Below are 70,383 nucleotides of genomic sequence, written 5' to 3' on the forward strand. Positions count from 1 at the left end.
GGCCACACACAACTTGAGGGGATGAGATGATAGGTTTTAGTAATTTTTTTTAAAAGAATGGGAGATATTTAGCTGCACTTGTGGGCAGCTGGGAAGGAATCTATAGATAAGCATTTGATGATTAGAAAGACAGCCGAGGTAATTGTGGGGAAAATCTACTGCAGAGGGAAAGGAATTTGCCCTTGGCCAGCCGCTTTCTCACCAGAGATGGCAATAAAGGTGGGGGATGATGTCAAGGGATTCTGAGAGGAGAAGAGGAGGGATCGCTGGGGGATCGGCCTCAGTTTTCTAGGTGAAGGATGGGTCAAGGTCGAGAGTTGGTCATCTTCACGCCCCCTCTTTTGTGTTGTCAATTCACCCATTTTTGTGTATGAGTTTCCATCTCATAGAGCAGTCTTCAGTGTGTTATACTACAGGACACCATTCTACTGATCTTGATTTTGGCCAGCTCAAAGAAGGGAAACTCCTTGAGAATGAGGGCTATTTGCTATTTTGTTTTTGTGTCCCTCATGTTAAAACAGTGCCATCCACACCGTGAGGAGTACATGCTTGTTGCACACAGTAGGTTCTTCATAAGCGTTTGTTGGATTGGATTGAATAGGTCTTTCCAATATTCTTTGGAATGGCCTTGCTTACTGTTAATGACAATGCAGTATTGCATCACGCTGACATACTCTGGTTTATTCAGTCACTCATATGCTATGATATAAAAAAAAAAAACTTTTAACAGAACAGCTGAAGGCCCCAGCCTCTGGGAGCCTGCAGGCTTGCTGGTTATAGTCTTCCAACGATGGGGGGTGGGGGGGTGGAAGACCTGAATTTTCTGCTCCACCACTGGCTTGGGTTGCCTTTCTGAGCTTCAGTCTAAGTCATCATTCCTCCTAACAATAGGGTAATGAATAACTGAATTAAAAGGGCTTTCTGTAAAAATGCTGGCTCACACTGTAAGAATCCATTTTATTACTTCAACAACCTGTGATGTTTTCGAGTCTGGACACTCCCTCTACCAACCTAGACCAGGTCCTCTTTCTGACTTAGAAGCTTGTCCCAGAGACTGGCTGTCAGGAGAGTCACTAACATTAGAATGTGAATGCCCCAAGGGCAGGAATTGTTTTTGCTTTTCTTTGTATCCTCAGAGATTATCACTGTACTTTTACGCTTATTGACTGACTTTTCTTGTTGTTCATATTGGAGAGGTTTGCTGTTTCCTTCTCCAGCTCATTTTACAGATGAGGAAACTGAGGCAAATAAGGTCTAGTGACTTGCCGAGGGTCACACAGCTAGCCACATGTCTGAGGCCAGATTTGAGGCAAATAGGCCTTTGTTCCAGGCATCCACAGGCATACATTTCATATTTGGAAGGGCAGGCTTCCTTTTTGTGAAGGCCACCATCTGTATCTCTTCTCAAGCACCTTCTTCCATTGGTCTGTGACACTCTTAGCCCCAAGCACTCCTGTTGGCCACCCTAGGGTCCTGTCCTTCCCCTGAGGCCCATGAAAATGAGATCTGGAGGATGGGCTGGCTGTCTCATCTCCCAAAGTCTAGCCACCCTCTCTGCCTAGCAGTTGTGACCACACCCTGCGACTGGTTTAGCCCTAGAGTTAAAAAAAACCTAATTACATCTCTGCTTGCAGTGGCTGAAAATCTTATTATTCTGCAGCCAACCCAATGATATGAGGCTTCTCCGTACTAAGCTGAGCTGATCCTCAGATGAGCCATCAGAAAAGGATGAGTACTGTACTACAAAAAAATACCCAAGCTATCAGGGCAGTGCCCTCTAGAGCTGGCTGCTATTAATGGAATTCCCATTCTCTTTTGTACCTTGAAAAAATAGCAATTCCACAGTTGAATAAAGCTGCTTCCTGTGTTTTGGTTTTAGAACCAGTTTAAAAATCATAAATGTGGTTCTGTAAGAAAGTTTTCACCTAAAGAGACAGGTGAATATATCCCTGAAAGGACAGAGACAAGCCAGATGTTATCCTGTACTTTAACTTAAAACAAATATATCATTGGCGTATTTGGCATCATCCCTCTTCGCACAGTCATGTTAGAGCCACACTTGGCCTTGTGTCTCTCTCTTGGATGCTTTTGCATGACTGATACCTCCCGCCCCTCACCTCCACCCTGCCCAGCCTCATGCCTGAAATATGCTTCCTCACTTCCAGACCTTACGAATCTCTGCAAGGCTCAGCTTAGGCACCATCTCCTCGGGAGCCTTTCCTTTTCCTGATTCTTCTAGTTGTTAATGGACTCTTCATGCGCAGATTATATTGTAGTTAATAACCATAATAACAAGAACAACAATAGGTAACACTTATATAGTGCTTTATGGTTAGCAAACTGCTTTAAATTTTTTATCTCATAAAGTAGGTGCTAGTTATTATTACCCCCATTTTACAAAAGAGGCAACTGAGGCAGACTGAGGTTAAGAGAGCTGCCCGGGACTCCACAGCTGACAAAGGCCAGATTTTGGTCTCAGGCCTAAGCCATTTCCCCTTTGACTCTTCAAGGTGCATGCTCTGTTTCAATATTGCTACCCATTGTATTACACTCATAGGCTAAAAAATGTTTAAGTATCAATCAAAATTCTGTTGAAAGAAAACAGAGCCAATATTTCTGAAACCCAGAAATCTCCAGGTCACCTTGTACTCAGCAACAGTCATCTTGTTCTAAATTACTCTGTGGCCTTTCCAGACAAAGTCTTAATTTGCAGAGTCAACATGAAGGCAAAATATTGATTAGCTATTAATGGGTAAAGAACCCAGACCATGTGCCCTCTCTGCTTCTGCTCATGCCCTGGTAACTGCAACAGGAAGCCAGCAGCTCTTCCAAAAGAATCCACTAAAATCTTGGTCTACTGGGCTCCCCCGGCTTCCTGAAAATCCTTTTATTCTTCCCTGATTGCCTCTCTGAAAACACTTCCCACAGCGGTAAATCTTTTCTTCTCTCCCAGAGCCATCTCCACTGTCTCCTCCACCTTCCCTGCCTCTCAGGGAAGGAGCCCACCTCCTGCTTTGTCAAGAGAATAAAGAATATTCATCCCATGGTCTTTCCACCCGAGTCTGTATCTCCAGACCCTAGACCTCATCTCTCATTTTCTCCCCCTTTACTCTAGTCTCTGATTAAAATGACAACCCCACTACTAACGTCTTTGGTTTTATCCATCCCAATTTCCTCTGGGAACTTGAGCCACTAGCCACTACCCCGCCTCTCTGATTTCAGCTTTTTTCTGCTGGTTCCTCCCTTCCAGCCTGCAAACCTGTTCCTATTGTCAATGACAGAACCTTCACTTGACCACCCCAAGCTCTCAAGTTATCGTGCTGTATCATGGCTCCTTTCCAGAATTGTACTCCCAGGAAAAGCCATGCACCATTGTCTCCAGTTGCTCACTTTCCACTCACTTTTAAACGTCTTGACGTCTTGCTTCCAACCCTAAGACTTGACTGAAACTACTCCTACAAAGTCACCGGTGACTTTGTGCTTAATAAGATTTTGTTTCTTTCCTCACTTCTCTGAAGTTTTTTTTTTCACCTTGTTGGCTACCCCTAACTCCTAAAAACTCTTTTCCCTCCACCTCTGATTTTATAATCCTGCTGTTTCCTATTCTCTTCCTACCTCTCTGACTGTTTCTCCTCAGTCTCCTTTTGAGGACCATGATGATGTTCTGCACCCAAAGAATGAGTGCATCCCAGAGCTCTGTCCTGAACCATCTTCTCTTCTTTTTCTCTCATTGGTTTCATCAGCCTCCATGGGTTTAATTACCACTCATATACAGACCACTCCTACATGAAAAATCTAGTTCACCAGCTGCCCACTTGACATTTTCTCCTGGATGTCCCGTAAGTATTTCAGACTTGATACTTCCCCTGGTTATTATCTTAACCCCCCAAATCCAGCTCTTGTCCTGATGCCCCTGTTTCTGCTGATGGAACAACTTCCCATGCAGTCATCTCTCCATGGGGTATGTCCAGCTCTTCTTTGCTCTTCCTGGCCTCTCCCTGCTCCTGTCCATCACCAATTAGGGGCTGCCAAGTTTTGTCAATTCTGCCTCCTCAATGTCTGACGTCCCTTCCTTTCTCTGCATTTACACAGCCATGCCCCTAGTTCAGGCCCCCATCACCTATTGAACTGACCTTTTCACTGATTTTGTTACCCTGAGTCTCTGGCCCCTCTGATCCACCTTCCACAGAGCAGCTAAAATAGATTTTGCTAAAGTGCCCTGTAGTTCCCTGCTCAGGAGGGCACAATGGCTCACTATTGCTACCCAGATAAAATCATCTGGCATTTAAAACCCTTCTTCTCTGGCTCCAGCCTTTCTTTCCCAGAAGTTTTACATCATTTCCCCATGTACTCCATGGTCTATCAAAACTAGGCTTCTCGTCCTTCCTTATGGATGATGTCCCCATCTCCTGACTCCAGGCTTTTGTGTTAGCTTCTGTACATGCCTGAACCACTCAACCTCTTCATCTATACTTCTTGGAATCCTTAACGTCCTTTAGGGACCATTCAAGATGCCACACGAGACCTTTCCTGAACCCCTCAGCTCTCCCCTTCCCTTCCCACTTGAAGTTATCTTATATTTATTGTGTGTGTATACATATGTGTACATATATACATGTATATATAAGCATTTATATATACAAATATGCGTGTGTATACACGCATATACATATATATATACACACATGGATATACGTAGCTGTTGTTCAGTCATTTTCAGCCGTGTCTGACTCTCTGTGAACCCATTTGCGGCTTTCTTGGCAAGGATACTGGAGTGGTTTGTCAATTCCTTCTTCAGATGAGGAAACTGAGGCAAACAGGGTTAAGTGACTTGCCCAGGGTGACACAGCTAGTGTCTGAGGCCAGATTTGAACTCAGGTCTTCCTGACTCCAGGCCTGGCACTCTAATCTACTGTGCCACCTAGCTGCATATATACATATATCTATGTATGTGCATATACACATATATGTACACAAACATGTATTTATTACACACCTACTATGTTCTAGGTGCTGTGCTAAGTGCTGGAAATATAAAAAGAGGCATAAGACAGTGTGTGCCTTTCAAGGAATTCACAATCTCATGTGAGAGACAACATACACACACACATACACACACACACACACATAGTTAAAGCTATAGAGAGGAAGTTACTAGAATTAAGAGGGATTGGGAAAAGCTTCCTGTAGAAGATGGGATTTTAGTTGGGCCTTAAAGGAAGCCAGGGCAGTCAGGAAGCAGAAATGAGGAGGGACAGCATTCCATGAGTGGGACCCCAGATACAAAATCTATTGTCTGGTCTCTGCTCAGCACTCAGGCTGGCCTTACGATTATTGAACTGCTGCTCGTTGCTGCCATCTGCTGGCCTTCAGCTGTCTACCCTTCTCAGGGCCAGCTGCTGCCCTCTACTACTGCGTGCATGGGTATATACATATACATATATACATACACATATACACACACATATACCATATATACACCATATATACTATATATATTGCTCTACTCCCATATATGTATATACACATATACATACACACGTATGTATATGCATGTACATGCAGGACTCTATCCTCACTTCCCTATCATGAGATCTCTACGGAGGCTAAGACATTGAATGATCCTCTCTCCCAAGATGCTTCTTAATTTGGCAAACAAGTTAATTTAGGGTAAAAACAAAAGCTAAGTGAAGAGGCTATGGCCATCAACCTCTACCCTTGATTCACATTCCTGCACTTATTAGGACTATTTAACAGCAACAAAGCTTAACCCAATTTTGTTTACCACTTCCCAGCCCAGAACTGTTGTCTCTCTTCATATACTTTGTATTTATGTAACCTTGGAAATGTTTTAGCACTGCAAATAGCTGACATTTAAATTGTACTACAGTTTACAAAATTCTCTTATTTGATCTTCACAATAACCCTGGTAAAGTAGATGCTATTATTATCCCCATTTTGCAGTTTAGGAAATTGAGGCTGAAAGAGGTTAAATGTCTTTCCTAGGATCATATATCTAAGAAGTGCCCAATGCAGGATTTGAACCAAAGTTTTCCTGATCCCAACTCCAGAACTCTATTCACTGCACCACCTTCCTCTTCCACAGAATGTAAGCTCCTTGAAGTCAGGGACTTTGCTGCCTGGCACAATTTTTTGTTCTAGACCTTAACTCAAGAGTCTTATAAAACTGCCCGAACCCAGTTATTCATGACTTCAAGGCCACATTGCTTCTCACCTTGCACGTATTGATATGTTATAAAAGGCTGAGAGAATTGTAAAAGAACCACAATTCTATTTTTGTCCAATAGAATAAAAGCAAAGTGATTTGAATGGAATCAATTCTGGGGGAAGAAAAGACATCTCTTCAAGATCCGGATGGAGAGTTTCTTTTAATTGAATCAAACCCATTATAATCATTGTCCAACCTGGCAAGAAAGGCCTGTCAGTTGCAGAATTTGTAAATCTGTCACAGGTAGGTGGTGTAACTGAAATTGATTGAAATGTTTTGGAGCATTGTGCACTTAACTGTTCCACTAAAAAGTGGAGATCTGTGCCTATCCCTCCCCTAGATCTGTCCAAACCTAGAACACACCATTGTTTCACACTTAAGTTTGAAATGAAGGAAAAGAGTCTTTCCTTCTGCTTGACATCAGGCCCAGAGATCTCCAGGTTTCATCCTACTACTAAATTCTAGACTGAAGTTAATCCCTCCCACCCAGAAAAAAAAAATCTAATATATGTTTTTGAAATCCTAGAATCATAGATTTAAAGCTGGAAGTGACCATAAGGTGGAATGAATAAAATGACAGCCCTGAAAATAGAATAAAACCTGGGAAGGAGGCCTTCAGACATGAATCATTTACAAATGGCTTTTCATTCAGAACTTGATTCTTACTTTCCCATCTGGGGGACAGAGGGTGTTTGAGAAACCTGTCTCTAAAGTCCCTCTCAGTTCTGGCAAAAAGAATCTAGATCAATCAGTCTCATGAAGTCATAGATTCAGAGCCAGAAGGGACTTTAGCAGTCATCAAGGCCAACCTCCCCATTTGACAGATGAGGAAACAGGGATAGAGGTTAAGTGACTTGCCCAAAATTGCCCAGGCAGTAAATGGCAGAGCTGGGATTTGAACCCAGGTTCTCTGATTCCAGAAATTTCATGCGCTTTCCACTGTACCATGATTCAGTCTATACATCTATGAGGTCAGGGACCTTTTCCTATGTCTCTTCATATTGCTTTGTTCAATCAATACCAAATAATGCTTGGCCCTGAGGATACAAAGACAGACAAGGAAGGAAGGAAGGAAGGAAGGAAGGAAGGAAGGAAGGAAGGAAGGAAGGAAGGAAGGAAGGAAGGAAGGAAGGGAGGGAGGGAGGGAGGGAGGGAGGGTTAATTGTATGAGACTCTCCTAATTGATTGATTATTCAATGCCCCACTCCTGAATTAGGGATGGGAAGAGTTAGTGAGAGCTGGAAAGAGAAATGCTAGTTCTTTTGGCTTCTAACTTCAAGATAGAAGATGACCATTCCAATGTCTCTTCAGCTTGATAAAGAGAGAAAGACTCTAGGAAAAAGTCAGTATGAGACAAACAGGCAGTTTCTATCATATCCCTTTACCTAGCTTGCTATACTAAAAATTTCAGGGAATTTTCTCTTTGGGTGAGACCTGAGACTCTTTTATTTGATCTGAGCTAGATGGCTCCCAATGAGAGAGCTCCTTCAATATGCATTATCTGGTATATATGTATATATCCTATGTATACTTTCTCTGATTTCTGTTTTGCTATTGACTTGGATAAATTAATTTCTTTGCTATTTGCTACATACATACATACATACATACATACATACATACATACATTTATTCATTATGGGACTGGCATTTGGTGAGAAGGGAGTCAAGTTCTAAATATAAATGAACACATATATGTATTTATGAATATATGCATACACACATTCACATATATGTCTGTGTGTATTTATCCATCTCTCTAAACCTTGGGGTTCCCCTTTCCCCATGAAGGAATAGTGATCAGGAGTTTAGTACGATCCCAAAAAGGACAGCCCCTAGGCTAATAATATTTAAGGGAGCAGACAAATAGTAGTCTCCACTGGTACTCCTCTCTTTGAGGAGGGCAGAGTGCATAGACTGTAGGTCTTCAAGCAGAGGGTGAATACACTGGCCAGGGATTTGGGAAAGGAGATTCTTGGTCAGGTATGTGTTAAATTAGCCGGCTTCTGAGATCCCTTCCAGCTTGGAGAGTCTCTGAACCTGTTCTTCTCTGAATCATTATAGCCACACGGGGCATGTTGGGATATTGCTCCTTTCATACCCAGGTCTTTACATTTTTATTTGCCCCATAACAATTTCAGGGACTTGTTTTTAAAATTCTTCACAAATCCCTGCATTATACTAATCTCCAAATTCACCCAGAAAGCAAAACTAATAAAGCTGGTAAAGGCCCAAGGCTGAGCATGTCTATTCTAACTGCCCCTCTGAATTCCTGTCCTCGCTTGTTGCAATTGCTACGCAACAATCCATCTACCACCACCATGTCTTTGCACAGGCTGCCCCCATGTCCCTTTCCCAACACTGGACTTTGATTTCTGTCTTCTGAAACACGAAAGTAGTTGTGTGTGTAAACAACTGTGTTTGATGTTTGCCCAATTTAGTCCAAAATTTTATCTTCTCCTTTAATGATGTAGGATTCAAATATTCTGAACATTACGTAGCTCTTTCTAGGATTTAAAACATTTTTTTCAAAAAACAAAAATACTTATTTTCAAAAGGCTGAATATGATCCCATTAAGGGGAAGGGCTATATGAGTACCTTGTTTCAAATACCCACCTTTCCCCCTTCTACTTTTTCCTTTGATGTATTCAATTCAACTCGACAAATATTTATTAAGCCCCTTCTGTGTGCTAAGTGCTATGCTAGGCTCAAAATGAAATGGTTCCAGGGGCGCAGTGGATACAGCACTGGCCCTGAGGTCAGGAGGACCTGAGTTCAAATCCAGCCTCAGACTAAACACTTGACACTAGCTGTGTGATCCTGGGCAAGTCACTTAACCCCAATTGCCTAAAAAAACAAAACAACAACAACAAAAAGAAATGGTTCCAGTTTCCTCAACTGTAAAATGGGGATGATAATAATAGCAAGGGTTGGTGTGAGGCTCCAATGACGTATTTGTAGGGTCCTTAGCACAGCACCTGGCATATAGTAGGTGCTTAATAAATGCTTATTTCCTTCTTATTCCAGTGAAATTATAGTTCTAGTCTCATTCTACCTCAAAAAAATTATTTTTTAATATTCAGCAGCAAAGCACAAGCTTATTTGTAGACTCCAAGCTCTGGGAAGTAACTCTGTCCCCCACTTGGGAAGGTAACTTCAGATGAGGAAACTGGTGTTCTATCATGTGGCAAATATGGTCAGCCATACAGAAGAGATAGACCATTGGGAGACACTGACACCTTTCAAAAGCCACAGTCCGTGAGAACGCTGCTCTGTAGTAATCCTACAGGTGCTGTGGGCCAATAGCTGGCAGCCTAAAGTTAGATGGTCAGGAGTTAGTAAATGAAAAATCATATTCATTCAGGCAGACTGACATGTCATGATGTTCATTGCCAGCAACGGAGAGAGTTATACTTTTTTCTTTTTTTCTCCTTTGCCCCTTCATGGGGGCTTATCTTTCATTCATTTATTCCAAACAGAAATGATCTTAGATGCTAATTCTAAGATCTAGGTTTCATCAACTTTCAAAATAGCTGAAGTGGGCCTGATAAGAGGGGAAATACATTTCCACCTGCCCAGATAAAAGGACAGTCTCTCATTCGCCCTGCTGATGCAGCCTCAGCATAATTCTGCTAGCTGGTTGTCTTCCACAGTGACCATCTTCTGGTTGCTATAGAAACCAATTTCAGGTCCGGCTCTTCACTCCTTGGTCCCTTTCCCAAGAGGGGCACAGCTGCTTGACACCAAGCCCTCCCATCACTGTCCCCTGCTGCCTCAGCAATCGTCTGTTGATTGATGCTTGAAACAAGAAAGCAGGGAGTGTTGTAAGGACTTAGGTCCTCAAGCATTTTTGACATTGCAATGAAAATGTGGTGCCGAGAGAAAAGCAAAAAGGTGCTATTGGGATTCAGAGGCACCGAACCAGCCTGTCCACGTCTTGTCCACGTCCTTTCATAAATCGCCGATGTGCATTACACCTTCCTCTGGGTCTCGCATTGTCAGCCTGCATACCTGCCATCCCTGGGTCTTGCTACTTGCCTCTGTCACTGACACCACTCCTTTGTTGTGTTTAGGCTGTCATCACTGGGAACTTGCTACAGCTGCTCATGACCCCCATATGCATCTCTCCACTGATCTTTGGGTCCCCTGCATGCACTTCCTCTCAGATAGTGCCCTAGGCATTCTTTCTGGTTGTCCTCCATGTCTGGACCACTCTCCCTCTTCATTTTCACCTGCTGGCCTTCCTGGCTTCCTTTAAGTCTCAACTAAAATCCCACCTTCCCCAGGAAAACTTCCCTAACCACTCTTAATTCCAGCGTCTTCCCTCTTTTGACCATTTCTGATTTACCCTGTATAAAATTTGCTTTGTACATATTTATTTGTATGCTGTCTTCCGCATTAAATTGTAAGCTCCTGTAGGGCAATGGTAGTCTTTTGCCTCTTTTTGTATCCTCAGCTTAACACAAATGCCTGGCACACAGCAGGCACTTAATAAAGGTTTGACAGTGTTTAGCACAGTGCAGGCACACAGTAGGCGTTTAATAAATGTTTACTAATTGATTGGATGAATATCCAGCAAAGGAGGCAGAGAAGGAGCGGTCAGAGAGGTCGCAAGGGAACCGGGAAAGGTTTGGAGGGTGGTGGTGTCGGGGTAGTATCTTTAAATGTAGAGGAGCCCACGTGGCCTGGGCTGCAGCGGCCGTACGCCCTCCCTCGCTGCGGGCTCCTCCTCCCCAGAGACAAGGTCACTGAACCCCGCCTCTGGCTCCATTGGCTGACTGTAGATCGGTAACCAAACACGTCGAGTGATGTGCGCGTGCGCACCTTTCAGAGCGCGGCTCTTTAGTCTCCGCGCATGCGAATCTTCCTTTTCCTAACTTTCCCCGCCCTTCGGAGGGCAATAAGCTTGCGCAGAGGAGTTTCGTAGCCCGGACTGTGGCCATTTTTTATTCTGGCAGGCTGCCGGGGGAGTCCATGCTGAATGAAGGTGTCGGCCAGACTGACGTCCGCAGACATGGTCTCTTTGTCGCAAAACTCCTTTTCCCCCTATTATCTTGCATTCTTTTGATCTTTAATAAATGTTTGATGTTCCAAATGCCGTTTCTTTGCCCACGACCTAGCTCATGGGCTCGATTCCTTCAGCGTCGTCCCCTCCGTTTGTTGTGGGTGCGCCCTTCCGGACAGGAAGTGGCGCACTCACTTCCTGCCGGACTCTTATTTGGTCGCGGGAGTTACTGCTCGGACAGGCGGCAGGTCCAGGTGTTTCTGGGTCCGCGTAGAGCTTGGGTGGGTGCTGGGCCCGAACGAGGGTCCGAGGCAGGGTGTAGGCGCCTGGGTCCCTATCCTACCTTCCGTCCTCCCTCTTCGTGTGCAGTTCGGGCCCTTGTTGATCCCCTCAGGATTCCTTCGTCAAATTCTTTTCCTTCCGACCGGCATTTATGGAGCGCCTGCTGTGTGCGCGGACTAAGGAGAAAGGGCTTGTGTAGGAGGAGGCTCGTGAGCCGAGTCTTAAGTAAAGCAAAAATTTTTAAGAGGTGGGGGGAGCATTCCAGTCATGGGCACAACTTGGGCAAAGGCGTGGAGGTGGTAGTTGGCTAATAACATATGAGATTAGTTGTGCAGGAATAGAAATGGGAGCTGCAGTTGCTCTCCCCGTATTCCTTTTAGGAGTCCAGCCTCTCTTCCCTGCTGGTGTTGCCTTGAGGTGGTCTTGGGGAAGATTCCTTCTGGTGAAAAGATTGGAGAACATGCTAACACCAGCAGAAAGAATCCTGAATGTTAGAAGAGCTGGGCCGAGGTGGGACATGACAAGAATTGGACTTGTTTGGGGGGACCCCAGAAGGCAGAACGAGAAGCATTGATTCTGACGTTAGAATTTCTCCAGAGTTAGCACTGATCTCCATTTTTTCCCCATAGTTAGCAGGTGATCTCATCAATTCCCATGGATTCTGTTTTCATCTCTATGCTAATGATTCTCAAATCTCCTTATCCAGCCCTGACCTCTCTCCTAACCTTCAGACTCATATCCAGCTGCCTCTTGGTCATCTTGAACTGTATGTCCACTACATAGTTTAAGCTCAACATGTCCAAATCTTCCTCTTCCTAAATTACCTTGTTGAGGACACCTAGTCATGCAAGCTAAAAGCCTGGGTGTCATCCTTGACTCTTTCTCTCTCCCTCACCCTATATCCGGTCTGTTGGCAAATCCTGTGATTTCTCATGTACTCCCGTCCCTCCTTTGACACTGCTACCACTTTGGTGGAGGGTTTGTGGTGCAAACCCTCCACCTCATGCCTGAAACAGTGCATTAGCCTGGGGAGTGGGTGGTCTCCCTGCCTCAAATCTCTTTCCCCTGCAGTCCATCCTTCACTTAGCTGTCAAGTAGAAGTCTGCCCTGTCACCCACCCTTCATCCCCATCCATTCAACTCCAGTGGCTCCTTATGCCCTCCAGAATCAAATATAAATTGTGGCTTTTAAAACATTCCAGGGGGTGGAGCCAAGATGGTGGAGTGAAAGCAGTGACTTGCTTGAGCTCTCCCCCAAACCCCTCCAAATACTCATTAAATGGCTCTAAACAAATTCTAAAGCAGCAGAACCCACAAAAAGACAGAGTGAAACAAATTTCCAGCCCAAGACAACCTGGATGATTGATCAGAAAGGTGTATTGTGCCGGGCTGGGAGCACAGCGCCACGAGGCCACAGCGAACCTGGAACAGGCCTCAGAGGACTGAATCGGGCGGCTGTGGCGGTTTCCAGACTTCTCAATCCACTAATGCCAAAGACAACTTAGAAGGTCAGTGGGAAAAGTGTGTTTCTGCAGTTGTGGGACAGGAAGGCAGGGTCTCAGATCCATTCCCCAAGAGCGTGGCCCTAGGCGGGGGCAGCTGCTTCCTGAGCTTTTGGCCCATAGACTGAGGGGGAATCCAGTGGCTGATCAGAGAGGGATTGCAGGGAATTCTTGCTTTGCCCCTGTGTGGATCTGAGTCACAGTTCTGGGCGGCGGTGCTGGGGTGAAGAGGAGTGCTGGCATGGTGGAGCTTGTAATGGCTGTGTAGAGGAACCCCTCCTCACAGGTACAGGACAGAAAGGAGTACTTGTGGTCACAGCCCAGGAAAGGATTAAACACCTCGCTCCTTATCACACCACCTTGGAAGAACTGAAAATTTACAGGTCCCTACAAGTATCTCTGAAAACAGCTGTACAAACCCCCGAAGTTTGGGACAGTACATTCTCCACATTGGAAGCAGACTCTTACCTTAACAAAGAGTTTAAAACTCAAGTAATTGGCTGGGATCATGAGCAAGCAGCGCAAAAAGAGTCAGACTATATTATCTTACTTTGGTGAAAAAGAAGATCAAAATATACAACCAGAAGAAGACAACAAAGTCAAAGCTCCTACATCCAAAGCCTCCAAGAAAAATATGAATCAGTCCCAGGCCCTGGAAGAGCTCAAAAGGGATTTTGAGAAGCAAGTAAGGAAGTAGAGGAAAAACTGGAAGAGAAATGAAGTGATGCAAGAAAATCATGAAAAACAAGTCAACAGCTTGCTAAAGGAGACCCAAAAAAATACTGAAGAAAATAACACCTTAAAAAACAGCCTAACCCAAATGGCAAAAGAGGTCCAAAAAGCCAATGAGGAGAAAAATGCCCTAAAAAGAAAAATTGGCCAAATGGAAAAGGAAGTCCAAAAGATTACTGAAGAAAATACTTCCTTAAAAATTAGAATAGAGCAATTGGAAGCTAGTGACTTTATGAGAAATCAAGACACTGTAAAACAAATCCAAAAGAATGAAAAGTTAGAAAACAATGTGAACTATCTCACTGGAAAAACAACTGACCTGGAAAATAGATCCAGGAGAGAGAATTTAAAAATTATTGGACTATCTGAAAGCCATGATCAAAAAAAGAGCCTAGACATCATCTTTCAAGAAATTATCAAGGAAAACTGCCCTGATATAGTAGAACCAGAGGGCAAAATAGAAATTGAAAGAATCCACAGATCTCCTCCTGAAAGAGATCCCCAAAGGAAAACTCCTAGGAATATTACAGCCAAATTCCAGAGTTCCCAGGTCAAGAAGAAAATATTACAAGCTGCCAGGAGGAAACAATTCAAGTACTGTGGAAACACAATCAGGATAACACAAGATTTAGCAGCTTCTACATTAAAGGACCACAGGGCATGGAATATAATATTCCGGAGGGCAAAGGAGATAGGATTACAACCAAAAAAAAAAAACATTCCATAACCTGGTCCCCTCCTACCTTTCCAGTCTTCTTACAACTTACTTCCCCCAGGTACACTTCTATCCAGTGACACTGGCTTCTTGGCTGTTCCTGTCATAAGACACTCCATTTCCCAAAAGCATTTTTACTGGCCATCCCTGATGCCTGGAACTCTCTCCTCCTGGCTTCTGTATTTCTCAGCTGAAATCCAACCTGCAAGAAGCCTTTCCCAGTCTTCTTTAATCTAAGTGCCTTTCCTCTGAAAGTATCTCTCAAGTCACCCTCTCCATCCATGCCGTTTGTACACAGCTGTTGGCATGCTGTCTCCTCCATTAGGCTGTGAGCTTCTTAAAAGTAGGGATTCTTTTTTTTGCCTTTGTGTCCCCAGTGCCTCACACAATGTGTGGCACGTAGTAGGTGCTTAATAAATGCTTGTTGACTTGTGTTCATAACCTGACCCCTTCCTACCTGTCCAGGTTTCTTCGTCTCCTCCAAGTACTCTTGGGACCCATGGCCACTGGCCTCCCTAATGTTTCTCACTAGGGACACTCCATCTCCTGACTCCGGGTGCTTTTACCGGCTGCCCCTCAAGCTTGGAATTCTCTCCCTCCTTTTCTCCTCCTATTGGCCTCCCTGGCTTTCTTCAGGTCTCATCTGAAATCCCACCTTCTGCAAGATGTCTTTCCAGGTCCCCCATAATGGTAGTGCCTTCCCTCTGAGCTTATTTCTGATCAATCCTGTATATTTCTTGTTTGTATAGTTATTTACCCTAGCAGAATGGGAGCTCCTTGAAAGCAATGACTTTGCCTTTCTTTGCATTCTCAGTGCTTAGCACAGTACCAAGCACATAGTAAGCACTTAATAACTTCTTGTTGGTTTTGCTGACTTGACTTTCAGGTCTGGCATTCTGACTCTGTGTGATACAGGGCTAATGGAAAGGAAATTATTGTCTGATGCCCCCAAAGTATATGTTCTGGGAAGAGTCTGAACTGCAGGGGATGTGGCAGATTGGAGAGGGGGTGGGGTTGGGGTCTGTAGGACCTTGGCAGAGGTCTGCAGATTTCTTAGAGTGTCAGAGCTGTTACTCTTAGGGCTTTGTGGGCTCCTTTGAGTCCTTTGTGCTTTCTGCATTTTTTATTAGATAAAATTAAATCTGTCTTCTACCTGATATGCACTTCTTGCTTTCCATGTTTGTATGAGAACTGGGCCCCTTGTTACCTGCATTTGCGAAACTTAGGCATGACCTATTTATAAGTGATAAAAAGAGAGTTTACCAAAGTAAACTCTGGGTAGAGGCAGTGAGCCAAAAAGAAAATAAACTTTAGGGGTCAGCCCTAGGACCTGTGAACCCAGGGCTGTTGAAGGGGTGGGCAGCTGTGGTCTGGATTATATCTGAGTTTGAGAAGCAACATTCTAGGCCACTTAACACTCCCAACTTAAAAAGGAGAAAGATGGGGCAGGGCCAAGGACAATTTATATGTAATAAGGGTGAGTGGTGAGAAAATACAGGAGAAAAACTCCCAGTGAACCAGAAATTGAGAATAAGGAGGCACTTTTTATCTTTTGTTCCCACTTTTCTCTTATCTAATAGAAAAATATGTAAATGCTTGAGATGGCAAAGGCTTATCTGCCCATGACCCCTTGCCCTCTAGGCATCTTTCTTTTCTCCTTTGCATCACAGAGCACAGCCTCAGAAGGCTCAAGATTAAGAATGGCAAGAACAAATCGAGTTCAGATGAGGGCCTCCTGGAGGACTGTCATTGATCTGACTGGCTGAGTAGGTGGGAGTGTTGTTGAAGGTAAAAAAGCCTGGGCTCAGATGGTGCCTGATGTCATGGTTAAAGAGCCATTTGTTTGAAAAAGAGCAGATTGCCCCCTTGGTAGGAGTCCTGAGGCACCCTAAAGCTAATTGGACCCTGAGCTGCAGGAGGAGGTGTGGTTTCTGGGAATAAAGAGGGAACAATCACTGGACACTTATGTTCCATTCTGAGCATTCATCAACAGCAAGGATAGACAGCTAGGGATGGTGGGGGGGTCTTGGTTCCATGGCGCTGGAGGATCCACTAGAAAAACTGGGTATGTTTAACCTGGAGAAGAGAGGGCTTAGGGTATGTGAGAGCTGTCTTCAGTTGTTTGAAGGGCTTGTCGGTGGGAGAGAAATCAGATGTGTTCTGCATGGCCCCAGAGGCAGAACTAGGAGCAGTGAGTGACAGAGGAAAATCGAGGCTTGTAGGAAAACATTTCTAACAGTTGGAGGTACCCCACAGTGGAATGAGCTGCTGCCTCCATCCCTGGAGGTCTCCAAGCCCCAGCTAGACAGTCACTCACCTCCTCTGAGATCAGGAGAATTTCTTCTGGGATAAAGGTTGAATCAGGAGGCTGCCAAGCTCCCTTTGAACTTGGACATTCCAGGATTCTCCCTTTCCTCTGCTTCTCTCTGAAGTCTTCTGTGACCTCCCTTGGAGCTGACTGACTCCAGGCTGGCCACGTGGCCCTGGCAACTCAGTGAAGTGCTGGGCCCTGAGACTGGGGTAGTGGGGAGTCAAGATCTAATTAGAAATGTCCAGAAACCTGGGATTCTCTGTAGAGCCAGGTAAAGGGGAAACTGCAGATCCAGTCCAGAATTTCAGAGAACAGAGACAAGATGGCCTGATACTCATTCCAACTGTGCGGTTTTTGATTGTGTGCAAATGAATCTGGTGGGAAAAGACATTGCAGTTACATGCACAGTGACCATCTCTCCTCTCCTCTGGGTCTTAGTTTGTCTGGATCTGGACCTGAGAGGAGAAAAGGCCTGCCTTGAACTGTAGTCTGAGAGGCCTTTGTTGTTCAGTATTTTCAGTTGTGTCCAACCCTTCCTGACCCTATTTGGGGTTTTCTTGTCAGAGATACTGGAGTGGTTTGCCATTTCCTTCTCCAGCTCATTTTACAGACAAGGAAACTGGGGCAAATAGCATCTTAATGACTTGCCCACACAACTAGTAAGTGTCTGAGGCTGAATTTGAACTCAGATCTTCCAGACTATGCCTCTTGCTCTGTCCACTGTGCCACCTAGCTGCCCCCTTTACCAGTCTAGGAGAAGCAGACCCAGTGCATCTTTCAGTACACCAAATACAAGTAGCCTAGATAAGGATAAGTACAGGTAGCTTTTGTGTTGTGTTCAAAGGCTGTTCTTAGGAATTTATCAGTTATTCTAGCTGTTTCTGTCTACTGGTTACTTTGAGTGGCAGGTCAGGCAATCACTGGTGGAAACATGCCACATGCCATCATATGCTCCTCTTCCCTCTTCTCTCCCTTTCCCTCTCAGTCTGTATTGACTGAGAGCTTATTTTGTTTGCAGGCCTCTGAGGGGCAGTATGATTGGGTATGCAGGCTGATCAGACCCAGGAACCTGTACCCCGAGCAGAGGCATTGTACTAGTACAAGAATTCAAAATGGTTGATGAAGGTCTGAACCTGCAGCCTCTCACTACCAGGGAAACCTGCCTGCCAGTGTCTGTGTTCAGCCTTATCTGGTCACCCTAGGATCAGGACTTCATTAAAGACTCTATCTCCCTATGGCTACCTCCAGATAAGAATTCCAAAGCTCTCTAACACCTGGAGGTCATCCAGAACCAGTCCATTGCCTAGATCAGCCCCTTCTGCCTGCTATTCTGCTCCCCCCCCCCCCGAGGAGAACAGGGAGGCAGGAGTAGCATCAAAGTGAAGAAAGTCAGCATTGGGGGCAGCTAGGTGGCCCAGTGGATAGAGCTCCAGCCTTGAAGTCAGGAGGACTTGAGTTCAGATCAGGCCTCAGACACTTGCCACTTACTAGCTGTGTGATCTGGGGCAAAAAAGTCAACATTGTACTCTGAGAGGAGTGTGGCCAGTGAATCCCTTTTATAATAACATAAAAGCTTTTGCAAGGTTTGCAAACCACTCTCCAAATATCTCATTTGATCCTCACAACAACTCTACAAAAGTAGGTGGTTATTTTTATAAATGAGGAAACAGGCAGGCACAGGTTAAGTGACCTGCCCAGTGGCACAGCTAGTAAATTCATTCCCAAGTCCTGTCTGGAAACCTTTAGATCAGCGTAGTGTGAGGCTCTTTGTGTTTCTTGAAATCCCCAAACCTTGCTAGTACTGGTGTAGTACAGAGGTCTAAGTCTGCAGTTGGTAAAGAGGGGAATTCACGTATCAAGCTGTGTTGCCTGTAATCTTCCTGAACGTCAGCTTCCTCACCTGATCAATGGGGAAAATGATGTCTGTAGTACTCGTCTCAGGGTTATAGGTGAATAAAGGGCTTACAGACTTTGAAGTGTTACAAAGGATAACATGGATCTCCTTTTGGTCTCTTTCCTCTTCCTCCCTTTTTGCCTTTGCTTTTCCTGTCCTTTCCCTTCTCTTCTCATCTACCTTAAAGCTTACCAGTGGTTCCTCTTGGTGGGTGTAGACATCAGCCTGCTTGGGATGCTGAGGACCATCAGATTACTGTTCCCTGGCTACAGTCTACTGCTGAAATCAGAGCCAGGGTGGCCTGGGCTTTGAAGTCATAAACGGAGGTTTCCATTGTTGTCCCTTAGTGGGGTAGGGGAAGGCATCTTAACAATGATCATGGTCCTAATAAAAACAGCCAACATTCACGGCCCCTTCTTCTCTTCTCTCTGTGGACTAGGCCTCCTTTGCCCCCAAGGCCTTGCCATCCAGCAGAAGTCAGGACAGCTGCTGATGCCTGTCTACACTTAACCACACTGACTGAAGTTCTTGGGGCTTTGCACAGTGATGGCCATGGTCAGATGGGGCAGTTCAAGACTTCATCCTCAACCTGAAAATGGGAGAGTGCCAACTGTGTGAAAGCAAGAGGGCAGCAGTACCCTTTACTGCAATGCCAGGAGTCCCCAGATTGCCAAGTACGGGCACTCAGCAATGACACTGGGGCTGTTTTTCTGCCAGGACAGCTAGTCCAGAAGTTGCCATGTCAACATCATTGGATTCCTAGCTTCTTTCAGCAATAACTCCTCTTTTTTTCCTGCCACAGGAAGATACATGGTCTGTGGGTGACTATAGCCGCTCACTTCTACAAAAGCTTCATAAACTTCAGAAGCAAAAGGGAGAGTGTGGGAAATACCCCCCATCTCCTTGGTATAGTGTAATTCCAGCCTGTTGTTGCTTCTCTGCTATATGGGGGCCTGGGCCAAACTGCCCCAGGACCTTCCGTCAGCCTACTGCTTTGTTTCAGCCTTATTAGATCTTTTCCCAGCCTTAGGTGGTTTGTGAGGGGCCCGGTGCCTATTTTGATTTTGAGTTGCCATTCTCAGAGCTGTCAACATTCGAGATCCCAGAAGTCACCAACCTTTGCCTGCCTCCTGTGAAATTGGGATCAAATTTCCATGTAAATTAAAATCTCTTTTAGTACTTTCACATTCTTTGAAGTTAGGGAGAATATGTCCACAAAGCCTAACTCATCGACCCGGAGTGATCAGGCAAGCAGCAAGAGCCATTGGGAAAGCTAGGTTACTTCCCGAAGCCTCTTCTCCCTCTGGCCCGGAAGGGGCCCCGGGACAGGCTTTGGTCCAGAGAGAAGTGAAGGAAATGACAGACTGTGCTGCTCCCACCTTGCTCTTGGGAGGAAAGTATTACTTTCGCCTCAAGCGGAGGCAGTTTGGGAGAGGAATAAGTGATAGTGTTGACCCTCAAGAGAAGGAAAAGGCCACTGAAGCATTTTCTTTTAAGGTACAAAAGGGAGTTTGGAAGGAAACGGACAAGCCAGCTAACCTGGAGAGCAACATGTGAAACGAGTAGATGGGGAAGGGGGGGGGGGGCCCGGGTACCTTGTTCCGATTGGCCCCAGGGACCTGAGCTAGGACCAATCAGGAGGTGTTGCGGTGGGGCGGGGCGGGGAGGCGAGTTTAGGCTGGCTAGAAGGGGGCTGTCGGGTCTGTAAGTGGTGTAGAAGAGCCCTTTCCCCGCCCTCTTCGGGGAGAGAGGCACGTGATGCTCCCCAACCAGCCCGTTGTGTTTTACGCAAAAGTGTCCAGTAAGTGTCTCAGCCGTCGGTGCCTTCACAAAGTCGAGCCACTGAGCCAGCAGCTTCCGGCTCGGGCCCTGGAGCCATCGAGACACACTGAGCATATTGCGCATGCGGGGCGGGAGGGCGAGAGAAACCAGCGTATGCGTGCTGGTGCTGCGTGGCCCTCCTCGAAGCCATCTTTGAACAGGGCTCCAGGCTGGCGCCGAGCACTTGGGGGTGGGTGGGGGGGAAGGTGGCGGTTGGTCCACGAGCATTTGTTGAGACTTTACTGTATGCCTCGCCCTTTGCTAAGCTCTGGAGACACAAAGAAAGGCAAAAGCATGGCTTGTCCGTGCCCTCTAGGGACAACCGATCCCCTGCGGATCTAAGAGATCCATCCCACGGGGACACCCGCCCCACCTCCGCCTGACGCAGTTCTGGCGTGCCAACGGCTCCTGGGCTCGGGCGCTCCTCCTCCACCGGAAATGACGCGACCCGCTCCCGGCAGGCTGTTCGGTGGCGGGAACCGGGAGCTGAGGCGCCTAGGGGTGAATGGAGAGCGCAGGGGCCAGGACCGGCGGGCGGCGGGCTCCAGACAGCGACTCCCCGCCCGGCTGTGTGGCGCCTCTCTAAGGAGGGCCGGAGGGCAGCCGCTGCCGTGCTCCTCCTGTGTGCGTGACCCACTCGTCTCGGGTGGTCCCCGGGGCCGCCTCCGGACCGATCCCGCTTCTCGGCCTTCCCCGGGCAGGGGGAAGCGGCCATGCAGGCCTTCCTCAAAGGGCCGGCCTCCATCAGCACCAAGCCGCCGCCCACGAAGGACCGAGGACCCGGGGCCCCCGCGGGCAGCAGCGCCGAGAGCCGAAGGGCCAAGCCTGTGCCGTGGGTGGAGAAATAGTAAGAGCCCCGCCCCCCGGCGCGCGTGGACAGACCCCTCCCCCAGTTGTCACCCCTTCTAGCGTGGGCCCGAAGAGCTTAACTGGGCTTAGTGCTGTGAAAGGTTTTCTAACTCCCAAAATTAAGGGATGGGATTGGAGTGAGCTGCGCGCGCCCTCTCGCTCAGACCCTCTGTAGTGCGATGGCATTTGCACGTTTGCTTGGTTTGCAGAGCCAAGCCGACGATCGTAGTGGGAGTCGAAGTGTTCTGTGGGTTCTGTGCTCTCCCCAGAGTGCTTGACTCCCGCTCCTTTGTGTTTGCGTGGATCGGGAGGCTGCGGAGCGTTCCTGTGACCGGTGGCTTTGTCCATTTAATCCAGGGCTCCTGTAACGGCTTCACTTAGCACTGGATAATAGCTAGCGTTTAGAGCTGGAACTCTAGACTAGTTTAGCAGAATCTTGCTAAAATACTGCTTTTAGACAAAAAAAATTATAGCAATGGGTTTTCTAGGTCTAGACCTAGGCTAGGTGGTGCACTGGTTAGAGCACTGGGTCTGGAGTCAGGAAGACCTGAATTCAAATGAAACCTCAGACTCTTACTAGTTCTGTGACCCTGGGCAAGTCACTCAAACCTTGTTTGCCTCTCTTTCCTCCTCTGTAAAATGAGCTTTGCCAAGAAAACTCAAGAGTCAGACACAACTGAGCTACAAGGTCTAGAAAAACCTTTTACTTTGATGTTACAAGTGTGACAAAGATCTGGCTAGAAAATCTAAGGAAGTCCTCATCCCTGCTCATCTCTTTGTTAACAGTAATAATACATCCCTATCCCTGTGGCTCTAATTCCTAAGCTTTTCTCTTCCCCTTCTTCTCTTAGTACATGTTAAGGACTGTAATTGACTTCACAGCAACAGTAACACATGAAACTTTTCAGTATCTCTGCTAACAACCAAATGCCAATTTTTTTTTCCTAGCCGTCCCAAATGTGTGGATGAAGTTGCTTTTCAAGAAGAAGTAGTTGCAGTGTTGAAAAAATCTTTAGAAGGCGCAGACGTGAGTTAAAACCTTGTTTAATTATCACTTGGAAATATGTTTTCCCAGAGTGGGATTGATAACTTTTCATACCAAGTCCTTAGCATCATCAGAACAATTCATGTTCCCATGTGGATCTGTGTCCTGTTATCATCATGAGAACACAGATAATCTAGACATTTGTGGCAATCCTGCAGCCATTCCATCAAGAACACCAGGACATCGTTTCTGTCTCTGTTCAGATAGTCAGACCACTACCTCTTCCAAATTCCCAAACAGTTGGTGGTGGCTCCATGGGATCCACCTTGACAATTCCATCTATTATTAATAGGCAATAACAATATAATAATAGCTAGCATTTGTATAGCACCTACTACGTGTTGGGTACTGTGCCAGGTCCTTTACAAATATCTCACATTTGATCCTCACCACAACCCTGGGTTTTAGAGCACACGCGTAATAGTTTTCTAAGACATTGTCTCACTTGATGGCACTATTTCTTTCTACCCTGGCCCATGGTATGTATTTATTAACCAGTTGTGGGTTGAGGGAATGACAGGACAGCATTTCCTGGGAGTATCTACGAACTAACTTCAGGACTGGGGTTGGAGGGTAGTTTGATTCAGCATTACTTTATTGAATGCCCAGTCCATGTACAGAGCTAGGCCAGGGCTTCCAGGGAGGATGCCAAGAAGTCTAAGACATAGTTATTTCCCTTGAGAATCTTTCCTTCTGGTTTGGGAGTCAAGACCCACAGAAATGAACAGTGAGGCCTAGAGAGGTTGAATGACAGGACACCTAAGGAGTAAGTGGCAGAGCCATAATTAAAACCAAGGCCTCTGAGAGCGTGTCCAGGCTGCAGATGACATTGCTGAGGGGGAGAGAACATACAGAGACAAAGAGATGAAGGTTTGTCTACTTGCACTTCACTGTAGCCCTTAAGTCTGGATAGGTCAGTCAAAGACCTTAGTCTCTTAAATGGTGTCAGTTTAAAAAAGTAGACCTTCTATGGACCAGCAATAAAATATAAGTGAAAAGCATAAATAAGCATTACCTTATGTGGTTTTCACTCTGCACAACTTGTCAGTGCTATTTTCTGAACAGCACAGTGAAAGGCTGACTGGGAGATTGAGCCACTGATGGAAGAAGCCAGTTAATGTCTATTTTCTACCTCTATCACCCCACATGCTCACCTTCCGCAGGGTAGAGCAGGCCAGAGAAGACTCAGATGAGGAGCTGGAAGAGGTGTTTTGGATTCACTTAGAAGAGAGGGCACTGGAATTAAATAGGATAAAAGAAGCAGAGTAATGCCCTTCTTCAGGCCATCATACCCCTCTCCAAGCATTGTATGGAACATCTTGAATTGCTTCTCACTGGGTGGGTGGAGAGGCCTTGAGTTACTGTGAGAAGTGTATCCCACTAAATTACAGCCTCAGAAGTAGGAGGGACCAGAGCATCCATTTAGTTCAGCCTGCACCTGTTGAGAAGGAGGCATGGTGTGATGGAGAGAGAACCTCAGAGCCAAGAAGCCCTGGGTTCAAGTCTCACCTCCGATATGAACAGGTTCCAGCCCCATTGGTAGGTGGGATTTCCTCATTTGATTTTCTCTATTGCAATGGAATCACAGGTCCAGACCCTTTTACAGCCCTTGGGATTCACAGCAGTTTTCTGTCCTTGTGAGTTTTCTCTATCAGTGCAGCTACCCAGGGTAGGAGGACTGGGGGGGGAAGCACATCTGTGGACATTTTTTTCTACTTAATAAGGTTATTTGTGACTTAAAAATTGGAAACCCCTAGCATAGAGCAGGATTGAAAAAGAAATTACATTAATACTGAATTCGTATGAGCTCCAGTATGTCCAACATCACATCACTTCTGCCACCAAGCAAAGTGACCCCAGAAAAAGAGGGAGGGATCCTTAGAACAAATGCAGTGGCTGCTCAGTCAGCTCAGGGCACTGACCCGGCTCTGCTGCTTCGCCCACCCTCTTCTCAGGGTCATTTCCATACGCCTCTTAGTGTGGCCTGTGGCCTTCAACTCCAAACTTGTGTTTCCACAGCTCCCCAACCTTTTGTTCTATGGACCACCTGGAACTGGAAAAACCTCCACCATTCTGGCAGCTGCAAGGGAGCTCTATGGGTAAACCAGTGTTTTTTGTTTCTGTATTTGCAGCTTACAGCAGATCACTGGGATGTGGTAATGCATGTAAATTCAGGAAACATTTATTAGCTGCCTCCTGTGTACAAAGCACTTTGTTAGGCACCGGGGATACAAAGGCATGGAAGAGGCTGCTCTCAAGAAGCTTGTATTAATTGGGGGAGTGGGATGAGTACCAGGAAAATTGGGAAGGATGGAAGCTCACTCTGGGGTGGTAAGACAAGGCCTCGTGGAGGAGGAGCCTTAGCTGAGCTTTGAAGGAAGAGAATGGTTCTGAGAAATGGAGATGAAGGAGGGCATTCCCAGCATGTGGCAGCTTGTATGAGTGCATGGAGATGGAGATGAAATAGGGATCAGCTAGTAGTCCAGTTTGGATAAAATCGAGTTTGAAGGAGGATAAAATAAGGCTGGAAGAATAGGTTGGAGAGCCTCAGGAGCTTGTATTTTACTCTGTAGGCAGTGAAGCAGTCACTAATCAGTTTTGGAGCAAAGGGAGTGGAATTAGACCTCCTCAGGTCATCTGTAAAATGTCAGACTAGGTAACCTCCAAGGTCACTTTGAACTCCAGTGATCTGGGTCTGCCTGTTTTGTTAAAACTGTTATTTGTAGGGCAACCAGGTGGTGCAATGGAGAGAGCACCAGCCCTGGCGTGAGGAGGACCTGAGTTCAAATCTGGCCTCAGACACATATTAGCTGTGTGACCCTGGGCAAGTCACTTAATCCCGATTGCCTCCGCCCAAAAATGTTATTCACTAGGTATAGCTTTATTAAACTGCCACAAAACATGAAAATATAAAGAAATGGGTTGAGTGGAATAATGGCACATGATCCTTATTTTCTTCATACAGACCTGAGCTTTTCCGACAAAGAGTTCTTGAATTGAATGCATCAGATGAACGTGGAATACAAGTTATTCGGGATAAAGTAAAGACATTTGCTCAACTAACTGTGTCAGGAAGTCGTTCAGAGTAAGTAAGCCAAGTATTTCCTTCTCTGTGGCAGGTCATAATCTGCCTAAAATACCCTTTTGTTCCAAATATAATGTACCAAGATCAATGAGTCTTTTCTAATTTTGCATCCCATTTTTGTACAGCTTAAACTTACATCTAACCTTTAGGTGGTCATTCAGTGTCTTTTTCCCTCACAGAGACTTTTGTTACTATTCTTCAAAGATCTATTATATTGGTCAGGATAGGAGTTGGTAGTTCAGATGAAAAGGGCAAGGATCACCTTATTCTTACACATACCTTAAAGCTTCTGATTTTTTAAAAATAATATTTTATTTTCCCCCAATTACATATAAAACAATTTTTAACATTCTTTTTTGTTTGTTGTAAGTTCCAAATTCTATACCTTCCTTCATCAGTGTAAAACATTTCTATATTAGTCCTTTTGTGCACATGCATTCGCAAGACAGGAGAGAGAGAAAGAATGCTTCAGTCTGTATTCAGACAGTATCAGCCTTTTCCAAAAAGAGACAGCACTTTCATCATGAGTCTTTTAGGATTGTCTTGGGTAACTGTGTTGCTGAAAATAGCTTAAGTCATTCATAGTTCTTCATTATACTATACTGCTGTTACTGTGTACAGTGTTCTGGCTCTTTGTATCAGTTCATGTAAGTCCAGTTTTTTTCTAAAATCATCTTGCTTGTCATTCCTTATAGTACAATAATACTCCATTACAATCATATACCGCAACTTGTTTAGCTATTCCCTAATTGATGGGCATCCTCAATTTCCAATTCTTATCTGCCACAAAAAGAGCTTCTATAAATATTTTTGTACAGATAGGTTCTTCTCCCCCTTTTTTTGATCTCTTTGAGATACAGACCTAGTAGTGGTAGCTAGGTCAAAGGGTATGTGTAGCTTTATAGCCCTTTGGGCATAATTCCAAATTGTTCTCCAGAATGGTTGGATCATTTCACAACTCCACCAGTTAGTACATTACCATCCCACTTTTCCCGCATTCCCTCCAGTATTTATCATTTTCCTTTCTTGTCATATTAGCCAATCTGATGAGTGTGGGGTGGTACCTCAAAGTTGTTTTAATTTGTATTTCTTTAATCAATAGTGATTTATAGCAATTTTTTATATGACTATAGAAATCAAACCATTGATTTCTTCATCTAAAAACCACCTGTTCATATCCTTTGACCATTTAGCAATTGGGGAATGATTTGTATTCTTATAAATTTGAGTCAGTTCTCTTATACTTGAGAAAGAAGGCTTTCACTTCTGATTGCTTTTAGGTATGAATTAAATTAGAAAAGCCCATCGTCTTCTTTTGCCCTTGGGTGTCGCAAGTCAAGAGTTTAATTTTTTGGCATCTGGAAATATTTCATAGCAGAATAGATTTTTTAAATGTTATTGAATTGGGGTGGGGGTATTTAAAAAACAAATCAAGGCCAGTGTGTGTTTATCTTCCTGAAGTCAATTTTGCTAGCAGTTTCTTAGACAGAATGGTGCATGGTGCTCAGGATGGGGTTGCTATACATACATTGTGAGAAGCATCTCTAGGTTACTGTTGACTTCCTTTCTTTAATATAGTGGGAAACCGTGTCCTCCTTTTAAGATTGTAATTCTGGATGAAGCTGACTCTATGACCTCTGCAGCCCAAGCCGCTTTAAGACGTACAATGGAAAAAGAGTCCAAAACAACTCGATTCTGCCTCATCTGCAATTACATTAGTCGGTATGTGGGCTCCCTTTCTTCTAGGCAGGAGGATTTGGTCACAGCCTTCCTTGACAGCCAAGTTAAAGAACAAGCAAAACAACTTTTGGAGGTGGTCAGGGTGCTGATGTGCTAGGATGTCTTCTTGGCTCAGGGCCTAAACTGTTCTTGAGAAATCCAAGTTCTTGAGAAATTCTCTGTAGACAGTCGCCACTTTCTCAACCTGATCCCTCCCTTTTTTCTTACAGGATAATTGAGCCCTTAACCTCCCGATGTTCCAAATTCCACTTCAAGCCTTTGTCAGATAAAATTCAACATCAGAGATTACTAGACATTTCTGAGAAGGAAAATGTGAAAATCAGTAATGAGGTAATGGGGGTGACTTGTGACCTAATTGCTCTGCATGTTATTTGAAGAAGCTATGAAAGCTGAAATGCCTCATTTGCCTTTGGTAGCCCAGCCTACAGATGGAGGTCAGGTCAGTTGCAATAGCTGGAACATAGGAGCCTTAGCGATGTCATAGGGCTGCTCTGGAGTTTCCTTTGCAGTTAAAGTTAATTGACACATGCGTGTGTGTGCGTGCGCGCACACACACACACACACACACACTCTCTCTCTCTCTCTCTCTCTCTCTCTCTCTCTCTCTCTCTCTCTCTCTCTCTCTCTGTCTATAAATCCTAGATACATATTTCTGCTTAATGAAGAGATTTCTTCCTCCTAGTTATTGGCCCATTTGTTTCAACCCGTATTTTAGTACAGGGGAAAATCCTGTAGTCCCTAGACCTTTATAATGGGATTGAAGTTTCTTTTTTATGGCTGGCTGTACCTAGACAGTAAGGTAGCTCAATGGAGAGAGCTCTGGGCCTAGAGTCAGGAAGACCCGAGTTCAAATTCAGCCTTAGACTAGCTGTGTGATCCTGGGCAAGACACTTAACCTCTGTTTGTCTTAATCCACTGGAGAGAGAAATGACAAACCACTCCCATTTTTGCCAAGAAAAAGCCATGAACAGTATGGTCCATAGGGTCATGAAGAGTCGCACACAACTGAATGAGTTGCACACAACTGAATATGAGCAACCCTCTTTTTCATTCAGGTATAGAATAATTTACATTTTCTTAATGCAAAGGGTTCAGGAGGGATTTCTTCCCTCTCCTTCCTGTAGTTCTTATGGGAATTGAGTTCTCAGACCAGGTTGCTCACACCTTTGCACTCACTTGCTCCATTCATACGGATGCTGTGATTGGATTTTTCTCCTCTCATTATTTCAAACAAATGTCTACAAAATTATATAAGTATTTGGCTACTAAGGTAAGAGGAAAACATAAGAAAAAACATTTAGCATCTGGAAGGCTAGTTTTTCCTGTATAAATGAATCTCATCTGGATGTTTAGACTTGGTATTTGCCATGGTTGCTTGTCCAGGAGAACAACATCTTTGTTTTTCCCTTTTTTAGGGAATATCTTACCTTGTGAAAGTGTCAGAAGGAGACCTACGAAAAGCCATCACATTTCTTCAAAGTGCCACTCGATTGACAGGTGGGCAAGAAGTCACAGAGAAGGTGATCACAGAGATTGCTGGGGTAGGAGCACTGGCATGTTGTTTTCAGTCTATATATTCTCGGGACCCTTATTGTATTTTGCCCTTTTTTTGGTGGGTAATAGAAAATATTAGGGAAGAAACTTTTTGCTGAATGATCTTACTGACATGCGGAGTCGCCCTGTTGCCCTACGCAGAGAAACTCTTGTGGCTGCTTGTGATTCTGCTGAACTGTAGCCAATAGGAGGCAGGACCCTCCTGTTGGCTACAAAGATTTTATTGGTGAGTTCTCTAAATTCCACCTCTTCTTTGACCATAGCCATCATCACTCACATTTGACCTTTGAAACCCTATCTGCTAAAACATGGGCTCTTCTTCTGGTGTGTGTCCCGCCTCCCAAAAAACAAAAAATCAAGGAAGAGCGAAGAGACCTGATGATAGATGGGAGTGTCTTCAGGTGTCATCCACATCTCAGAAAGCCCCTGCCCATGCCTGAGTCAAAGGAAGTCCCTAAAAGGGCATAGGATCAACAGGGCTTGGGGATAGGTAACCCATTTTGCTTTTGGATGGCTGTCAATGTTTGAAAGTTTTCTTTAAGCTTAAGTCTGTATGGCTGCCAGCATTACCACCCCTCTGGGGTCAAAGCAGAATAAGGCATCCCTCTTCCTATACAGTTTAGCCAAGTGTAAGAAAACAATCTGAATAAACCCATCTATCTACTCTACGCCTACATGAAATCTTCCTCACTTTTCTGCCCTTTTTGTTGCTGACAGTAATGATAAAAGCCAACATTTATTCAGCCTTGAAAGGTTTTACTTCAGGTAAAACTGAGGGGGTTACATGCTCCTTAAGTGTCTGAGGACTATTCTGAATTTGTGGGTCCTCACTCTGAGCCCAGAGCTTTAGCCAGTTGATTGAGCTGTCCCTTGGGCCCTGCCCATGCCAAGGCCACCTTTGAGCTCTATTCTCCAGAGGACAGTCTCTCCAAGCCACATTTAGAATCCTACTTCCAAGCTCCCCTGGCTTCTCTCAGTAGGGTGGTCAGAGGACAGAACACATTCTTCCTGGATAACACCAACTATGGTCAAACTGCCTCACAGTCAGAATTAGGCATAGTTGTCAGCTCAGTTAAACCTTTCAGGTGTGAAATTACCTTCAAAGAGTTTTCTTGGAAACACTTAAATATAATTTAAGTATAATGAGTGCCATTACTTCTCTCTAGGACTTGTGACTGAAATCACTCATAAAAATTCACAGAATTACCAGAGCAACCAAGGGGTTACAAACTAAAAATGATTTTGATTAACAAGCGTCTAGTCTGAGACCAGATTTAGGACTCTAGACGTTTGTGATAAAAGAAGGGCCCCACATACACAGAAAGATATGTATGACAGTTCTAACCATTCAGGTTATTAAAGTAAAATCACTTCCTTGTAACCAGGGAACCCTTATATAGTTTGGACTAATGAGGGCATCTATTGCTACTAAAGAAATAACAGCACATGTCAAGTTGATTTGTACCTCATCTTCCTTTCCAGGTGGTACCTACAGAAACAATTGATGGTATATTTTCTGCCTGCCAGAGTGGCTCTTTTGAAAAACTGGAAGCAGTTGTTAAGGTTCAGTTCTTTTTTGTGCACTTATTCTATCCAGTTTTGGGGGAAGAAAGAACTAACCTTTCTGTGCCTCTTAACAGGATTTAATTGATGAGGGGCATGCAGCAACTCAACTTATAAACCAATTCCATGATGTGGTGGTAGAAAAAGATGACCTGACCGATAAGCAGAAATCCATCATCACAGAGAAACTTGCAGTAAGTAAACCATGTAATGGTTTCAATATGGGTAGGGCTTAAGTTTTGAAAAGACAGTAACCAAATATTATATTCTTCCCTTTCAGGAAGCAGACAAGTGCCTAGCTGATGGTGCTGATGAACATTTACAGTTAATCAGCCTATGTGCTACAGTGATGCAGCAGTTAACTCACAATGTGAATTGAATTTTGTACATTTTATTGGCAATAAAAATACTTTCTATTACTACCTCTTGTATGGATTGCTCTCTTAGACAGTTTACTCACAGGGAGCTGTCTCCCTTTCATTTAAACTACTTACATGCTTATCTTTCTCAACCCACCTAACACTGATAATAAGCTGGCAATAAGTTAAACAAGAGCAATCATTTTGAATTCAAAGTGAATATACAAGTAATTTATTGAACATTCAAACTTCATTAAGACATGTGCAATATGGCAATTTTACTGGGTTTAACCCTACCTAGTTTATGATTGCTTGCTGGGGCTTAGCAACAGGGTCCAGTTCACACTTAGCACTAATTAAATACTTTATTGAATAAATACAATACCAAACAAAATGCATTCAAATGCTTTCTTAAAAAAAAATTAGTCCATTTGAAAAGCCTTTCCTATTCAGTCTACTGACTAACACAATAAAGGCAAATATGCTAGTTTAACATAATTGGCTGATTTTATACAGCACTTATATCTTTTAGTCCACAAGTAAATTATTAAATGATAGAGAACATCTAATACAACCATTTCTACAGAACTAGGAAATAAATTTCTAATAAAGAAAGATTTTACAGACCCCATATCTTTTACACCCAACCCCAACAGTCTAACTCTAAAGGAGAAAGCCAGTAGCTCTTTCCCCAAAGAGCTCACGACTAAAGTCGCTTTGCTATCAAAAATCTGTATTTCTGATCCGTTATGAGCATTGAGACAAGATTCAATATTCCCAAAGAAAGAAGCACAATGCACGTTGTGAATCGCCTATTCAGCAACAGCGAGCACTGCATTCAAAACCATCTCATCCCAGGCATTAAATAAGATCAGCCACATTCATGGGCATCTCTTCCACTGTAGTATTGTAGAAAGTCTCAATGTCACGAAGAATCCTCTTGTCTTCTTCAGTAACAAAGTTAATAGCCACACCTTTCCTCCCAAAACGACCACCTCGGCCAATTCTGCATAAAAGAAAAACAGTAATAACTATAGGATATTCCTTAACCCACAAGGAGATGATCCAATTTGCCAAGGTAATAGAGTGCTTCTATTTGGAGCACTAGCTGCTAAACCAAAGTATCCAGATGAGGGGAAAAAAATCTTCCTTAGCAGTTAGTGCCAAAAGTAAGCAGATCAAGGCTTGTGTCTGGCTGCAAAATGAGATCTCAGGTCTTGAGCATTGTGATTTTAAGCAGATGACAGTATTCTGTTTGGGGTAGTGAATTAAGCCCATACCAAAGGGCATAGATCGAAGGTCAGCCTGGGACAGATGTAAACTCCAGGAATGAAACAAAAAGAATTGTTATATACTCCATTTCGACGCACCTCTGGAACTGGTAGACTGTAAACATAAATGACTTGAAGGTTAACTATTTTTCTAGGACTTACAATTCTTTTTCAGTGGGAAAACTTAACTCCTTATTCTCCAAGTATTTGGTATGGAAACCCAAACTTATCACTGCTTTTTGCTCAGTTTCACACACAAACCACACTACAAGTTACCGAATGTGGTTAAAACCCAACATCTGCCTTCCTTCATAGAAACCAGACAATACAAACCACCTAATATACAAAAGCTAATACACAACAAAATGGCTTTGGCTAGGACGTTGGGAACTTAAAATATCAAATAATCATGACAAAAGAAAAACAAATATATAAATACCGACTCGCTCTTTATTCAAACAGTGTGCTGTTTCTCTTATGAATCCACGTCCTAAATTAGGTCACGCCGTTTCTGAGTGCCATCTCACGTCATCAACTGCTGCTATCGACTCCTGTATTTTTTAAAAAGTCTTTTTTTACATCAAGTAACAAAGCACAATTTAATTTAATTAGGGATCAAGCCACTATAACTATATGCCAGGGACACAAAACTCGGTTACTACCAGAATACACCAAGAGAGAATCCCACTAGAGAAAAATCACCAAGAAAGCACAAGACACAGGAGCAATATGAGAAACACAATGAGTCTTAAAAGAACTAAGGCTCAAATATAATGCCACAAGACCTAAACCCTTCTTCCAATTTCAATTTAAAGCGAGTCTTTTCCTTTCCTTTTACAAAACTTCAAAATTTGGGCCACGTTCCAGACTCAAGGTAAGTTTTCCCACTGTTGTAACTGAGCCAAAAGCTCTTCCCCCAAAATAAACTTCATTTAAATAGCAGCACTGTGTCAGTTTCTTCCTGAAATCTATTCCCTAGAATTTAAGTCTGTCTAGCTTGAAGGCACAATTTTTATCTGGAAGCTACAGAATGCCAGTAAATAAAACAATGATACATATAATCCAATCATATGCCATCTACTAACCTGTGAATATAGTTTTCACGATTGGTAGGTAGATCATAGTTTATAACCAAAGACACTTGCTGCACATCAATCCCACGAGCCTAGAAAGAAATAGTAACAAAATTAAGGTCCACATCAAACTAGCAGTCTCAAAAGCTAGCCCATGACTAAGTTAAGTGACATTCATTAATCCACTCCAAACCCACCATTTCTTCATGTGCACCTGACTGTTGGCCACAAAGTAAGTAATGGACTACAACAATGTAGCTCACTGTGGAGTGTGGTCTTTTCCTCTCCCAGACAGCTTTTAATTGGGAAATGGTAATTAAAAGACCTTTCCCAAATAAGCAGCTTTTGGGACGCTTCTGTAGTATCCATCCTTTAAAATGTTATATATAATTACCAACAAGTCTGTAGTGATCAGAACCCGGCTTGACCCTGATCTGAACTCCCTCATGATAACATCTCGCTCCTTCTGGTCCATGTCACCATGCTACAAAGCAAACAAAATTTTCAAATTTTAGTACTTTTTCTTCTAACCCATGCTTAACATTTACTATTTAAATATTTATCTTTATTCAACTTGTTTCACTGAAAAGCTGATGGGCTTAAAAAAAAATCATAGCCAAATCTTGGCTAAGGTTTTAAGCCTTTTAACAATGTTTGAGATCAAGCATCCCTGGCTGCTATGGCATATAGAACAAAACAGACAGGGATAGTAAAAAACATTTTAATTTAAGCAGGGGGAACGACAACATAGCACTACACAGCTATATTGTAACTAGTTCCTGCATCAATTAAATTCATTAAAGTGAGAAAAATGACTTCTATCTAGGAAACTAGATATCGACCTTCGATGAAATACCAAACACCATGTCTCTTACCAGAGCAGAAACTGTGAAATCCCTGGCATGCATCTTTTCAGTCAGCCAATCTACCTTTCGTCTCGTGTTCAGAAAAATAACAGCTTGTGTAATGGTCAGTGTCTCATACAAGTCACAAAGAGTATCCAGCTTCCATTCCTAAAAGAAGATTATATCTCAAATAAGGCAAAAGCCAAACCTCCATACTTATTCCAGGAAGTGAAAGGCCAGAAGTTTACCAATGTAAATGATTCATGTATATCGCACTAAGATCTTAAGACACAGGACACTGGACATTAAGAAAGAGGTCCACCCAAGTCTTTTTTCAATCTAGTGCATTTGTTCTTCTTCTTGTATATACTATGCTAGCATTATCACAAAAACCAAGGCATCGCCTTAATTTCTGCAATTTTAGCACAGTGCTTTTAAACAAGAAGGCATATTTTGGCTAGAAAATTAACCTCCCACAGAATAGTTTTAAGTTACCTCTCTTTCAACATTAATGTAGAATTGTTTAATTCCCTCAAGGGTCAATTCTTCCTTCTTCACCAGAATGCGAATAGGATCTCTCATGAACTTTTTGGTCACTTCTAACACATCAGTTGGCATTGTGGCAGAGAGCAACACAACCTTTGGAAAAAAGGACAAGTGCATATTTTTAAAAACAAGCTGCTTAATTCAGTAGCTTTGATTCTACTAATGATCCAAATGTTTGAGACCAAGCGTCCCTGTCTTACTATAGACAAGTTAGACAGGGATAGTAGGAAACATTTCTTTTGAGCAGGGGGAACGACAACATAGGCACTTCACAGCCACATTGTAACTTAAACCTGCAATACCCCTTTACACTAGAATAAAACCCCACATATTTATACCTGGATATTTGTACTTAATTTCTGGAAAATCTCATAGATTTGATCCTTAAATCCACGACTCAACATTTCATCTGCTTCATCCAAAACAAACATCTTGATCCATTTTGGAGCTGTTAAGAAAAAGCGCCATGTTGAATTTTACTTCTGGTTAAGAATTTTTCTTAAGCCTTATTTCCCTTCTATCCCCACAAGTACACTATAGAGTGTATTATAATTACTGTAACCCCATAAAAATTTATAACCAGGAAGGTCCTGAATCTAACCACATATTAGAACAGATTTAACTGTTTTCATTTTTATACTACTCATTAAAAAAAACCTACCCCACATCAAAGAGGAAACAGAAATATCCATTAATAACATCTAGAGTATTAAAACCAAGACCCAATCACTCAGAATTGCAACTTACAAAGATATCTTCTGTTTAGCATATCAAACACTCGCCCAGGAGTTCCAACAACAATGTGTGGTGCCTCAGCCTGCAGTTTTTGCATTTCATTTCGAACATTGGTTCCACCAATGCAGGCATGACATGTTGCTCCCATATAGTCTCCAAGAGCTAAAATTACCTTCTGGATCTAAGTTTAGGGAAAAAAAAGTCAATTTTGCAAAATTACCAAACAAGCATTCTATACTACCTAAAACTTAGCAAATGCTGAATCTTACTCTGGAACCAGACATAAATATGCAGTCACATATTTAGTATTAGTCCAAAATTATCGTGACCTTTTTTGCATGTCAAATGCAAAAACATACAACCCAGTTATCTTGCTATCTAGTCCATGCGGCTTGTAGCACTTGACGCTATTCCATCAGGCTGTAGTTATGACAATCTAGTAATGTTTATAACCTTCCGACAAAAAAAAAAACCTCTTCTAATTACCTAAGAAATCTTAAGTATATTGTAAGCAAGCCTTAAACTTAAATCAGACGTGCAATGCAGTTTTTATGTTATACAACTGCATTTCAGTTCTATTACCTTCAAAACTGTCATATCTCTTATTCAAAACATTAAACCTTGGAATTTATTTGCTGGGAACATCCCTGCAATCATACCTGAACCCAGATCCATGCATACTACCCTACGGATAACTACATTAACATGTAGATGACAGAGAAAGTTAGCAGCTCGAATGATTAGCTGTTCTACAGAGTTAAGAAACCTCAAACTATTGCCACAAGCAAGCAATTTTCTTTGAACTACGCTATCAATACCTGTTGAGCCAGTTCTCTGGTGGGGGCCAATACTAGTGCTTGGGTCTCCTTGAGCTCAATCTCCAACTGTTGCAGGATGGAAATAGCAAATGTGGCTGTCTTGCCAGTCCCTGACTGAGCTTGAGCAATCACATCATATCCTAAAAAAAGTAGGATACATATTTACTGCTCCCACAAAGAGTCATTTCCAGGAGAGCACCCTCTTCCTTTTTTGGCCCCTCGGTCGTGATCAGCAGACGCTTCTCTCCATTCCAGGTCAGTCCCGAAAGATGGTAGGCCATCATGTCACAGGGGGCTCCCCCTCCCGCCCCGTCCAGTCCGGTCCGGTCCCCGGGCGGCGCTCGGCCTACCTTTGATGCAGGGGATGATGGCTCTCTGCTGGATGGCCGAAGGCTTCTCGAACCCGTACGCATAGATCCCCCGGAGCAGAGACTCCTTGAGATTCATATCATCAAAATTGTCCACGATTTCGTTCCAGTTGCTCTCGATGACACCATCGGGGTCCATTCCCTCTGGGCCGCCATGGTCTCTGCGGGCCACAAGACGCGCCGTGAGCCGTCCCCCGCCCGCACGTGGCCCCGGCCGTTGGCGCCCAGGCCCAGGCCGCGGCCCCGGGCTCCCCGCCCCCTGAGGGCGGCTCTCGCGAGAGCGGCGCGCACGGCCGGCCCCGCCCCTCGCACTGCGCCAGGCTCATGATTGACACCGGCGGCGGGGGAGGGAGGGAGAGAGCCGCGGGGCGAGCGGGCGCCCAGGCCGCCAACCGCCCGAACCGCCGCGGGCCTGCCTGGGGGAGGGGACCGGGAGAAGGCCCGAAGCGCCGCCGCTTCCTCCCCGCCGGAGCGTAACCACCCAAGCACACGCATACGCACACACTCCCCACCGGGAAAAGACCGCCCGCGGCCGTTACTAGGCCGGGCCCCGGGGACAAGGCAGGAGCGGCGCCCCCTCCCCCGCCTCCGCATCCGCCCCAGCGAGGCCGGGCCGGGCCCCGCGGCTGCGCCGTAGAAGCTTCTCGAAGCGGCGCCGGCGCCGCGCCCCCGAAGTCGCCCGGGAACCCGGCGTCTCCCCGGGTGCCCGCTACACAACCTAGTCCACCCAGGAAGGCCCCGGCCCCACCGCCGCTCCAAGCGCGTACCTGTTATAATCCGCGGAGCCACCAGACATGATCCGAACCAACGCTCACTGCCCGACTGAAAAGACAGCGGCGCCGCGCCACCCGCCTTTTATATGCGCGCCGCCGGGACGCGTTTCTTGCGGAGGGATATCTGCCATCAACTCGCCCGCGGCCACGAATCCCGCCGCTGAGGCGCTACCTAAGGTAAAACCCAGAACCAAGGGACAGGAAAGTCGGGCACCGATGCTTTTGGGTGTTTTGGGGGGCGCGAGAAGCCCCCGGGGCTTTTTAAGGGTGAAGGGATTATTTGGCCTAGAGCGGAAGGATATTGCAGCAATTGGAGCGGCGAGCCTGTTCAAGTTCCCTCCTCCCTCCTCCCTCCCCCTTCCCCCTACGGGGTTTCTCCTCCCAGTCCCTGCCGCAGAGCCCAGGGCGGGGGGTGGGGGTGGAGGGAGGCGAAGAGGGGTGGGGGAGGGGGAGGAGGAGACGCGGAGGGGGTGGGGGAGGGGAGGGAGGCGCACTGAGCAGAGGAAGGGAAGGGGAATGGGGAAAGGGAAGCAGGGTAGAAGGAAAATGAGGGGGGAGAAGGAGGGAAAGAGGAAAAACGGGAGGAGAGGTGAAGGACTGGGGAGGAAAGGGGAAGAAGAGGGAAAAGGGGGAGGGAAGGAAAGATGTAGGAAAGGGGGAGGGAGGAGAAGAAGCAAAGGAGGAAGGGGAAGGAGGGGAGGGGAGACCAACACCCTTCCCCCCTTTCCCTAGCTGTGCGCCAGACAGCACCTGGCTTCCTTCCTCCCCCCCCCCCCCCCCCCCCCCGCCTTCCAAGGACTTCCCCTCCCTGTATCCCCAGCCTTTCAAACCAAAGAAAAAGAGCCCCTGGTCGGTGATCCCAGGGATGCAAGCTTGCTCCAGTGGGGCTCCAGCCTGGGGGCCACAGCAGCTTCCCCCACCCCCTCCCCAGGACCAGCAGGAAATAGGATGTCCAGGTTCAGCTGGCAGGCTGCCCTGGGTTAGGCAGGAGCTAGGCTGGTGTTCCAGGCCCTTCCCCAGGGACCTGGGTGGCTCAACTGGATTTTGTAAAACCTAACCTAACCTAACTGGGTTCAAAGACCTGGTAATACCTGGAATATCTAATAAGATCACCAGAGTCTGTTTTATAAATACATCAAGGTTACATAGGAAAGCCAAGTAATTACTCAGGCTGAGAATTCAGAGAAGGAAATAGATGCCTAAGCCATAGGTAGGAGTTCATAAAGCCTGCTTGGGAGCAGGGTTTAGCCTCTTGCAGCCTTTGAAAGGTCGCCTGTAAAAGGTGCTCTTAAATTACTTCTCATCCTGCAATTGTACCACTAGCTATGTAGCTGGATAGATTGTTGGCTCAAGTCTGTACAGACGGAATAGATTCTTTTTTTAATGTTTTGACTTCAGTTAGGGGGCCATCTCTCCAGACAGGTTGCTGAAGTTTTCCACTTAAACCCTGCCAGGAGCCTATTAATGCAAGTACAAATGTCATATTCATCTGTATAGTCTTTATATGCAATCGGCATATCCACACCCTGGAGGTATGAAAACAAATGTTTGGGAGGCTACATAGGCTGACTAACTGTTTATTCTTACCTCTCCCAAAGTCCTAATTTTCTTTTTTCAACGTTATCTAGTTGTGCTGAGGCCAGCTGTGTTTTTTCTTCCTCCTTAAACAACAAAGAGTTTACCTTTCTTCCCAAGCCACTCGACACATCATCTTTAAGGTTAGAACTGTCAGGTGTCACACCCTTCTTGAACATAAACGGGGTCCTAGACTTGGGTCCCAAACTATTCCAGAAGATTTACATACAGTTTATACACTTCTGTCCTAAATCTCATCCCAAAACTCCCCAACATTTGGAGCTTAAAAAAAAAAGAACATAGTAGTAGTTTGGACTTTAAGGAGCAGAAGGAGGTATTAAGACTTGAAATTCAGTTCAGTACATATGTATTAAGCTCCTACCCCTGCTAGACTCTAGAGAGACAAAGGCAAACATGAAGCCAGCTCTTGACATTCTAGGTTCTGCCACATGTTCATAGGAGGGATTTTTATGGGAAAGACCTTGCCGAGAATGGGCAGGAGATGAGGTGGAGGGGAAGTCTCACTTTCATTTTCACGGTCCTGCCATCTCCTGAGCATTTGTTGAATAACCACTAGGAATGCATCCCTGGGCCAGGCTGGTGGAGGTCTCGTGGACTCTCAGGTGGAGTCTTTCTCTTGAGGCAGCCTGGTGCAGCGGAGGGGTGTTGGACTGAGCATCCTCTGTCCACTTGGATTTGAATCCCACCCCTGCCAAATCACCGTCTGTGTGACCTTGAAGAAGTCAATTGTCTATCCAAACCTGGGTTTCCTGGTCTGTAAAAGGAGGAGGCTGGACCAGACACCTGCACGCGTGCCTTGCAGCTCCTGCTCTATGACCCTCCAAGGAGCTTTGGAGCTAAATGATTAGTGGCAAGTCTGTAAATGCAGAGTTGGCTGCAGCCCTTGCAGCCTGTGAAATATTTGGCATCAGTTTCTTTTTCTGTCAGATTAGGGATTTGGACTAGATGAACTCTTAACTTACTTTTCACCCAAAAACCTCTAGGGTCCATTGATGGAGAGTTCCCGTAGTTTAGAGGAGAGGAGGGCAAGGAAGGCCAGACTAGTTTAGGAATGCTTAGTGTGAGACTCAGGGGCTTTAGAATCCATCACAGATGCTCCCTTTGACCAGCTCAGACCACTGCTCCTCCTACATGCCTTACCAGACTTTCACAGAGCACCTTAGCCAAGAAATTCCCCTTCTTAGTGGCTAACCTGTTGGAGTAGGGCTGGGGACTGCTGGGGGGGGGGGTCGTCTGGAACTTCAGTCTTCAATTGACCAATACATTCAAGTCCTCCCTTCAGTCTAGTGTAACTGCTGGTTTTGTGGTTTTTTTTTTTTAACTTAAATACATTTTATTATTTTTGTCACCATTTGTGTTTAAGTTTTTTTTTTAACCTTTTGGGGAGAATTGGGTTAAAGCTTTTCACAGAGTCAACAGGTATGAAATTGATTTTCATAGAGGTTTCCTAAAACCTGGCAACCATGAAGCCCTGTGGGTAACAGGTAAAGGTGTTGGTATTGATTCATGGCTTTCTTAATTCTGTAACCTACAGTTAAAAGAATTGTTTAGAGGCAAGAGTTGTCTAGTGACTTGCCCAGAATCCCATAGCCAGGATGCCAGCACATATGAGTCAGAACTTCTCGGCCCTGGGGCCAGTTCTCTGTTCACCGGATCATTCTGCCTGTCTAAGGCTATACGTTTCAGAACAGTTGCTATCTGAATGTGGTGACACCACACATTGGTGAAATTGCAGAGCAACGTGGTCCATCCCCTCCCCAAAGTCCTCCAAAGCTCATTTGTCTCAGAAATCTAAATAGAAAAAGAATAGAAAAATAGAAACTGAAAATAGAGAAAAATAAGGTAATTCTTTCCTTCTAATAGCTAAACTTGTAGTGTGATTCTTTTTTTTTATTCCTATTTATTAATTTGCAACTTATTAAATGTTCAGGACTCACCTGAAGGTAAGTATGTGCTGTATTTTGGTTGGAGTCAACAGCCTGGTATCATAGACTCATAGCTGGAAGGGACCTTTGACTTCATCTCAGAGGCCCAGAAAGGATGCATGACTTATCAAATGAGCAAATGAGATCACATGTCAAATGCAAACCTTAAAGGCTCATTGAATGCCAGCTGTCTTTGTTGAGAAGTAGTGGGAGAGCCAAAATTCAAACTCTGGCCCTTTGATTTCAAATCCAATAATTATTCTCCTGGAGGAGGTAGGGGTGAGGGACAGGGTTGGTAGAGGGAAAGAAAGGGTGGAGACTGCATGATAGTGTAGGAGATGTTGGGAGAGGAGGGAAACATGAAAGCTTTTCAGATCTCCTAGGCTGCTCGGGCCTTCCCTTTTATGACCATGTTGTTGTATCCATTTGTGTATATTATGTGCATGATTACAAGTGTATAGCTTGTCTCCTCTAGTAGAATGTAAGCTCCCTGAGGGCAGAGATGTAAACTCTAGAGCTGGAAGGGACTTTAGAGGCCATCTGAGACAATCTTCCATACATACCCCACAGCCCCCACACACCCATGCAGGAGCCAAGGCCCAGAGATAAATGGCTTATCCAAGGTTACACAGGCGGGATAATAACTTGGGGTCCTCTGAGTCTACAGCCATCTTTCTTTCCATTGTACTGTGTTGTCTTTGTATCCTCAGCAAGCAGCTCAGTGCCTGAAACATAGTAATGTTTATAAATGTTGGTGGACTGACTGATCACCAAATCGCCTGCATAGTGTTGAATCTTTTGGCCCTGAGGACCAAAAGAAGTTGTGTTCTGTGTTGGTAGAAAGCGTATTCACCCCCCAAAAGTCACAGATCAGAGAATCATGGATTGCAGAGTGAGACAGGCCTTTGGAGGTTGGTTATCTGGCCCAAACCACTTTATTTTACAAATAAAGCTTAAAACCTAGAGAGCTTGTGCAAAGTCATAGTTGGTAAGTACCTAAACTGGAACTTGAACAGAGATCTTCCTGCTCCAAAATCTGAACCTTGCAGGAACCTAACCTTGTATTTCCTCTAGGAGCAATGGTTCGGTATCAGTGTTTGCTAATTCAGTGTTCACATTGACTTTATGGAACATAACTACCATGAATAACAAGAATTATTAACTCTCTTTATGGATCATAATTCAATATAAGTTTTATTAAATTAATGAGCTCTTAAAGAAAGAATTTAAAAGTAATAGGAGACCAAGTAGCATAATTCTAAAGAACTTGTGGGTTAAAAGAACAAATTTTAGGAACGATAGAAAATTTGGTCGAAGAAAATGACAATAATGACCCTCCTCTTTTCTCACCTGGCTGCACTAACCTTGGGATTTCTCCACTGAGTACTCTGCCACCCTAGAAAGTTCATTATTGGGATAACCCTATCATCAGCTTTGTAATGCAACCTCAACACTACCCTCTTCTTCTCTGATTGGAGAGCGGGACGTGAACTCTGAGTGGATGTTTATCCATCTCCTCATTTCTTACCTGGCTTCACTACTTTGGGACTTTTCTAACTGATGTCTTCACTATCTGGTACTTCCCCTGATCCCTTTTTTAGCTTGCTTTTGTGTCTTCCTCCACTAGATTGTAAGCTTCTTGAGGGCAGGTTCTAATGTCTCTCTTTTTTTTGTATTTCTGTTCCCAGTGCTTAGTACAGTGCCTAACACATGTTGCTCAGTCATTTCACTTGTGTCTGACTCTCCTTAACCTCACTTTTGTTGACAGAGATAACCACAGGAGTGGCTTACCATTTCCTTCTTCAGCTCATTTTACAGATGAAGAACTGAGGCAAATGGGGTTACATGACTTGCCCATGATCACACTGCTGGTAAATGTCTGAGGGTGATTTGAACTGATGAAGAGGAACCTTTCTGATTGTAAGTCCAGTGCTCTATCCACTATGTCCTCTAGCTGCCCTGAGAAGGATGAATGGGTTTAAGAAGGTGATGTCATCATCATTGTTGCTGACACATAGTAAGCATTTAGCATTTATAAGCTATGACTATTGACACAACATGCCAAAATTTATGAAATGCAGCTAAAGAGGAATTAAGGGGAACTTTTATATTGCTAGCAACTTTTATGAACAAAAAATATCAATGAATGGGGCAAGCAACTAACAAAACTTGAATAACAACTTAAAAGTCCCCAACTAATCAATTAAATAGAAATTCTGAAAATTAAAGAAGAGATTAACAAAATTGAAAGCAAAAAGATGATTGAATTGATAAATAAAACTAGGAGTTTTTTGGGGGGGAAACAACTAATAAAATAGCTAAGTTTGCTAATTTTTTTTTAAGAGAAAGGAAAACAAAGTAGTTCAGATCAAAAGTAAAAAAGGAGGGGCAGCTCAGTTGCTCAGTGGTTAGAGCACCAGCCCTGAAGTCAGGAGGACCTGATCAAACACTTGACACTTATTAGCTGTGTGACTCTGGGCAAGTCACTTAACCCCAATTGCCTGGGGAAAAAAAAATTTTTAAGTGAAAAAGGAGAACTTGCAATAACTGAAGAAGAAATACAGGAAATTATGAAAAAATCTATGTCCAATTATATACACTAACAAAATTGATAACTTGGAGAAATTAATGAATACTTATAAAACATTAAATACCAAGATTTTTAAAAGCCAAAATAGATTATTTAAACAATTCAACATCAAAAAAAGAAATTAAACAAGCCATGAATTAACTCTTAAAGGAAAAAAAAAACCTCTAGGACTATATGGATTTATAAGTGGATTTTATCTAACATTCCAAGAGCAATTAATTCCAGTATTATAAGTTGTATGCAATAATAAGAAAAGAAGGCACCTCTCTAATCTCTTTTGATGTTACAAATATAGTGTTGATATCAATATCAGGGAGAGACAAAGCAAGAAAGAAAACTACATACCAATATTCCCAATGAACATTGACATGAAAATGTAAAACGAAATGTTAGAACCTAAGCTACAATAATGTATTAGGAAGAAATTCTGTGATTAGAAAGAAAAGCTATGACTAGGCTGAGCTTATACCGGGAATGCAGGGTTAGTTCAGCAAAAGAAAGAATATAAATACAGGTATTAAAGCTTTCAACTGAACTAAGACTTTTGGGACAACCTGTATAATAAATCATGTAATAATATGTCATAAAAACCACGATTATACTAATAGATGCTGAAAAGGCTTTTGAGAAAGCCCAATACTCATTTCTATTAAAAAATCTTAGAAAGCATAGTAATAAATGGACCTTTTCTTAATGTAGTATATCTTAAGACCAAGAACAGAAAATGTATGTAATGAGAAAAAGAGGCCTTCCAGAAGATTGAGGTTAAAGCAAGGAGGCCCATTATCACTATTACTTCTTACCATAGTGTTAGAAACTCTAACTGTAGCAATAAAAGCAAGAAAGGAATTTAGTGAATAAGCATAGGTAAAGAAGACACACAATTATTGTTTTTGTAGATCGTATGATGACTTATTCAGAAAATCCTAAGCAAAATAATTAATTAAAATAATTAATAATTTTAGCAAAGTTGCAGGATATAAAATAAATCCACATACATGATCAGTATTCCTGTATATTGCTAACAAAATCCAGTAGGAAGAGATAGAAAGAGAAATTCCATTGAAAATAATTGTAGAAGCTATAAAGTATGTAGGAGTATATCTATAAAGATATACCTAGGGACTACATAAATCCAACTATAAAAACCCTGTACAGAAATAACAGTGTACCTGAATAATTGCAGAAACATTAATTGGTCAGGGGCAGGTCAGGCTAATAAAATTAAAATGACAATCCTACCTAAATTAAATTTCTTATTCAATGTTGTACCAATCAAACTACCAAAGTAATATTCGGTAATATGAAATTCACATGGAAGAAAAAAGGTCAAGAATCTCAAGGGTGATAATGAAAAAATAAATCAGAAGGAAAGGGTTTATCAGTACTTGATCTCAAATTGTACTAACAGCACAGTGATCATGAAAAAACAATGTGGTACTGATTTTTAATAATCAATAGAACAAATTAGATTCACAACATACAGAAGCAATCCCAGTAATGTAGTGCTTGATAAATCCCAAACCCCATTTACTTGGGGAAGGACTCACTATTTCACAAAAACCACTAAGAAAACTGGACTGCAGTATGGCAGAAATTAGGTTTAGATCACCGTGTCATACCATATACCAAGATAGACTCCAAATGACTTGAATGTAAATGTCTTAAACACAAAAAGCAACATCATAAATTAGAGAAGCAAGGGAAAAAATTTACCTTTTAGTTCTATGAACAAGGAAAGAGTTACTGACTAAGCAAAAGACAAAATCATACAAGATAAAATGTACAATTTAGATTATTTGAAGTGAAAAAGGGTTTTCACAAACAAATCCAATATAATTAAAATTAGAAGGAAAGTAAGTAACTGGGGGAAAATCTTTGTGTAAATTGATAAATGTCTCATATTCAAGATCTTTGTGGAAATGATTCAAATTTATAAACCTTTTCCCAATCAATAAATTGGAGAAGGAAATAGCAAAGCACTCCAATGTCTTTGCCAAGAAAACTCCGAATGGGGTCACAAAGACTTGAACACAACCTAAAACGACTGAACATCAACGAATCAATAAATGGCCAATGGATATGAACAGGTAATTTTAAAAGAAAGAAATCTAAGCTATTGACAACCTTATTTTTAAAATTCTCTAAATCAGGGAAAGCTAGGTGGCACAGTGGATAGAGCTCCAGTCTTGGGGTCAGGAGGACCTGAGTTCAAAATACAGTCTCAGACACTTGACACTTACTAGCTGTGTGACCCTGGGCAAGTCACTTTAACCCTGATTGCCTCACCAAAAAGCAAAAAACAAACAAACAAACAAACTCTAAATCACTAATAATTAGAGAAATGAAAATTAAAGCAACTTTGAGGTTCGACTGCATATTCCTTAGATTGGCAAAGATGGTGAAAGAGGAAAATGGCAAATGTTGGAGAGGCAACAGGAAAACACTAGTACATCGTCTGTGGAGCTATGAATTGGTCTCACCATTCTGGAAAGCGATTTGGAACTATGCTTAACACTAGGCCTATATCCCAAAGAGATCATTGAAAGAGGAAAACAGGACCAAAATGTGTAAAAATATTTATAGAATCTCCTTCCATAGTAACAAAAAATGGAAACTAAGTAGGTGTCCTGTTGGAGAATAGTAAATAAATTGATATAATGAATAAGTTGGAATATTATTATGCCATAAGAAATGATGAAATGGGCAGTTTGAAAGGAAAATGGAAAGACCTCTATGAACTGATGCAGAGTGAAGTGAACAGAACTAGAACAAAGTATAATGACAAAATGTTATAGAGAACAAGAACTTTGGAAGACTTTAGTACTCTGATCAATGAAATGGTGAACCACTGTCCAGAAGACTAAAATTAAAACGTGCCACTCACTACCTGCTGGAGAGATGATGAACTTAAAATGTAGAAAGAGATATATATTTTTTGGACAAGTCCAAGGCAGGAATTTTTTTTTCGGTGCTGTATATGTTTGCAATGAAAATTCCGTTCTTTCTTTCTTTCTTTCTTTCTTTCTTTCTTTCTTTCTTTCTTTCTTTCTTTCTTTCTTTCTTTCTTTCTTTCTTTCTTCCTTTCTTTCTTTCTTTCTTTCTTTCTTTCTTTCTTTCTCTCTTTCTTTCTTTCTTTCCTTCTTTCTTTTTTTCTTTCTTTCTTTTTTTCTTTCTTTCCTTCTTTTTGTTCATTTGGAGGGGGCAATGAGAGTCTCAGATTATAAATCCTTATAAAAATGAATATGTTTTAATTATGAAAAAAGAAAATAAGATAAAATTTTAAAGAAAGTCTATTGAACTGATAAGCAAAATCAAGTACTACTTTAGAAAGACTAGCAAAATCAATAAAATATTAGCTAATTTGATTTTAATGAGAGGAAAACGAAATTATTAAATTAAAAATGAGAAAGGGGAACTCACTGTGGAGAGAGAAGAAATTTTTTGAATGGATTGCTATACTCAGTTGTTCCCATTGAAAATTTAGACAAAATATAAAATGCCCAAATGAATAACAAAGACAACAGATAATCTAAACATTCCAATCTCAGAAAGAAAAATCAAAGAAGTCATAAATGAACTCCCAAGGAGGATGGGGAAGGGTAGAATACCAGAGAGATTTAGAAGTTAATTCCTTCAAACATCAAACAAACAAGTAATCTTGATACTAAACAAACTTTTTTTCTAAAATAGAAGGAAAAGGCACTCTACCAAAATTGACATATTTGACATCTGTCTTAGACAAATGGTAGAAAATGTTGCTCTTCATCTCTTCTGTGTTATTTTGCTGCTGGAAGATGCCCAATGGGAGAGTTAGGAAGTGCATGGGCAGTGTCTGTTGGAACCATCTGGGAGGACAGCCTTCACTGACACTCCTCTGGATCAAGTTTCAAGATGATGATAGGACTAGAAACTGAAGGCCAGCCTTTATCTAGGGAGCTATGACAGGAGAAACTGTTCTCTGTGCCTTAGTGATTTTTGTATCTGTCTCCCCCAGTGCCCACTGTGCTTCGCAGGCGCTAAATGAATGTTTGTCCAGTAGATAATCAGCTTTCCTTGCATTCCCCATCGGTGAGCCATAGCTAAACTTTTGAAACACCAGTGAGTTGTCTGGTCCCCATCCTAATCCACTCGTCATGGGGTATAAAAGAGATGCTGTCAGACTTGGAAACAGGGTCACATCGGTTTGAAATCCTTTTAGCTGTGTAGCCCTGGGCTGGTCACAACCTTCCTGAGCTTCATTTCCCTCATATTTAAAATGGGGGTGATAATACCTCTAGCAACTGCTTTGCAGGGTTGTTCTGAGCTGGTTCAATGAGATAATGTGTGGAGAGTATTTTGCAAACCTTAGAGCCCTAGCGACATTTCAGCTCACAGTCCTACCATCATTATCGCTATTATTCAGGTAACAGTCAGTCTTATCCCCACTCCTGGATATTCTCCTAGAGTAGGAGCTCTTTGAAGCCAGGAACCCTGACCTTCTTAGCTTTGTGTCCTCCCGTGGCACCTAACTCAGGGGTTGGCACATAGTATCCAGCAATCTTTATCGAGACGAGTATTAGGAGAAAAGCTCAAAGTCTGCTGTGGCTACAGTGTAGAGAATGAAAATGAGAGTAATGGAATAGGGCTGGAGTCGTTGCGGAAGGTCTTAAATGTCAGCTTAGCAGAAGTGACATGGTCAGATCTGTGCCTTAGGAAACTATTTTGGTAACTTTGTGGATGGTGAAATACAGAGGACAGGGGCTGGTGGAAGGCAAGGAGACCTGTTAAAGGTTGTGGAGGTAAAAACCAGGCTGTAAGTAGGGTGGGTTGACTAGAGCTTTATCCCAGGACAGCAACACTCAGGGACTGTTGTGTCTCTGCCCTGGAATTGTTCTTTGCCAGCTCCAGACCATAAACACACCCACACCCAAGATCGACCTCTGATCCCTCACCAGGCCCAGCTTCTCTCCCTGATGTTCCTATCACCAACGCACTACATTTCAAACACACCTCTCCCATCATTGTTGTTTCCTCCTCTTCCCCTCCTCCTATTGCTTGACAGATCCAGGACCATTGGAAGTGTGGACCCTAGGAAATGGGCTGTCTCTCCCAGAGAGTTCCTGACCACCAGGGTATTCGATGTACCCTACCCTAACCTCCACCTCCATTTGCCTTCGGGGACCACAATTATTCCTTAGGCTATGGGTGGAATTGGCAAGCTTTGGCTATTGATTAGATACAGAAGAGAGTGAAGAGTCAATGACGGTGAGGTTGCCAGCCTGAGATGACCCTGCCCTCAACAGAAATAGGCAGAATGGCACAAAAAAGAGGTGCAGGATTATTGGTTTTGCCTTTCAGATGAATTCATTCACTTGAAGATTCTGTTAAATAACAAGCTTTTTTAGAGCGGTGAAAATGCCTCTATTGATGCACATTTGATCTATGCAGAGCTTCTCCAGGAACACCCCTACTTTGGCGGGTGGGTGTTTGTGTGTGGGATGATGGGATGTAAAAGAATGACCTATTTCTCTGTGCTGATGGGACATGCCTTAGTTACTTAATCGCCTGGACCACAGGTTTCTTATGAGTAAATGAAGGGGATTGGGTTAGATCAAAGGTTCCCAGACTTATTTGGCCCTTTGCAAAAAATAAATAAATAAATGACTGCTCAGCACCACCCTGGAACTCTACTTTCTTTAACCCCTTTAATGCTTTTTTTTGTTTGTTTTTAGAAATTTGTGTCATTTCAAAAAAAATACAAAATTTTTTTTAAAATGACACATCTTAAATTTAATAATTTATTGTAAATGTGTGAGTTTTTTCCTGCATTGGAATTTCGATGATGCAGTATTGCATCATGTAACTGTATGGTATTGTGTTGTAAACAAGTCATTGCACGCACATATTCCTGCCCATGTATGCATGCTGGACTTCCAGACAATGGGAGACACACTCCCTGCCAACACTTACATGTTAAAACCTGTGGGTGGACTTATGGGTTATAACTTGCATTGAGTGTGTTTATTTGGAAAATAATGTAATCACTACAACTTTAACTCTGTTACACAACAGATGAAGAGTGTATGAATGGTTTTTCAAAATTTTCTTATCTTCTCTTCTTTCCTTATGCTTCTACTGCACCTTTGTTTTTATTCAGGGCCTCCCAGTTGCACCCCAGCTACTACCTCCCTCCCCGCCCCCAGCACCCCACCAAGGGTGGTATTGCCCACTTTGGGAAACTATGAATCTCTACAGCCCCTTCCAGCTCTCAGTCTATGATCCTATCATCTGGGAAAGGGGCATAATAATTCCAGTAGCATTTAACTCATAGTGTATATGACTATCAGCTAATATTCATAATAAATGAAATATTTAAGTAATGAGGACAGAGACCAGAATGGAGACTGGCTCATCAGGAAAAGATTTCCTTAGAGACAGGATAATGGAGTAGGAACTGCCCTGGATTTTGATTTTAAAAATCTGGGCAAAAATTCCAGCTCTTAACCTATCAAGGCCAAGGCTACCTCATTTATTTTTTTAAAAACTTTTAATTAATTTATTTTGATTTATCAACAATCACTTCCACAAGCTTTTGAGTTTTAAATTTTTCTCCCCTTCCCTCCCTCTCTACCTCCCTCCCTAAGATGGTGCACAATCTGATATAGGCTATGCACATACATTCTATTAAACATGTTTTCACATTAGTGATGTTGTAAGTAAGAATTAGAACCAATAGGAGGAACCACCAGAAAGAGGAAACAAAACACAACAGAAGAAAAAAATAGCAAATAGTATGCTTAGATCTGCATTCAAATTCCATAGTTCTTTCTTTAGATGTGGACAGCATTTTCTATCATGAGGCCTTTGGAGATGTCTTAGATCCTTGTATTGCTGAGAAGGGTTAAGTCCATCAACATTAGCACCTAACTGATTATGTTATTCCCTTCTTGAGCCAAATCTGATGAGAATAAGGTTCAAACAATGTTTATCTCCCTCCCTTCTTTCCCTCTGCTGGAATAGGGTTTTGTGCCTTTTCCTGTAATGTAATTTACTCTTGTCTGCCTCCTCCTTTCCTTTTCTCTCAGTATATTTTCTTAGATCAGATTAATCCACTTACTTGGATCCATTTAACCCACTTGATTAGATTTTTTTTATCATTACAAGAAAGTCAACTTAAACCCATCCCCTTTATGTGTACCCCTTTAACAATACAGTTCTCCAGGGTTGCAAGTGTCATCTTCCCTTGTAAGGATATAAGCAGTTTGCCCTTTTTAATAACATGTTTCTTTCTGTCCCATTTACCTTTTTATGTCTGTCTTGAGTCTTGTGTTTGAAGATCAAATTTTCTGTTGAGCTCTGGTCTTTTTATCAGGAAGGTTTGGAAGTGCCCTATTTTGTTGAATATCCATCTCCTCCACTGAAAGATCATGCTCATTGTCACTGGGTAGGGGCTACCTCATTTAAAAAAAAAAAGAAGAAGAAACAATGAAGGAAGGAATGAAAAAGCATTTGTTAAGTACTTGACGCTATGTGTCAAGTACTGAGCAAAACTGAATTCTGGAGATAAAAATGAAAAAGAAAAGTCAGTTCCAGTCCTCTAGGAGTTTGAGCATTGTAATAGGGAAGCCAACATAGTAGGGGAGTGGGGAGGGCCTTCTTTCAGTCTGGAAATTTCCTGAGATTGTGAATTGGGCCTTACAGGAGTTGATTGACTCACCCTGTCCAGGAACAATGGCAAAATTGATTTGATCAGGGTTCTAGAACTGGAAGGGGGAAATGACATGCTTTTACAGTGGCAAACCAACTGACAAAGGCTATGGAGGAAACCGCCTGGCTGACCTTTCCTGAAATACGTGAAACCAGAGTGGTGGGCAGAGAATGGTCTCTATTGGACTAGATCACTTGGAGGGTCCCTTTCCAACTCTCAATCTACTGTCCTATAGTCTGTGCAGCTACCTACCTCATAGGGCTGCCCTGAAGGAAGGGCATTGTCAATCTTAAAGCACTATGGAGGTGTAGGTAACACAAAAAATACTAATTTTTTTTTTGTATTCCTAGGCCAAGCCAACTGATTTTGGAAAGTTACTTAGTTACTTAGGAAGTAATTATAGCTAAATTTTAACTGTTTGGAGAACAGGAAGGAGGCAAGCATTTATTAAATGCTTACTAAGTGCCAGGAGGTGGGGATGGAAATACAAACAAAAAAAAATGTTTACCCTCAAAGATATATTCTAATGGGGCAGACAACACACAAGGGAGCTGTAAGGAGAAGGAGGAAAGATACCCAGCGCTAGTTTTGAAGTCTGGAAAGGAGCAGAGCCAGGAGAGGCAAGAAGCTCCTTCTCTTGGCACCGTTTTCCCTATCTGTTCAGGTTACTACTATTCCCTAGTTTCTTTGCCTCTGTCTTCCCTTCCCCTGTGTCCAATGAAACTCAATTAGAGATATTAAGCGTTAAGCATCCAGAAGAGGGAAGTGATGACTTGGTCTGTCCACGTCTGGAGTTCTCTTTTGCGTACCACATTTTAAGGACGTTGGTAACCTCGACAGTGTCTGGAGAACAGATCAGCATGGTGAAGGACCTAGAGATGATGCTATCAGAGGACTCCTGGAAGGAACCGAGGGTGTCTGTCCTGGAGCAGAAAAGATTAAGGGGCACAGAAGAGCTGCTTTCTTGTTTTGACTGTCACCAGGAGATGGGATTCACTTTGTCATGCCTAGCCCCAGAAGGTAGAGCTAGCAGATCCAAGACCAAGGGTAACTGGAATTTTTTATGCCTGAGGCCAGCCTCACAAACCACACGCAAAACACAGTAGACCGGGAGAGAGATAGAGACCTCAGTACACCAATACAGGGCCACTGGGAGGGTTGGAGGGAGCAGGGCAGAGCAGGAGCTCACCATCGAGTGACACTTGGTAGTTTCCTGGATTAGGTTATTATTCTTACTAAGTAAATGCTTAAACTCTGTCGTCTTTATGTTGCTGAAGAGTCTCCAGGGCTCTCAGCCTCCTCTAAATTCCATATGCTCTCAGTTTGGTTCTGTGGAGACGAAGCCCAGGTCACCCCGCTTTAGTTGTAACTGGGTGGGCATTGAAGAGAGTCTGATGTGTCAGTCATTAAGTGCTTATTAACTGCTGTCTCCCTCACCGGTGTTTGCCTGCTGTCCCCCATTAGACTGTGAGCACCAGAGACTCTCTTCTGCCTTTCTTTGCATCTTCAGCACTTAGCCCAGTGCCTGGCATGTAGTAGGCACTTGATAAATGTTTGTTGACTGACTACTATGTGCCAGGCACTGTACTAAGTGCTGGGATACAAAGAATGGTAAGAGACAGTCTTTGCCCTCAAGGAACTCACAGTTTAACGGGGGAGACAACAAGTGGGCAAAAGTGTGTGCAAACAACATGAATACAGAATAAAAAGGAGGTAATTAACTGGGGGAAGACGCTGGAATTAAGAGGGCTTTGAGGAAGGCTTCCTGTAGAAGGGTAGATTTTAGTGGGGACTTGGGAGATAAGGAGGGAGAGTCTTCTAGGCATGGGAGACAGCCAGCGACAATGCCCAGTGCTGAGCATGGAGTCTCTTGTTCTTGGAACAGCCAAGGAGGCCAATGTCACTGGATGGGAGAGCATGTGGAGGGGAGTAAGGTGTAAGAAGATTGAAAAGATGTGGGGAGGAGGGAAGGCGATCTGGGCTATAAAGGCTTTGGTGACAGTTGTCCTTCATGCTCAAAGAGGAATGCTAAACAGAGGATTTTGTATTTGTTCCTGGAGGTGTCCAGGTGTCCATTACAGAGAGGTTGTAAAGGTGAAGTCAACAGGCCTCAGCAACAGATTGGATATGGAGGAGGGGAGTGAAATAGTGAAGAGTCAAGGATGACACCTATACTGTGAATTCGGAGGGAGTGGGAGGACGGTGTTGCCCTTTATGGTAATAGAGAAGGGGTGTGTGTGTGTGTGTGTGTGTGTGTGTGTGTGTGTGTGTGTGTGTGTGTGTGTGTTTGGGGGAGGTCTAGGGTAAAAGATAATGAGTTAGTTTTGGACATGCTGAATTTAAGACATCTACTGGACATTCAGTTTGAGATGTCTGAAAGGCAATTGGAGAAGTGAGATTGGAGATCAGCAGAGAGTTTCAGGCAAGATTGGTAGACTGAAGGTCATCAGCATGGACATGGTAATGAAATCCATGGAAGCTGATGAGATCACAAATGGTGACAGAGACAGGGCCCTTTGGGACAGCTGTGGTTAGATGTCGTGATCTGGAGGAGAATCCAGAACAGGAGACAGAGAAGGTGCATTCAAATAGACAGGAAGAAAACCAGGAGAGAGTAGTGTCCCAAAAACCTAGAGAGAATAGAGTATCAAGGAGTGATCAGAGAGGTGGAGGAGAATAAGGAGTGAGAAAATCCCATTGGATATGACAATTAGATCATTAGTAACTTTGAGAGAGTGGGGTTGGTGGAATGATGAGGTTGGAAGCCAGATTGTAAGATCAAATTAACCTTCCTAAAGCATGAGACAGGTGACCCTGTCACCCCCTCTTCAGTAAAATCTAGTGGCGGCTGTTATCTTCCGGATCAGATATAAAATGCTCTGTTTGGCTTTTGAAGCCTTCCTGGGCTGACCCCATCCTGCCCTTCCAGTTTTCATGCACTTTACTCCCTTGCACACACTCAATGATCCAGTGACATTGGTTTCCTGGCTCTATCACCTGACTCCATGCTTTTTTTTCCTGGCTGTACTGCATGGCTGGAATGTTCTCTCTCCTTGTCTCTGCCTCCTGGGTAGCTTCAGCTCTCAGCTCCCACTCTACCTTCTTCAAGAAGCCTTCCCCATTCCCCCTTTAAGCCTAGTTCCTACCTCTGAAGTTACCTCCAGTTTACCCTGTATACGTCTTGTACGCTTATTGTGGTTTGTGTGTGGTTCCCACAGTTAGAATGTGAACTGTGGGCAGGAACTATTGCTTTTGTATACTGAGCGCTCAGCACCATGCGTGGCATGGAGTAAGTGCTTAAAAAATACCTGTTAAGATAACCAGTGTTTGTGACATTAGGCCCATTTTCTTGTAATAATGTGCTCTAATACAATAAACTAAGGAGACCTAAAAAAATATACTTGTTAAGGGGCAGCTGGAATCAGGAGGACCTGAGTTCAAATCCAGCCTCAGACGCGTACTAGCTGTGTGACCTGGGCAAGTCACTTAACTATGATTGCCTCCAGGCAAAAAGAAAAAGAAAAGAAAAAGAAAAAGAAATATTTGTTGACTTGACTAGAGAGTACTCAATATTCCTACGCATAGATCGTTCCCTGACTGCCCAGGCAAGGACTAAATAGCTATGCTAAGCATCTGAGATCTGAGGGCTATTAAGACTCCTGAAATTAGTCTAGGAGAAAAATGGAACATGGTTCAAAATATTAAAGTGTGAAATCTGCTGTTCCTAATTCATGAGCCCCTACTCTGTGGGGGGAAGGGGGGGGGAAGGGACCTGCAGCCTGGAGGCCACATGTGGGCCTCTAGGTCCCCAAGTGTGGCCCTTTGACTGAATCCAAACTTCATAGAACAAACTCCCTTAATAAAATGATTTGTTCTGTAAAAGCTGGACTCAGTGGAAGGCCACACCCAAGAACCCAAGAAGGCCACGTGTGGCCTGAGGCTGAAGGTTCCCCACCCCTGCCCTACTCCATCTGGGTTCTGTTCTCTCAGCTCACTGCTCACTATATTGGTAGTTGCAGTAACTTACCATCCTGTTATTACATGCTTTATTGTAGATGGAGCAAATCAAAGACAGAAATCTGCCTAACACTCCTATATGCAGCATTCCCATCTGGTCTACTCTTTGCCTTCCTCCCAGGTGCCCTCCCCAATCTTTAGTTGAGGCCAGGAGAGGAATACCAAACAAATGGATAAAGTAAGTGGGTCGGACCTTCACCCCTCATCTCAGGACCATAGAAACAGGAGAGAATGGGGAAGATGAGGAGGGCAAGTTGATGGAGTTTACGCTAGCGGGCAGGCTCAGTAACTCTAGGCCTTTTCTGTCCTGGGTCCCAGGCCTGATCTGTGCCAGAGGATCTGGTCCTCTTCTGGCTGTGCTGGTGTCTAGTCATCTTGAGTTTTGCTCCAGACCTGTACGTTTTCCTAGCTGCACTGGCTTTCACACTCTTACGGTACTGTAGCTTCTGGTGGGTGCTGGCTCGGGTAATCATGTGATCTGCTTCCAGAAAGGTAAATCTAAGGGCAGTGGAATGAAGACCAGAAAGGAAAAGGGTTCAGATAGCATTCCTGTGTGGTGGGGTGATTTGGTTTTTGTTGTTGTTTTTTTAGTTGAAGAGGGATCTGTATTACAAAAATACCTGCCAAGAGCTGCTTGAAGGCCTCCACCTGCCACCTTCAAAGTACCCCTTCCATTCTGAGACGCTCTCATTGTTAGGAAGATTTTCCTTGCCATCCCACTGAAATTGGCCCTTTCCCATTTCTGCGGTGCTCCCAGTTCTGTCCTCTGGGGCCTACTCCCTCTTCCACGTAACACCTTTTGGACATTTGCTTAGCACGGTGCCTGGCACATAGTAAATGCTTGTTGACTGATTTGAACACAGCTACCTGTTCTCACTGACTCTTCAGTTTTCCAGTCTAAACATTCCCAGTTTCAACTGATCCTTGGAAGAATCCAGGATTAAAATCTTGCCTGTGATACCAGGTATTACATGGGCAAGTCCCTGCAACAATGTGGACCTGATTCCTCTTCCATAAAATGGAGATAATCCTGGTAGGACCAGCCTCTTGGGGCTGTTGTGAGGATGTCATTAAATAAAGAATGTAAACACTGCAAATCTAAAACCCAGCTAAGTGTCTTGTTATTTGGCTGACGGTGGCTAACAGACAGCCCTTATAATTTCCTCACCCAGAATTTTTAGAAAAAAAGGAATGTTCTCATTGGTTTAATTCAACAAGCATTCATCAAGCAGTTGCTATTATAGCATTTTTCTTTTTTTAAAAATTCTATTTTGGGGGCAGCTAGGTGGTGCAGTGGATAGAGCACCAGCCTTGAAGTCAGGAGGACCTGAGTTCAAATGTGACCTCAGACCAAGCACTTGACAGGTACTAGCTGTGTGACCTTAGGCAAATCACTTAACCCTGATTGCCTCACAGAAAAAGAAAATTCTATTTTGATAATTAATTTATTTTTAGTTTTCAACATTCACTTCCATAAGATTTTGTTTTAAATTTTCTCTGCCTTCCACTCCTCTCCCCCCTTCCCCCAAGATGGCATGAAATCTGATATAGGCTCTACTTATACATTCATATTAAGCTTATTTTCTCATTAGGAACCATGGGAATGAAGCAATAAAACAGAACAACAAAGGAACAGGAGAGCAAATAGTATGCTTCCACCTGCATTCAGACTCCATAGCTCTTTCTCTGGATGTGGATAGCATTTTCCATCATGAGTCTTTTGGAGTTGTCTTAGATTCTTGCATTGCTATGAAGAGCCAAGTCTATCAAAGTCAATCATCCCACAATGTGGCTTTTACTGTGTACAATGTTCTCCTGGTTCTGTTTATTTCACTTTGCATCAGTTCATGTAAGTTTTTCCAGGTTTTTCTGAAGTCCACCTGCTCATCATTTCTTATAGCACAATAGTATTCCATTACATTCATATACCACAACTTGCTCAGCCATTCCCCAACTGATGGGCATCCTCTCCAACTCCAATTCTTTGCCACCACAAAAAGAGCTGCTGTAGATATTTTTGTACATGTGGTCTTTTTCTCATTTGTTTGATCTCTTTGGGATATAGCCCTAGAAGTGCTATTGCTGGATCAAAGGGTATGCACATTTTTATAGCCCTTTGGGCATGGGTCCAAATTTTTCTCCAAAATAGTTGGATCATTTCATAACTCCAACAACAATGCATTAGTATTCCAATTTTCCCACATCTTCTCCAACATTTATCATCTTCCTGTTTTGTCACGTTGGCCAATCCGATGGGTGTGATGTGGTACCTCAGAGTTGTTTTGATTTGCATTTCTCTAATCAATAGTGATTTAGAACATTTTTTCATATGACTATAGATAAGTTTAGTTTCTTCCTAACAGAAAATTGCCTGTTTATATCCTTTGACCATTTATCGATTGGGGAATTCTTATGAATTTGACTCAGTTCTCTATGTATTTTAGAAATGAGGCCTTTATCAGAGACATTGGTTGTAAAAATATGATAGCATTTTTCATCATGGGTCATTTGGAATTGTCTTGGATCATTGTCTTGATCAGAGTAGTTAAATCTTTTACAACTGATCATGCTTACAATATTGCTCTTACTGTAATCTCCTGGTTCTGCTCACTTCACTTTCTGAGGACATCTTTAGCTGAAAGATTAAGGTCCCACATCCCACTTGTAGGTTTTGTCCTTAAATGGAGAGGTCTGCCAATAAATGGTCTTTTGGTCTCGAGCCACTTTGAGAGTGCTGAAACTTGTTGAGAAATAGGGCTGATGGGACTGAGAGAAGATCATGGTAAATTAACCACAGATCAGATTGTCAGGATTTAACTACTTCCCGCCTTCCTTCCCCACTATGCCTTTCAGTGAATTCTATTCCATATTAATTTCTCTTCCACTCAGAGCCGTTGACAGAGGGGATGCCAGGACCACAGTATCTATGAAGGTCTTGGGATCCTCACGACCAAGCCACATCACTCTCAGTTTCTGATTGAATTAGGATTTGAACCTAATATAAACTGAGTCCTAGCACCTGTGTAAATACAACAAAAGTTAATGAAATTGACTGATTCTTTAAAAATAAGGTATAATTTGAAGCAACTGCTGTTTCCCAGGAGACAAAATGGGATTTCTCCACCCCACCTCTACCTCCTCCCCTCTCTAGGTCTCATCCTTGCAAATGGAGATCTGGATGACAATGCATCTGGTAACATGAACTTCCCAGGTCATCAAATTGCCACCAGTTCCTACAAAAGCTACAAAAGACATTCTCTTTCTCCCAATGGACATAAAGCAAGAAAAGTATTAAGTTTAAAGAAACAAAGTCACGGAGGAGAGTATATTGTGACAGCCACAGGATGGAAATACATTTCTTTATTTACAAAAGCTGAAGATTTAGCTGGAGTGGTGGGTGGATCAAAGGTGAGCCTGGAGCTACCCTCTCACATTTTTGCCCTTTGGCACTGGGTTTGTACCCAATCCCTTGGCTTTGATAATTATCCCTTTATCAATCAATCTTGAATTTTTCATTAAGCTTCTACAGGGGGCCACTGCTGAATCACTTAATTTCTCCCTTAGTTTCAGTTCTTTGAAGTTTATGCAAATGCAAGTTACTTGGCAGAGACTGTTAAAGATAACAATTTGTCAGCCTCCCAAGCAATGAAAACTCCGCTCCACTCCACTCCTAATCCATTTTCTGAAAAACCAGTTGCAAGGTGTCTCAAAACAAATCTACTTCAGTTACTTTCTACCTCAGTGAGGGAAGTTGGTTGGCTGGAGAATTAGGATAGATTTTGGACTTTGCAAGAAGCTTTTCAATAGTTCCTTGAGACCAACACTCTGTTCTGAGATTTCATGTTTTGTGATCTATTATATTTCGGCTTCAAGATTTGGATAGCAAGGTGGGCAGTGGGGTGGTGTATAGCAAGAGGAAGATTATTGGTTCCCAAAAGAGAGTCAGAGAGATCAATCATCAGCCCGTCTCTCTTGACTGGTTAGGTTCATTACATCAACCCATTCCCATGAGTGTCCAGGGCATTTGGTGAATGGTGTTCTGGGAATTCAGGTAGTGAGTGTGTCAGTAAAGTTCTTTTTGACTCTAAAGGAATGACTGGGATCCAGGTCTCCTCCTTTTCTTCCTCCTCTTCCTCTTCCTCCTTTCTTTCTTCTCTTCTTTCTCTTTCTTCTCCTCTTCCTCTTCCTCCATTGTGGAATTATATGGGTGGTTCAGGAGGTCTGAATTTTGAAAACAAGGAGTAAGAGCTACTCCCATGAAATATTTGAGGATGGGGCAGTCATGGACCTTGTGTCTCTTATGTCTGGGAAGAATACTGTCTTTTGTAGGGCTGTCCAGATAGGATACTCATTTTTCTAGCCACTGAAGTTTCTTTTGTTCTTATCTTTATTTTTATATTTCCTATGGGTCTCTGGCCAAGGTCATGTCCTCTTTGAAGTTCCTGGCTATGATTGTGCTTCTATTTTCATGGAAAGCCAAAGCCAGAGTGGTTATTGTTCCCTTAGCCAGGGTCACATTCCCTTCAGTGTCCGTACTCATGGCCTGCAGTATGATCTTGTCCTTTTCCTGGTGTCCTTTTCCTTCCTATAGAATGATAGATAGAATATAGATAGAATGATAATGTTGCATTAGAAGTTTGGAGCTCACTTGACAACTAATACCTTCTCCTCCTTTGACTTTTGTGACAGTGCTCTCTTGGGGCTCCCTTTTGGACCACTTCTCATTTTTCTTTGCTAGTTCTCATCCTCTATCTCCTGCCTCACTCCCCCACCCCCTGGGGCCTCTTCTTCTCTGGTGAGCTCATCCACACATATGTCCTATGATCATCTCAATGTAGACTCCCAAATCTATCCATCTAGCTCTAATCTCTCTCCTGAACTTTCCTGTGGATGGGAAGGATGACTCTCTAATTTCAGGAAAGAGCCCCACATCCACACAAGCACACAATTAGCCCTTAGGATGTATGTACTGTGCAAGAGGAAGGCAGAAATCCATGCTGCTTTCTCTGGGCCTCAAAGGTGCTAGTCAGTTAAACTTTGCATTGTCATGACAGGACAGAAACCTCAGGTGTGCATTGCAAAGCATGCCTCGCAAAACAGCACAGGTGAGAAAAGACATCTGCCACCCATAATCTGCTTAACCATGCCAGACTAAAGGACAAGGTGGCCTCTAGAGCTTCAATTGGTCGTAAGGCCCTTTTCAGCATGGCACCTCATGCCTCTAAATTGTCCCAAGTCGTACAGGTAGGCTTACAGGATCTCAGATCTAGAGCTGAATGGGGCTTCAGACTTCAGATAGTCTGATCCCCCCCTCCCCATTTTATTTTATTTTTAAAATTAATTATTTTTAGTTTTCAACATTCACTTCCATAAGATTTTGAGTTCCAAATTCTCTCCCCATCTCTCCCCTCTCTTCACCCCAAGATGGTGTGCAATTTGATATAGGCTCTACATATACATTCATGTTAAACCTATTTTCACATTAGTCATGTTGTAAAGAAGAATTAGAGCTAATGGGTGAAACCACGAGAAAGAAGAAACAAAAAAAAAAGAAAGAAAGAGAAAAAAAAGAGAGAGAGCAAATAACGTGCTTTAATCTGCATTCAGACTCTATGGTTCTTTCTCTGGATGTGGATAGCATTTTCCATCATGAGTCTTTTGGAATTGTCGTAGGTCCTTGCATCGCTAAGAAGAGATAAGTCTATCAAAATTTGTCATGGCACAATGTGGCTGTTACTGTGTACAATGTTCTCCTGGTTCTGCTCACTTCACTCAGCATCAGTTCATATAAATCTTTCCAGGTTTTTATGAAATCCGCCTGCTCATCATTTCTTAAAGCACAATAGTATTCTATTACATTCATATACCACAACTTGTTCAGTCATTCCCCAACTGTTGGGCATCCCCTCAATTTCCAATTGTTGGCCCCTACAAAAAGAGCTGCTGTAAATATTTTTGTACTTGTGGGTCCTTTTTCTGTTTTTATAATCTCTTTGGGATACAGCCCTAGAAGTGGCATTGCTGGGTCAAAGGGTATGCACATTTTTATAGCCTTTTGAACGTAGTTCCAAATTGCTCTCCAAAATGGTTGGATCTGGTCACAGCTCCATTAACAAGGCACTAGGGTTCCAGTTTTCCCACATCTTGTCCAACATTTATCATTTTCCTATTTTGTCATGTTAGCCAATCTGATAGGTGTGATGTGGTACCTCAGAGTTGTTTTGATTTGCATTTCTCTAATCAATAGTGATTTAGAGCACTTTTTCTATGACTATAAATAGTTTTAATTTCTTCGTCTAAAAACTGCCTGTTCATATCCTTTGACCATTTATCAATTGGAGAATGACTTGTAGTCTTATAAATTGGACTCAATTTCTCTACATATTCTCTCCTCATTTTATAAAGGAGGAAACTAAGGAACAGTGAGGTAAAGCCCGAAGTCACACAGAGTTAGAAACAGAGCTGAGGTTAGAGTCCAGATCTTGGCTCTTTCCGTACCTGGCTCATGGGCTGTTCCTGACCATTTCACTTGTTAGAGTTCTCCTCTCCTCACCCCCACCCCCCAATTTGTCTGGATGTGTGTATCTCCTGGGTAGAATATAAGCTTCTTGAGGGCAGGGACTTTTTTTTTTGTCTCTGCATCCCCATCACCAGTGAGAATGACTTGAACATTTTAGCCACTTAATAAGTAGTTATTGGATTACAGCAAATTAAATTTCTGTGATACCACACTACCAGATGGAATTTTCTTGGGATGGTTCTAAGTTCTAGACCAGAGGCAGCCTGAACTCAGGAAGATCTAAATTAAAATCTGGCTTTTGTTTTACTAACTAGCTGTGTGATCCTGAGCAAGTCACTTAATTTCCATCTGCCTCAGTTTCCTCAACTGTAAAATAGGGATAATTAAAGCACCTACCTCTCAGGGTTGTTGTGAGGATCAAAGGAGATGTTTGTAAAGTATTTATTGTGGTGCTCGGCACATAACCTTTTTTGTATTATGGACCTTCTTGCAGCCTGTTAACCAACACCCCCCAATAATGTTTTGTGTGTGTGTGTGTGTGTGTGTTAGCTGTTTATTTTTTATTTTTAAATTTTATTAATTTATTTTGATTTATCAACATTCACTTCCATATGCTTTTGAGTTTAAAATTTTTCTCCCCCTTCCTCCCCACCCCCCTCCCCAAGACGGCGCACAATCTCGTATAGGCTATACATTTGCATTCCTATTAAACATATTTTCACATTAGTGAAGTTGTAAGTAAAAGTTAAAACCAATAGGAGGAACTATTAGAAAGATGAAACAAAACTCAACAGAAGAGAAAAAAAATGATAGCGATTCAGCTTCCATAGTTCTTTCTTTGGATGTGGACAGCATTTTCCAACATGGGGCCTCTGGGGATGTCTAGATCCTTGTATTGCTGAGAAGGGTTAAGTTTATCAATATTAGTCATCTCACAATGTGGCTGTTGTTGTGTACAACGTTCTCTTGGTTCTGCTCATTTCACTCAGCATCAGACCATACAAGTCTTTCCAGGTTTTTCTGAAGTTGACCTGTTCATCATTTCTTATAGCATAATAATATTCCATTACATTCATATACCACAACTTGCTCAGCCATTCCCCAATTGATGGGCATCCTCTCAATTTCCAATTCTTTGCCACCACAAAAAGAGCTGCTAGGAATATTTTTGTACATGTGGGTCCTTTTCCCATTTGTATGATCTCTTTGGGCTATAGCCCTAGAAGTGCTATTGCTGGGTCAAAGGGCATGCACATTTTTATAGCCCTTTGAGCATAGTTCCAAATTGTTCTCCAGAATGGTTGGATCATTTGTGTTCCAATTTTCCCACGTCTTCTCCAACATTTATCATTTTCCTGTTTTGTCATGTTGGCCAATCTGATAGGTGTGATATGGTACCTCAGAGTTGTTTTGATTTGCATTTCTCTAATCAATAATGATTTAGAGCATTTTTTCAAATTACTATAGATGGCTTTAATTTCTTCATATGAGAACTGTCTGCTCATATCCTTTGACCAGTTATCAATTGGGGAATGGCTTATAGTCTTATAAATTTGTCTTAATTCTCTATATATTTTAGAAATGAGGCCCTTATCAGAGAGACTGGTTGTAAAAATTCTTTCCCAAGTTTCTACCTTCCTTCTAATCTTAGTTGCATTGGCTTTGTTTGTGCAAAAACTTTTCAATTTAATGTAATCAAAATTATCTGTTTTTCTTTTTGTAATGTTCTCTATCTCCTGTTTGGTCATGAATTTTTCTGTTCCCCATAGATCCGATAGGTAAACTATTCCTTGTTCTCCCAGTTTGCTTACAGTTATCAGCCTTTATATCTAAATCATAAACCCATTTGACTCCAATAATGTTTTTAAATGTATAAAATAAAACACGTAGGATTGCAAAATAAACCAATTATACCAAAATGCAATTATCAAATTAAAAACAAACCCAAGTTTGTGGACCCCAAGTTAAGAACATCTGGTCTAAGTGAATGTGGACATTTAGATCATGGACTCTAGTCTCCCTCAGAAACATGTAGAAAAGCAATCCCATAATGACCAAGTTCCTTAAATGCCCAGTCTTCAGAAAGCTTGTTTTTGTTAGAGCATTCAGTGTTTCTGATAGCAAATTCAGTGATGTACTATTAGTTTCAGTCACTACCTTCAATGTCAATTAGATGTGTGTTAGGCTTTTTGTTTTTATCTCATGAATTTTACCCTATGGATTTGTAAGGCCCCAAATAGGAAATTATCTACAGGCCAAAAGAGGCTTGCCCAGAAAACAAATGTTAGTATGTGAGAAGAGGCTCGAGAGGATTGGGTGAATGTCTGACTCTTGGCTTTCTCTGCTATTCCCATTGTGACCAGAGGGACAAAGAGAGGAAAATGAAACAGGGTGAGATTCCCAGGTCTGTGTCTTATCAGACACCAGCCAGCTCGGATGTCACCTGGGAAAGTAAAAGAATTCACTGCAAGAGCCAAAGAAGAGATATGAGAAGGCATCTCTCATCCCTTTCTTCTTTGAGAAATGGGGGACTATGGGTATGAAATGCTGCATGTAATATCAGACTTTTTGGATGTGTTAGTTTTGATGAACTGGGGTTTTTACTTTTTGTTATAATGGTTAAATCTCCCTGGCAGAGGGAGGTGAGTGGGTTGTATTGGGAGATGTAAAAAAAAAAAGATGTTAATAAAATTTTGTTTAAAAAATTTTCAAAAGATGACATGGAATAACCTTATAACATCATCATCCTCATAGTGTACATTTCTGTACCGTTTTAGGGTCTACAAAGCACTTAAATATATTATCTCATGTGATTCCCCCCTCCCGACTCTATGAGGTGGGGACACCTATTTTATCTCCATTTTATAGATGAGAAAACACAAATTAAGAAGGATTAAATGACATTCCCAGGTCAAGATCTAGTAAGTGTTTGAGGCAGGATCTGAATCCAGGTCTGAATCCAAGTCCAGAGCTCTACCACTGTGCCATATATATATATAGATAGATAGATAGATAGATAGATAGATAGATAGATAGATAGATAGATAGATAGATACATCTATATCTGCCTAACTACCTATTGATAGATATAGAGATAGAGATCCAAATATAGACATAGAACGATACAGATATTTACATATGTACTGTATATGTAGTGACCACACGTATGTAGTCATTTCTCCTTCCCTCATTTGTCTAGTTTATGCATGTACACACACATACACAACACACATGCCTTCTCTGAAGCAGGATATACATACATGTCTATGCATGTATATATACATATGTGCATATATGGATGTATACATGGGTAATAGTAGTAACTACTTCCCAGGGTTTTTATGAGGATCAAAGATGATAATAATTATAAAGGATTTAGCACAGTGCCTGGTCCCTAGTTGTGGATGTGTGTCCTTTGTTTTCAAAGGGGACCCGAGACATCATGGGTGATGTCTGACTTTGTCATGAATTGGATTTAAGGGAGGCAGAGCTGCACAAAGTCGTCAGCCTCATTCTCTTCCTGAGTCATTGAAGTCCAGTGGCAAGACAAAAGTCAGAGTGACTGGTGGGGGCCGGTGAAGCAGTGGATGACCTTGGCATCTTCGATGTCTGTCTAACCAAGCACTAGGTGCTCCATAGCACCTGCTTCAGCCACCTTCGTGGCCATTGGAACAGATTGTTCTCATCAGCCCATCCTACTGGGGAAGTCTTCACGTGCTTGGGAGAGACATCCCCCTACCTCACCGACAGGTTTGAGGCCTACTGGGTACTCTCAACCTGGTTTAGCCCATCTGCCAAGATGGTTTTTGCCAGGGTGTGACCGTGAATATGATACAGCTTCTTGGAGCCACAGTTGAGAGCTGGGTGGTAGGTGGACATCAAAGGTCCAAAGAGCATCCCTGAAAAGGGCTTGGCAAGCCTTCATACCAGAAGTGCTAGCTGTCTCTGAATACCCCATACACCCCCTGGCACATAGTGGGCCCTACATAAAGGTTAGCTGTCATTACTATTATCTGTAAAATAAAGTTATTGAACTAAATGGATTTCTGAGGTCCCTCCCAGCTCTAAATCCGGTATCCTTTGATCATATGGCATCAGCCATGTTTGATAGTAGATGTAATATTTCACCCTCATAGTCCCATATCTCTGCAAAGACTGGAGTGAGGTGCATTTTCTTAACTCTTCTTCAGGGCTATAACTTGCCTCTGAAAAAACAAATATACCAAGAATGAGATGCAGAAAAGCTTGAAAACTAGTATGTTGAATTTATTATGTATATTTTAAAGACAGTGGTTTTATAATAGATTCATATTTTCATATACAATCTTTTTTTTTTTTCATTCTTCATTACTTTCTGTCCAGACTTTCTCTACCATGCCACAGCAGGTCTAACCCTGGAAGGTCACTCTGCCTGTGTAGCCCCTTCCTCTTAATGGTCAGTTCCTCTGAGACCTCCATTTTAAGGAAAGGACCCATGTTCACTTCCTCATTTCTCTCCAGGTTCTGATCCTCATTCTTTGGACTTTCTCCCCTGTGCCCTAACATGGTTCCCCCTCTCCTACTTTGCAGCTCCATTTTATGTGTTCTCTTCCTCAGTTAGAATCTAACCTCCTTGAGGGCAGGGCTGTCTTTCTTTTTGCTTGTATTTGTATCCCTGTCACTTAGCACAGTGCCTGGCACATTGTGAACATTTAATAAATGCTTCTGTTTTATTCCATATATGGAAATGTTTATGTCAGTTGTTGTTTGTCAAGTACAGAATAACAAAAAATAAAAATATTTAAAAATATCAAATTCAGGGGCTAGTAATCTCCCCACATAACTTTGATCGTGGTTTATAGTTGATCTTGCGCTGTTCTGTGATAGGTGCTTTTAGGTTGAACTGCCAACTGAAACCTTAGGTACTCAGTGCACAGCACTTAGCTAAGGAGATCAAATTCGTCATGACATCTTCTTTTGGAGATCATGGGAAAAGCCTCCCTTGGATGGCTGGCCTGGAGAGAGCCTGGCAGTAAGGAATACTTCTCTAGCCAGGCCTGGTAATACATGTCTATGGTTCCTGCTTCTGGGGAGGCTAAAGCTTGTGGATTTCTTAAGCTCTAGAGTTCTGAGCTGCAGTGGTCTAAGCCAATTGGATGTCCACTAAGTCAAGCACCATTGTGGTGAGCAATTGGGTACAAAGCTACCAGGTTGCCTGATGGGCAAATTGACCTAGATTGGAAATGGAGTAGGTCAGAATTCAGTAGTAGGGTCAGGCAGGTGAGTAGACACTGTACTTCCAGCCTGGGCAGGATAAGGAAACCCAGTATATCCCTCCCCCCCCCAAAAAAAAAGATATCTCCCTGCCACTGTAAAGTATGTTAAAAGTTGATAAGTGAGGCAGCCATGAGCAGGTCCCATTTACAGGTCACTCTGAGGGTCAACAAGTTAAAAAAGATATCTTTGGATAAACACGGGAGAGTGGAATATTGCTTTTTTTGGTTGATGACTGTCAGATTTTTTTGAGGAGAGTAATATCAATGTTGGCCCAAATCCATTTGAAGTAGATCTGGAGCCTGGCAGTTCTTCGGCTCAGCCTTGCAGGATCCAGAGCTCCTTTCAATGCATGGGTCAGTGGCAGCGTGCCACATGAAGCCTTTCTGGATCCCCAGTCGTTCACAGTGTTCTCCCTCCGCGGTTTATTTTCTATTGACTTGTTGGTGTACCTGTCACACCTTGTGTATCCTCCCTCTCCCCCACCCCAGTCTTCTCTCACTGTCTGTGTTTGTCTTCTGATTCCCCAGGACCCCAGCACAGTGCCTGGCACGGAACAGGCACTTAGACATGCCGACGTAGCCTTGGGCTGTGTGTAGGTGGAGACACCATTTGGGAAAAGTCTTAGAAGCCTGCTCGGTTCAGGGAGCCAGAGGCAGGAGTCCTGACTTCAGGCTCCTCCACTGAGGCTTGAGTGTCTGAACACAGATTTAGATGAGGAAGAGACCTCCAAAGGCCTCTAGTTCTACTTACTTCTTTCACGGAGCGGAGAAGCGAGGCCAGATGGGCCGAGGAACACATCTGAGGTGGCGTAAGTGGTAAGTAGCCATTCTGGGATTTGAACTCTGGTGACTTGTCATTGTAAAGGGCTTAGCACAATGCCTGGCACATAGTAGGCACTTAATATGTGCTTATTCCATTCCATTCCACTTTACCTCTCTAGGCCTCAGTTTCCTCCTCTGTAGAATGAGGGGGTTGGACTGCTTGTGAGGAACCTTCCAGATTGAAGTCTGTGATCTAGGATTTTATACATTCTTGGCATCTCCCTGAAGTGACAGGTATCTCTCTCTGCTCAGTCCAGTGAAGTCTGAGGATGACAAGGGAGCAGAAAAGAATGACCTTGAGGGACAGCTGTAGAATTCACTGGAGCCATGGAGGCAGAGAGTACTGAATCTGGAGGCAAAGTCCAGGCTCCGCGTTGTTCTATCCTGTGAAACCTTGGACAAGTCATAGAATTTCTCTAAGCCCCAGTTTCCCTATCTGTAAAATGAAAGATGAAGGTCCCTTTCAGATCTGAATCTATAATCTTATGATCAGGTTCCAGTGGATGGGGTATGAGCCCCGAAGTCAAGATTCCTTCCTTTGGTTCTCTACCTCTGTTGAGAGACCTTGGCCTCCATGTCCACTCTGACGGAGGAGAGAATTAACTTTTACTGGACCAATATAAATGCTACTCTTGTATAAGGGGACCTCTTAGTGCCCATGGAGAAACCAAAGCTATGATAAGCAACCGGAGCCTCTTCAAGTAAAGTAAAATAAAATCTCGGACATTCAGAACCCAAATCAACAAAGAAGCCATGAAGGGAATGCCTGACAATCAATAGGCTAAGAGACCTTCCGGACAAATAGAGCAGCGTTGGTAGCTACTCTGCTAAACTTCATCTATATTTAAACCTAAGGTATATGTAATACATTCACAGTGTCATATGCAATCCTTCTTTTTTGTTCTTTGTGTAAAGACATTTTTTGTTGATATTTGTCAGATTCATAATAATAAACATTTTTAAAACTATAAAAATTTTTATTAACATTTTTAAACTTAAATTTTCCTTTAAAGAAAGGAAACAGTGTCAAAACTAAAGCCAAAGTTCCTACTTTTGTCTACAATTCTCTTTTCTGTTCTTTGAATATTGAAATGTTCATCGTTGTTAAGTTCATGATAAAAACAGAAAATTTATATAAAAACAAGACTCATTCTCAAACCTGAGACTCTACTTTTAGCGTAATGCCAGTCTTGAAATAGAAGTTGAGATTCTTTTTGCAGCTCAGTTTCTCAAGAGAATAGCTCAAAGGCTCCTTCAGCTCTGGGCTTTTGACAAACATCTTCTAGGGGGCAGCCAGCATGAGCCAGAGGAAGAGGAGGCATGGAGTCCTCCCTGGGGATGAGAGTTTAGATCAGAATAGGAGATTTCAGATGAAAATACGCACCTGATGGACAGCTAGAATTCACCAACTTTGGAAAGATTGTAGAGCAGGGCTGAGAGCAAAAAGCAGAGTAGGTCAGGTTTGTCTGGGAGGGGGTCTCCTGGTAGCTTTAACTGAACCCTTTTTACGCCTGCACCTCGATGAATTTAACCCTCACTCCTTCCCGGTCCTTATCATCTTTGTATGTCCAGCACAATGTCCAGGGCACTGTAGGGGATTTGTAGATGCACATCCCTGGGCAAAGATGCTCTGTTTAAGTGCTAATGAGGTTGGGCTAGAAGCCTCTGAGGTCCCAATTGATTTTACACAGCTTATGATGAATTGATGTGTCGCCCCTCCTAGGATTATTTGCCTTTTAAAGGAGGGTCAGGTGGGAAGACCCGATATTTAGGTTAAAGGAATACATCTCTATGGTAAGATGACAAATGTTTGGATGGGCACCTAGAATCAGGTTACCGATTTCAGGCTGAAAGGGGCATCTAGTCTGGTCTTATTTTGCATCGAGAAACCGCAGTCCAGAGAAGTAAGTTTCTTGCTAAAGGTCGTAAGAATATAGTTCTAGAATGGAAGAGGATCTCAGAGGTCGAGTTAAACCCCCTTATTTTACAGACGAGGAGAATGAGGCCCAGAGAGAGAAGTGGTTCCTCCAAGATTGTCATGAGCAGTATCAGGATTTGAACGCAGATCCTCCAACTCCACGCCTGGTGCTTCTTCCAATCCAGAATCCAGAATTTCCCACTGGGAGGGGGCCCCTCTGGCTCTTCGGTCCTGCTCGTGCCTGAATTGAATCTCCTCTTTAACTTTATAGGTGTATAACCCTCACCCAGTCTTTGCTTGAACAACCCCAGCGAGAGTAAGCTACGTTGTCCTTGTGCAGCTCACTTCACTCATAGACAGTCCAAATGGTCAAGGAGTTTTTCTCTTATTGTCGTTCAGTCGTTTCAGTGCTGTCTGAGCCTCCTCGACCCCATTTGGGGATTTCTTGGCAGAGATAATAGAGTGGTTTGCCATTTCCTTTTCCAGCCCACGTTACAGATGAGAAAACTGAGTCAAACAGGTTTAAATAACTTGCTAGTAAGTGTCTGAGGCTGAATTTGAACTCAGGTCTTCTGAATAACTCAACAACAACACATTTGGTCTTTTTGCAGATTCTCCCGGTTGCTCCTGATTCTTCCTCTGGGGCTGAGCAGAACAAAGCTAGTCCTTTCATCTCACAGCGCTCCAGATAGGCTCTAAAGATGGCCGTGTTTTAGCTTCTCTGGGTTAAATATCTCCCAGTTTCTTCAGCTGATCCACACAGGGCACAGACTTGAGTCCCTTCAGTATTCTGATTGTCTTCCTGCTGATTAAAGTCCTTCATAAAATGTTTTGCCCGTGACAGAACACAGTATTCCAGAAGGGGCCTGACCAAAGCAGAGTACGCTAGACTGTCATTTCCTTATTCCTGGATGTCGAGTTTCTCTTACGATCCC

At 43.0% G+C, this 70,383-nt stretch overlaps 2 protein-coding genes, 1 long non-coding RNA gene and 5 other non-coding genes across 10 annotated transcripts; 2 read left to right on the forward strand and 6 right to left on the reverse strand.

Moving 5' to 3' along the window:
- The first annotated feature begins 11,437 nt into the window (after positions 1 to 11,437).
- Positions 11,438 to 19,855, forward strand: LOC110204764 (uncharacterized). The gene is made up of 2 exons (XR_013483384.1): positions 11,438 to 11,516; positions 19,110 to 19,855. It is a non-coding gene; the product is annotated as an uncharacterized LOC110204764 (long non-coding RNA).
- A 1,064-nt stretch (positions 19,856 to 20,919) lies between these two features.
- RFC4 (replication factor C subunit 4) lies at positions 20,920 to 30,749 on the forward strand. The gene is made up of 10 exons (XM_020980849.2): positions 20,920 to 21,338; positions 22,289 to 22,367; positions 24,405 to 24,484; positions 25,351 to 25,470; positions 27,049 to 27,192; positions 27,420 to 27,540; positions 28,626 to 28,751; positions 30,247 to 30,327; positions 30,405 to 30,521; positions 30,608 to 30,749. Exons 1-10 carry the CDS (start codon positions 21,205 to 21,207, stop codon positions 30,704 to 30,706), a joined length of 1,101 nt encoding a protein of 366 aa, XP_020836508.1. The 5' UTR covers positions 20,920 to 21,204; the 3' UTR covers positions 30,707 to 30,749.
- Positions 30,750 to 30,888: 139 nt separating this feature from the next.
- On the reverse strand, positions 30,889 to 37,219 carry EIF4A2 (eukaryotic translation initiation factor 4A2). 3 transcript variants are annotated; one of them, XR_013483383.1, is made up of 11 exons: positions 37,110 to 37,219; positions 36,325 to 36,503; positions 35,975 to 36,114; positions 35,169 to 35,337; positions 34,760 to 34,869; positions 34,371 to 34,514; positions 33,906 to 34,043; positions 33,425 to 33,514; positions 33,043 to 33,122; positions 32,401 to 32,508; positions 31,528 to 31,692 (listed from the first exon to the last, which is right to left on the reverse strand). XR_013483383.1 is itself a non-coding variant. In XM_020980846.2 (10 exons), exons 1-10 carry the CDS (start codon positions 37,136 to 37,138, stop codon positions 31,548 to 31,550), a joined length of 1,224 nt encoding a protein of 407 aa, XP_020836505.1. In that variant the 5' UTR covers positions 37,139 to 37,219; the 3' UTR covers positions 30,889 to 31,547. The 3 variants fall into 3 exon arrangements, 1 of the variants encoding a protein (XP_020836505.1); XR_002323416.2 differs by having other exon boundaries at positions 32,397 to 32,508; XM_020980846.2 differs by lacking the exon at positions 32,401 to 32,508 and having other exon boundaries at positions 30,889 to 31,692.
- Positions 33,248 to 33,382, reverse strand: LOC144454940 (small nucleolar RNA SNORA4). Its single transcript, XR_013483485.1, has one exon. It is a non-coding gene; the product is annotated as a small nucleolar RNA SNORA4 (small nucleolar RNA).
- LOC144454934 (small nucleolar RNA SNORA63) lies at positions 33,681 to 33,815 on the reverse strand. The gene has a single exon (XR_013483479.1). It is a non-coding gene; the product is annotated as a small nucleolar RNA SNORA63 (small nucleolar RNA).
- Positions 34,141 to 34,323, reverse strand: LOC144454899 (small nucleolar RNA SNORA81). The gene has a single exon (XR_013483450.1). It is a non-coding gene; the product is annotated as a small nucleolar RNA SNORA81 (small nucleolar RNA).
- On the reverse strand, positions 34,593 to 34,720 carry LOC144454935 (small nucleolar RNA SNORA63). The gene has a single exon (XR_013483480.1). It is a non-coding gene; the product is annotated as a small nucleolar RNA SNORA63 (small nucleolar RNA).
- On the reverse strand, positions 36,198 to 36,265 carry LOC144454901 (small nucleolar RNA SNORD2). Its single transcript, XR_013483452.1, has one exon. It is a non-coding gene; the product is annotated as a small nucleolar RNA SNORD2 (small nucleolar RNA).
- Positions 37,220 to 70,383: the final 33,164 nt, after the last annotated feature.

Source organism: Phascolarctos cinereus, unplaced genomic scaffold (genome assembly GCF_003287225.1).
Source record: "Phascolarctos cinereus isolate Bilbo 61053 unplaced genomic scaffold, phaCin_HiC Scaffold_7;HRSCAF=346, whole genome shotgun sequence".
Taxonomy (NCBI): Eukaryota; Metazoa; Chordata; class Mammalia; order Diprotodontia; family Phascolarctidae; genus Phascolarctos; species Phascolarctos cinereus.

What these genes read in the sequence shown, in the direction of transcription:
- RFC4 (XM_020980849.2), top strand. Translation starts at nt 21,205, where the DNA reads ATGCAGGCCTTCCTCAAAGGGCCGGCCTCCATCAGCACCAAGCCGCCG. An exon ending in GTGTCAGGAAGTCGTTCAGA is followed by an intron (nt 25,471 to 27,048) that starts GTAAGTAAGCCA and finishes TCTTTAATATAG; the next exon opens with TGGGAAACCGTGTCCTCCTT. An exon ending in AACTGGAAGCAGTTGTTAAG is followed by an intron (nt 30,328 to 30,404) that starts GTTCAGTTCTTT and finishes GCCTCTTAACAG; the next exon opens with GATTTAATTGATGAGGGGCA.
- EIF4A2 (XM_020980846.2), bottom strand. Translation starts at nt 37,138, where the DNA reads ATGTCTGGTGGCTCCGCGGATTATAACAG. An exon ending in GGCTCCGCGGATTATAACAG is followed by an intron (nt 36,504 to 37,109) that starts GTACGCGCTTGG and finishes TGTGGCCCGCAG; the next exon opens with AGACCATGGCGGCCCAGAGG. An exon ending in AATTAAGTACAAATATCCAG is followed by an intron (nt 34,515 to 34,759) that starts GTATAAATATGT and finishes TTTTTTCCAAAG; the next exon opens with GTTGTGTTGCTCTCTGCCAC.